Below are 72,089 nucleotides of genomic sequence, written 5' to 3' on the forward strand. Positions count from 1 at the left end.
AGAAAACTATATAGTGAAATCAAGGGCATGTGTACATGAGAGTTGGGGATATCTTGGCACTTTTCCAGGAAGGGCCAGCGCAGTTCTCTAATGTGGTTAGAATAGGCTTGGCCAGTTGGGGGCAGCAGAGCACCGCTGAATATGGGGGACAGTGCGGACCAGGGCTCTGGCAGTTGATTTTTGTACTGAACCTTTGGATGTGCTCTCATTTGGAGGCAAGGAAAACTAACTACACAGCCAGTTAAACACAAAGAGGCAATAGGGCCTCTCTGGATTAGTAAATATATATTTACAGAAGCCAAAGGGGGGCACGAATATTAGTTTGGGGGAGTATGCAAGTGCACAAAAACATCAGCTAGTGACTAAAGAAGTGATTTAAAAGAGTAGTTGGAACTGTATAAAAATTATAGGAATTTAATGGGAGACAGATAAAAAATGAAAATGTATGTTTTATTAAGCTTGCCACTTCTATTTTTTCCTGAATTAAGGCAGTTTTACAGGGGACTCTGAATAATGTTTTTTGAAAATTACTAATTAATTTTATGGGACTATAAATAGCTTCTAGAAGCGTTGTTTAAGAGGGAGGCAGAAAATAGGTGGAGATATTTTTTAATATAAAGTGTCCATATAAATGTTTATGAATTAATGGAATCATCTCATGAAAAGATTAACTCAGTATGTCAGTAAGAGAAAGAATGAGGAAATAGTTATGAAGACATTTCTGAGAGAAAAGTAAAACTTTGGAACAGTGAGTAGGAAGGAAGAAGATATGGATAAAAGGAGTGTGAATTTTATTAAAAATAGCAAATTTGGGTATGGAGCAGTGGCCCAGCGGTGGGGTGTTTGCCTTGCACATGGCTAACTTAGGATGGACCGTTTTGTGGAGTCTAAGGAAAATGGCTCCTGGCAGTCACATATCAGGAAATGTCCTCAAGCAGGGGACATCTCAGCAACCAAATCTGGTAGCAAGCAAAAGTCCATGGTGAAAGGGGTGAAGGAAAAGGCGGCATCGAGAGTAAATCAATAGCAGCAGAGTGTCTGTTTCTTCCCATGCTGAGAATCTATCTTTTCGCTTTGGGAGCTGGATGGCATCTGGCTGGGGTGGGGAGAATGTTCTGCTTCATAGGTAGTTAAAGACTGGGGGTAAAAGAGGTTAAATGTGGGGAAATAACATGAAGGGCAAGAAAAGGGTATGTAAGGTGGTAAGCAAAGAGGGGGAAGGAGGAGTTATCTATGATAGGGGAGGGAACTCTACACAACATAGACATTAAGTCTATTACAGACATTAGATTGACATTGGTATGGTGAACACATACTCTTATGCACATATATTGGCAGACCCAGCAGATTGATCCCTAGGTTACTTTTGAAAAACTAAATCAGGTGATATGAGACAAAACACTTTAAAAACATTTAAAAAAAATAAAGGTAAAGCTGGCAAGTCTGATGTGAAGGATTTTTCTTTGTTTTCAGGGCATTCATGGTTAGTGAGGGTGAACTTAACTCAGTGGTTCTCAAATAGTGAGGCTTGCCCCCCCAGGGGGGGTGTGAGGCTCCGTAAAGGGGGATGCTTTTGACCTCGGCAAACACTGTCATAATAATCTAAGCCCCGTATTTATGTCTCTGTATGTCTCTGAAGCTGAGAATTGCTGTGTCCTGCCTCAAACCCCGCTTTGAAAAGCTATGCATTGCAAAACGTGCTCATTGTAGCCATTAATCCAGACATCACCTCTGATTAAAAAATCAACTCAAATTATTTTATATATTTTTGTTTTGCAGGTTAAAGTTTTTTTTAATAAAGATACTATTTACAGTCAGGTGGGGTGTGTGTAAAATGTTTTCTTCTTCCTAGGGGGGCATGACAGAAAATAATTGAGAAGCACTGATTTAACTGAAGAGAGGCTTCATAGATTAAGTTGAGTATAGAGTATTCTTAAAAAAAAAACAAGTGATATGCTAATGAGAACTGTCTGGGGAGTCAATACATGAAATTAAAGTTATATCTATTACAGACGAATGTTAGACAGCCTTTGGTATAAAAAACCAAATATACTCATGTGTATATATATCAATAGACTCTAAGGATTGATTCACAGGTTATAATTGAAAAGCTGACCCTGGTGAAATGGGAATGAATGCTTTATTTTTCCCAATCCGCTCCCCCCAAATTTTTTTTTTAAAGAAACAACAAAGGAAAGAAATTAAAATAGAAAATATAATATATTGCAGCCAGCATGTCTACTGTAAAGATTTTCCATTTTCTGGGCCATTGCTGGTTGGTGAGGGTAAACATACCGGCAAAAAGCTTCATGGCTTAGATTGTGTATAGTGCCTTCTAAAAAATTAAGTGATATGGTATTGAGCACTGTGTAGGGAGTATATACCCTGAAATATTGTCCAGCTTGTCTTAAGCATCCTGTTTCCTTTCCTAAAAGAAATCTAAAATTATGAGCATTATGGTATCATGGTAAACTACCTACAATATTCATATGAGTGCACTAGGGCCTGAGCGGGTTGGAAAATGAGGACTGATTGGAAGGAAGGAAAGCTGTTGAGAGACAGCCAGGAACAGTCTCTCTTTGAGAAGTGTTGGAGACAGTGTCCTGTCAGAGGATCAATTTTTCTGTCTTCTGTCTTTTATGCAGCCTTTTACCTAAGGCTGCCCACCTGCAGACTTTGCTGTAAGCTTTTGAGCTAACAGGAAAGGTATTTCACAGCTGAAGGAGATTTTTCTTTGAAGCCAAAGAGAAAAGTAAACACCCCCAATACCAGTTCCAGATCTAGACCACTCCCTTTAGCTTCTTTCCGGAGTTAATAGCTACCTTCAAAAACCTGCCCCTTCACAGACTGATGTTAGCCCAGATAAGCGGGCTGCAGATCCCACTTTGGAGACATAAGGTCTACCTCCCTTCTGAATATTTTACTGCCTTTGTTCTATAACCTTCGTGCCAAAAAGTATGATTGACATGTCTTTTTTCCTGCCCATTTCTCCTCCTCTATATAAGAGATGCTGAACCAATAAATTTTTACCTCTGATCGGATATTTCGCCTGAGGTCTTCATTTACTAACCTCTCTCAGATTTTTTACAGGTGTGGTTGTTCTTTTAACCCAGCCAAATAAAGATGTGGACGTCCAAGAGCCTCCCAGCCGTTTCCCCGCTGGCCGGGCCCCTCCGGGGGGCTTTAGGACCCCGCAGAGAAGTTAAGGCCTAGAGTTCCCTCCCCAGGGGAGCAGGCTGGCGTGGGGAGGGTGCCCCGTGGCACTGCTTAAACTCCATGGAGGGCATTCTGTCAGTAGTCTGCTTGCTATCCTACTGGCTTAGGGTTCCCTGTCTCCGGGTGCATGAGGGCTTGTAAAGGCGCTGGGGATCTGGACTCGACCCATTTTAAATCCCACACTACCAGAGTTTCAGAGGAAGACCTAAGTTGTGTATCATACATTAGAAAGTAAATGAATACCTTTTTAATATATCTTTTTAATATTTTTAAAGAATCTGTTATATTCCTTTACTTTGCTGCAATCATAGTTTTATAATGTTTATACTTTTATGATGATTTCATTTTTATTAGAATAGTTTTAGAATGTTGGTACTTTTTTTGAATTTTTATTTTATTTTATTATTTTTTTAAATTTTTATTGTGACCAAAGGCATTACAAATCGTTCACTGCATCATTTATGGTACATAGTGATAGAATGTTTGTACTTTTTACTATGGTTTTATTATTTTATTGTGGTGGCTGAAGAATAAGGTCTATAAAATTTCTGCCTTTTACAAGATATTAATAATTTAAATTTAAAAAACTTCAATAAATTTTTCTAGGTTTTATAAGCAATTTTACAGAATATGGAAGATAATATGACTTCTATTTCAACACTGTAAAAGGAATAATGTAAAATATGTTTTTATATATAAAACAGATATGATTAGTTAAAAGTCAGAGGACAGTTAAGTCTTACCAGAAGCAAAAGTATTATTATTTGGTTATATTTGTTTCTAGGTTTTCTTCTACTTAAAACAACACAACAAACTAAACTTATTATTTGTATTTTGCATCTTGATATTGAACAAAATTAATATGCATTTTCTGACATTAAATATCATCAGGAAAAATTAAAAAAAATAGATGTTAGTATAAGAAGACATATCATTTAGAAAAGAATGTCCAAGGATGTAGACAGATAGTAAGGCTTTTCTTTTTTGCTTTCAGAAAGGTCTGTATTCACATACAAGGTTTGCCTTGCACATGGCTAACATGGGTTTGATTCCCATTGTCTCATGTTGGCCCCTGAATATTATCAGTGATTCCTTAGCATAAAATCCAGGAGTAAGTCCAGAATACTGACTGGTTTGGCTCAACCACACTCCTCTAAATATATCTGCAAAGAGAAGGTACTGCATTAACTAAGAATAGTGAATGAATCACAACAATGGTAATGAGTGAGAGAAGTAGAATGCCTGTCTTGAACACAGGCAGAAGATGGAGGATGAGTAAAATGGGGGGGGGGGCACTGGTGATGAAAGCTGCAATGGTGAAGGCGGGTGTTCTTTTTATAACTAAACCCAACTACAAACATGTTTGTAATCATGATGCTTAAATAAAGATATTATTTAAAAATAAAAAGAATAGTGAGTGAATGGAACAAAATAAAACAAAAATCAATGAATGTTCTAAGAAGCAGATAGACGTATCTTTAAAGATAAGAAATTGTTCCAAAACAAAGCATAAATGGATGCAAAAAAATGTAGAAAATATGGATGAAAATGTAAATTAATCTTAGATATTATTGGAAACATATAAATTATAAGGACATGATAAACATACTAAAGTTATGACGTGCTACAAGGTGTGGATCAAAAACAAAAAAGAGAAAGAACTATAAGGAGAGAAACAAATAGAATAAAAACTTACTAAGTGGCCAGAGAGGGAGAGAACTCCAAGGGTTGTTCATACATCCTTTGTTTGAGGAAGGCCAGGTTTGATCTCTGAGCACTGCTGGAAAAAGCCCAAGCACAATGGGTATGGCTTGACAATGAATAAAACTCAAAGAACAAACAAAGCAAGTAAACAAAAACAATGCAATCTTTCTCTTAATAGTTCAATAAAAAGCAGCAGAGTAGAAAAGATATGAAAATTGTTATAGGTACAAAACAAAATGTGATGGGAAAACTTAGTTCAAATACACCATGAAACACAGTCAATTTGAATAATTAAATTTGCCTGGGGCCAGAGAGATAGCATGGATATAAGGCTTTTGTCTTTCATGCAGAAGGTCATTGGTTTGAACCCTGAGCCTGCCAGGAACCCTGAGCACTGCCCTATAACCCTCCCCCCCCAAAATTTGTCTACTGAAAGATTATAATGATAAGAGTAAATTCCGGATGACAAAGGGGAGACAACACAAAATAACATGTTATGGCTGACAATAAAATACTTTTGAAGCAAATGCTAATAAAATGAATGAAATTATTACTATATTAGGTCAGAAAGTAGAAATTAAGTCAAATATAGTGAAAGGGGTAAGAAGTATTTTATGTTTCTAATAGGTAGAATAAGTGATAATCATAAATATTACTATGCTTGACATAATAAATTTTGAACTTTTTTTTGGTCTAAGTAAATTAAGACAAGGAGAAAGAATATAGAGAAGTACTTTATGAATTGATTTGATCTGTATAAGTGGCCTTATCAGATCTTATTTTCAACTTCAGGGTATTTTTATAACAGGCTAATTTGATAATTAGTTAGCCAAAATTGCAAAGTTAGGAAAACAAAGTTTTGTCTTCAAAATAAAGTTTACTGTCTAGGTCACTGTAAAAAAAAATCATCTATGATATTCTTAGTATTATTTCCTCATTCTTCTCAAGGCTTGACTATACCACTGTGACTTTCACCCATCACCTGCCGTTTCTGAGCATTTGCTGCCTAGTGTGTTATGATCCTCTTCTGCTCCCATTAGAATGAATGAATTCGTTATTTTTTTTTATTAATTCATTGGCAGAATTTAATAAGAATTTTGGCTCTGAAAGAAATATTCATTACCTGTGTATTTTAGACCAAGAGAAATCTGATAAAAGTAAATTCGAAAAAGAAACTAATTAATTTTCAATATTCAAGGATATTAACAGATGAAATAGGTTAGAAAAATTTCCTGAAATAAACCAACCTCAGTTCTTGCCATTAATGTGGCTTGTCATAGTACCACATTAAATCTATTTAAAAATATTATTTTTCTTAAGCAAACATTTTCCCTAAATTTAAGCTAAATGAAAAAGCCCAAAGTAATAAATGTTATACTACTAGAATAGTCAATATTTGTAATCCCACAGTGGTGGGCCGTGAAATGGATACTAAAACATATAAGTCTCTGGTAGCAGGTAGCTGGGGGTGCAATTTCTTTGTTTTTCAAAAAAAATGATCTTTATACAGGGAAAAGTTTGTAGCCTCTGTGGGAATTACATAAACTCCCATATTCTGCCTTGTTTATTACCAGCAAATAAATAATTAATCCTTTGGCAATCCTGCTGCTAAGAGGAGAGAGAGAGAGAGAGAGAGAGAGAGAGAGACAGAGACAGAGAGACAGAGAGAGACAGAGAGAGAGATGCTTGTATAGAGTAAAAGAAAGCAAGGAGAGGAAGACAATTAGAACTTTCTTGGAATGGTAATATTGTGTTTTCATACTTGCTAGGGAGGGTGTCTTCCAGAAAGGACCTTATATAACCAATTGAAAGAAATACAAATTAGCGGCAGGAGAAGCAGGGGTGGTCAGTGATAGGGCGTTTGCTTTGCACACGGTTGACCTAGGACAGGCCACTGTTTGATCCCCCAGTGTCCCATATGGTCCTCCAAGTTAGGAGCAATTTCTGAGCACCAGGAGTAACCCCTAAGCGTCACCAGGTGTGGCCCAAAAAACAACAAACAAAGAAATACAAATTAGCCAGGAAGGAGTACATGGCAGAGCATCCAAGAGTCTAGCAGGCTCAGAGGCACTCAGGATGCCTGACAAGTTGGGTGCATTATGAGTAAATCAGCGTGTCTGGAATTGGCCAATGAGTAAGAGCGCTAAGAGATAATTCAGAGGTGAAGAGAAGGATTTTACTGTTATGAGTATGTTATTGAATCTAACAAAAACAATAATAAAAAAAAAAGAGTGACATGATCTGATTTACAGTTTAGGTGATTCCTGACCAATTGATCATGACAGGACTCAGGAATACAAAAAGCTACAAGTATCCAGGGAAGAGATATGATGTGGCAGCAGGTATGAAATGGTCAAATTCTGTCTACATATTTTTGGTAGAACCATCAGAATTTGCATCAGAATCAGGGATGATGATTCTAGGAGAGAAAACACACCCCACGTCTGGGAGAGAGAACAGGGCCAACTTGCAAGAACTTTTGGCAAAGGTGGAGTTTGGTAAATGGATTTAATGTTGTCATTTCTGAATATGTAGTCAGATTCCCAAGATTATGGTCCTTGACACACTGTTTCCCAATGATTCCTTCACAGCCAATTTGCCTTGATCTAATGAAAGCAACCTTCTGGTCAGGGTACTACTTCAAAAGTGTCCTGTGCAAAGTTAGTGAGTGGGAAAAATTCTTGAATTCTTGAAATTTCTCACATAAAGCAAGACTACTCTTTGCTTGTTTTGGTTTGGGGGCCACACCGGGCAGCGCTCAGGAGTTATTCCTGACTCTGCTGTCAGAAGTCGCTCTTGGCAGGCTCGGGGCACCATCTAGAATGCCAGGAATCGAACTGGGGTCCGTCCAGGGTTGGCGCGTACACGGCAAACATTCTACCGCTGTGCTATTGCTCCAGTCCAGCCACAAGCATACTCTTTTGTTTTGTTTTGTTTTTGTGCCACACCCGGCGGTGCTCAGGGGTTACTTCTGGCTGTCTGCTCAGAAATAGCTCCTGGCAGGCACGGGGGACCATATGGGACACCGGGATTCGAACTAACCACCTTTGGTCCTGGATCGGCTGCTTGCAAGGCAAACGCCGCTGTGCTATCTCTCCGGGCCCTCAAGCATACTCTTAATACGGTAGAAATGAGTCCAGTTCATTATGGAAGGTTTCCTGGAGAGGCGCGGTCGTGATGCGGACAACAGAAGAATGTTAAAGAAAGGATGAAACCCAGGGAAGACAGCTTGCTTAAATTCCCAGTTCTCTGGACGGCACAATCCTGGAGCAGTCAAGGCGCAGGCGTGAGGAAGCCACGCCCCTTTCCGAGAAGAACCAGATTGTTTCCGGTTTGGGATTCCGTCACCGGAAAAAGGTCGCCCCGCCTCCTCCGCCCGACTTCCGGTTGACCTTCTCAGAGGGAGGGGTGGGGCGGGGCGGAGAAAACAGCGCTATTCCTCTGCGCAGGCGCACTCCACTCTCCACGTGCGGCGGTATGCCGGGCCGGCATGTGTCTCGCGTCCGGGCTTTGTATCGGCGCATCCTGCAGCTGCACCGCTTTCTGCCCCCGGACCTCAAAGCCCTCGGGGACCAGTATGTGAAGGACGAGTTTAGGAGACATAAGACCGTGGGTTCTGATGAGACCCAGCGTTTCTTGCAGGAATGGGAGGCAAGTGACTGGCCTCCTTTGAATCTATCTTTGGGGGGTTGGAGAGGGTCCCCCGCAGGCGTCCCGGGGCGCCTCGATGTGCACAAGGCCTCCCACCAGATCCAAAGCATCGACCACCCATTTCATCTGAGTGAAGTCGTTCCCAGCTTCGCTGACAGCCCTTGCCACAGTGACACCCCAAGTCCTTCCAGGCCTCACATGGGCTCCCTCACTTCCAAGAACATCCTCGGCTCAGTTTTGAACTTTAGTCCTTGTCAGGCGCTGCGCTGAGTGAGGGGCGAGGATGGGAGGGAGTAGAATGGAAAACTCCTGGTGCAGTTGATCACCTCACTAGGTTTTGACGCTTGGGTGGGTGGGGTGGAAGGGTGCTGGCGCCAGGGAAGAGTTGCCTCCAACTTTTCAAGGCCCCAGAAGTAAATCTGTGGTTTAACGTTGCCTTGGCTTTCAGACTCACGGCTCTGGTTTTTGCTTGCAATGCTCTCCGGTGGGGTTGACTGCTATCTGTAGACTTTGGAACTCTGGTGCCGACTACAAGTCTGAAGGAATAAAGTGCAGTTCAGAGAGCAAATTCAGTGGTGATTCGTTATTACTGAAGTCACATAACACGTGTCTCCTGGTCCTACACAATTGAAATAGAGTTTTAAACATGCATTTTAGACATGCTTTAGGGATGAACTACTGAGCTACCTCCCCCCACCCCTTTTTTTCTTTTTGGTTTTTGGGTCACACCCGGCAGCGCTCAGGGGTTACTCCTGGCTCTATGCTCAGAAATCGCTCCTGGCAGGCTCGGGAGACCATATGGGATGCCTGGATTAGAACCACGGTCCTTCTGCATGCAAGGCAAACGCCTTACCCCCATGCTATCTCTCTGGCTCACTTTGAGGATTTTTTTGTTTTGTTTTGTTTTGTTTTTTTGGGCCACACCCGGCGGTGCTCAGGGGTGACTCCTGGCTGTCTGCTCAGAAATAGCTCCTGGCAGACACGGGGGACCATATGGGACACCGAGATTCGAACCAACCACCTTTGGTCCTGGATCGGCTGCTTGCAAGGCAAATGCTGCTGTGCTATCTCTCTGGGCCCGCACTTTGAGGATCTTTTTTTTTTTTTTTGGTTTTTGGGCCACACCCGGTAACGCTCAGGGGTTACTCCTGGCTATGTGCTCAGAAGTTGCTCCTGGCTTGGGGGACCATATGGGACACCGGGGGATCGAACCGCGGTCCGTCCAAGGCTAGTGCAGGCAAGGCAGGCACCTTACCTTTAGCGCCACTGCCCGGCCCCGCACTTTGAGGATCTTAAGTGTAAGAACTGGAAGCTTTTTTAAGGGAAAGTTATAACTTGTTAGTGTGTGAGTGAAAAAGTATTGAAAAGGAAAAAAGAAAAAGAAAGTATTGAAAAAGGGATTTGAGTAATTAGTTGGAATGCTTCTATAGACAATTGTTGTTCATTATTTATTATTATGCAGCATTTTAATTCAGTTTTGGGAATGAATAAAAGTGTGTTGCATGGGGCAAGGGTAGTATAATTGATGACTTTGCAGCTGGATAAAGATAAATTTAAACTTAGTGATCTAATTATTTGGAGAAAATAATAAATCACAGTTGCACGGCAATTCTGTCCAAACCTAGAGATTGAAAGGAATGGATGGATCCTTTCAGTGAGCTAGTTTTTTTTTCTTTTCCAAGGATGAGAGTGGAAAAATTGTCATTATGAAGTAGGGAGAAAGGTTTGACTAGGACACTAGTTATTCTGGAGAGTGATGTCTTTCCAGCCTTCTGTTTTCTGCCAACTAGTTCTTCCAAATATGTAATTGTTATATTTGAAACTATTGGGAATGACATATGCTTCTATTTCTGTTGTCTTTTGGCTCTTAATGATTATGAATGTGGCACCTATCCGAGTATTATTACTTTGATACTTGTTACCTTTGTTGTTGTTATTTTTTGGGTTTTGGGCCACACCAAGTGACACTCGGGTTATTCCTGGCTATGCACTCAGAAATTGTTTCTGGCTTGGGGGACCATACGGGACACTGGGGATCGAACCGAGGTCTGTCCTGGATCTGCATGTGCAAGGCAAAGGCCCTACCGCTGTGCTATTGCTCTGGGCCCTCTTGTTACCTTTGAACTCTTACAGAAGGTGATATGATTGTGGATTTTTTAATTTATTGTGCTATGTAGGTGATTTCATGTTCTCTCACACATCTGAACTTAATCATGAGCTTGAGTAGATTCTGAATTTGCTTTATTTCAAAGACAAAGTTGGATTTGATGGTTGAATAAAGAGAAGAAGCAAACATGCTAGTGGGCCTGGAAATGTAGTTCAGCCTCTGTTCTATTCCTGGCCCGAAAAACAAAGGAAAAAGAATGCTACTGTGTTCTCTACAGTCTTCATTTGTGATCATGGAAAATTGGCTAATAAAAGATGGAGTTCAGCTGGGGAAGTTTCCGATAAAAGAACATTTATAAGAAAGCTGGAGTAAAGTTTCAGTTTATCATAGGGACAAAAATTAAATGCCTATATGATTAGGAAGAAATGTTGAAAATACCTTAGAAAAAATGTTTGATAACTGGTTGGCAAAATACCTGTCATCTTTCTCCCAAATCTTTTAGGAGGTAGCCATTAAAAGTATATTTTGGTCTGAGTAGATTAGAGGTCTTTCTCTGGCATTTAAAAAGTTCCAAGTATATTTATCCCTTGAAGAATAGCTGATTTGTAAAACTTAGACCTTCCTCACTCTTATTTTTAGGTAATCAGAATAAGCTGTCAAGATTGATATAGCAAAGCAAAATATGTTTGTGTTAGAATGAGACAAAGAATAAAAAAAATCTGTTCACAGAAGCTACTTATTATTACTATTATTATTAGTTTTATGGGTTTTTTTTGTTTGTTTTTTGGGTCACACCCAGCAGCGCTCAGAGGTTACTCATGGCTGTATGCTCAGAAATCGCTCCTGGCAGGCTCGGGGGACTATATGGGATGCCGGGATTCGAACCAATGACCTTCTGCATGCAAGGCAAACACCTTACCTCCATGCTATCTCTCCGGCCCCAGTTTTCTGTTTTTTTTTTTTATTTTAACCAAAAAATCTAATTATTTTAATTTATTCAATTTATTTTTTTTTACAGTCATTACTTAGGCTTTCTTTTTTTATTAATGATATGTTTAAGGGGTGGGGAGAAAGAATATATTTATTTAAGAATCATGATCAAAATTTGTTTATAGTTGGGTTTCAGTTATAGAAAAGAACAATTCTCCTTCACCAGTGTAACCTTCCCACCACCAATGCCCACCATCTCCCTCCTCCCCACCCTCTTTCTGTCTTTGAGACAGGCATTTTATTTCTATCATTCATTACCGTTGTCATGATAGTTGTTAATGCAATGATTTTTCTAACTGCACTCACCACTCTTTGTGGTAAGTTTCATACCATGGGCTGGTCCTTTCAGCCCTCATTTGTAGTATTATTGCAATAATGTCTTTTATTTTTCTTAAATCCTATAGATGAGTGAGGCTATTTTTTTGTCTGCTGTCTGTCTGTCTGTCTGTCTGTCTGTCTGTCTGTCTGTCTCTGACTTATTTCACTCAGCAAAATATTTTCCATCTCCATCCATATATAGGAAAATTTTATAACTTCATTTTTCCTGCCAGCTGCATAGGATATATATCTTTAGCGACTCATGTCTTGTTGGGCATCTGGGTTTTTTCCAGATTCTGGCTATAGTAAATAGCATTGCAACGAATATAAGTATAAGGAAGGGATTTTTGTATTGTGTTTTTGTGGTCCTAGGGTAGACCATTAGGAATGGTATAACTCAATTTTCAATTTTTTGAGGAATCTCCATATTGTTTTCTAGAAAGGCTGGGCTAAGTAGCATTCCCACCAGAAGTGAACGAGAGTTTCTTTCTCCCTACATCCTCATCAGCAGTGATTGTTTTTGTTCTTTGTGAAGTGTGTCAGTCTCTGTGGCATGAGATGGTGCCTCATTGTTGTTTTGATTCGTATCTCTCTGATGATCATCATTAGTGATGTGGAGCATTTTTTATGTGCTTTTTTGGCCAGTTGTATTTCTTCTTTGAGGAAGTGTCTATTCATTTCTTCTCCTCATTTTTTAATGGGTTAGAAGTTTATTTTTTGTTAAGTTCTGTCAGTATCTGTGTATCTTAGCTATTAGCCCCTTATTTGATGGGTATTGGGTGAATAGTTTCTCCCATTCTGTGGGTGGCCTTTGTGTCCAGTCAATATCTTCTTTGAAGTGTAGAAGCTTCTTAGCTTAATATTCGTTTATCTCTGCTTTTACTTGCTTGGAGAGTGATGTTTCCTCCTTGAAGATGCCTTTAAAGATATCAAGGGCATCCAGAGAGGAAAGGAAGAAGTTAAGCTCTCACTGTTTGCATATAACATTCTATTCTATTTAGAAAACCCTAAAGACTCTACCAGAAAGCCTCTAGAAACAATAGACTTATATAGCAAAGTCGCAGTCTACAAAATTAGCATGCAAAAATTAATGATTTGATACACAATTAATGATAGAAAAGAAATGGACATTAAAAAAATCTCATTCATAATAGTGTCACACAAACTCAAATACCTTGGCATCAACTTAAATAAAGAGGTGAAAGACCTATACAAAGAAAACTACAAAACACTGCTTCAAGAAATTTAAGAAGACACAAGGAAAAGGAAACACATACTCTGTTCATGTATTGGGAGGATTAACATCATTAAAATGGCAATACACCCCACAGCATTGAACAGATTTAACGCAATTTCTCTAAGGATACCTATGACATTCTTCAAAGAAGTAGATCAAACACTACTGAAATTCATTTGGAACAAACAATAAACACCCACAAATATCTAAAACAACCCTTAGGAAAAAGAATATGGGTGCTACTGGAGTAGCTGCTGCCAGATACAAGATCCTTCCCCTCTGGCAAAGCCCATGCTGTCAGTTTCTTTTTAGAAAAGAACCTTTGATACACCAGACACCAAGACATGGTGGATGATACTACATAGTGTAGACTCCTCTTATAGTGCTCACTACCATAATGTTTAGTACTCTAGACGTGAAAATTATGTTTACCTTAAGCGCTCCATCCACACAATCTAATCCTGAAAGCTTCATTTATTAAATTCACCCTGCCATTGAATTCACCTAGAAATTGGAAAACCTTTTTTCTCTGATGTGCTGGTGCAATTTTTCTCTCTTCTCTATTTCTTCTTTCCTAATCTATTTTTTAATTATATATCTTTACTTAATTCAATTATTTCTTAAGCACTCAGACCCATTCTATGAGGGTCAGACCTCCAACTACAACTTATTAATAGATCTCTAATGTCTGTTTGTAAGTGGCCATGATTTTGTATACAGTGGACTCCTCTATGTTTGCCCAACCTATGTTGTAAACAATCCATGCCTATATTGTATATAGCCCCTCTTATATTTTATCACTCCGCTAACTTCAGAACTCCTTCTATTTTCTTGTCCCCTCAATCTTGATCCATTGTCTCTCCCTATTTAACCTATTTAATGAGTTCTTAACTCATTAGGTACTGAGACTGGCCTCCTGCCCCAATAAGCTGCCACCCAGCTCCCAAAGTGAAAGGACATTCACAGTTTCACATCTCATGCCCCTGTAAGAAGCTGCAACTACCAGTTCTACTGACACATTCTATGTGGACCTTCTTCTTACCCCCCAACTCCACAATGTGGTCTGTTGCATGCTACCTGATTCAGCTCCAGAAGGATCCCCAACTAAGGACATCACCTGATCCTTTATTGCTATAAGCTATTTCCCAGACTCAATAAGACCATGGTGTGGGATGAAAATGTTCTCTGGATCTCACCACCCCTCTCAAGATTATCTCAGAATAATTAATGGGAATATCTATATTTTCTTTATATGTTTAATTCCTTAATAGTTCTTTAGTATGTTTATTTCCAAATGTAAGGGTATCCTCCTTCATCCTCCCCCCCCCCTTTTTTAGCTTATTTTGGTCTGCTTGGTACAAAATTCTAGTAGAAAAAAAAATTATTTTTTGTTTTTGGGCCACACCTGGTGACACTCAGAGGTTATTCCTGGCTATGCGCTCAGAAATCCTTTCTGGCTTGGGGTACCATATGGGATGCTGGGGGTCAAACCACAGTCTGTCCTACGCTAGTGCAGGCAAGGCAGATGCCTTACAGCTTGCGCCACTGCTTCAGCCCCCAAAAAAGTCTTGCTTGGGATAAAAGCTCAGACCAAAACTAGGGCACAGAGATTGTATAGCTATAGCCTATCATTTATACCCCCAAATGGACAAACAATATAATATGGCATTGTTCTTTTTTGCATAGGCATACTAGAAAAGGGGAAATCTGTTTATAGAAACAAGCTCTTATCTGCTAGGGATAAGAACCTATAAATTTTATAATACAGGGGTACCTGTATTTGTCATGGGGACTTAGACCCCATGTGATCAGATAGCAACTGTCCAACCCTGAACTCCAGATCCCAACCTTAGAACCAACACAGTTCCCTGCAATAGCACTAGGAATGAAACTCCCCCGGGGGAGTTCCTAATACCGCTCTGGCACCAACTTGAGGCTGGCTAGGTTGATATGCTATCCAGACCACGAAGAAACAGCAACAACGTGATCTAAGGGCAGGTTGCCCTACCTCATTACCTAATAATGGTAAGATGAAATCAGAAGATACTCTGTCCTTTGATCTGTGCAAAAACCAAGATCATTAACGAAAGAAGACTGACTTTGACAACCGTGACTGAACAGAACTTTTCTGGGACCAAATAGAAAGATTCTTTCCTAGGCTTTGTCTTAGGATTTGTGCAAAAACCAAGATCTCGAATTCCAGAGGTCTAGACAACTGTGACTGAGCAGAACTTCTGGAACCATCAAGAAAGACTCTTTCCTAGACTTTGTTTTAGGATCTGTGCAAATACCAAGATCTCTAATTACAGATGACTGATTTTGTTAACCACAACTGAGCAGAATGAATGTTTTCTGGCACCATAAAAAAACCTTACGATTTGACATTGAGCATGTCCAGAGCCTGTATTTGTTCCCATAATAGTATGCTTCAAGGGTGGAGAAACCCTGTATCTCTCTCTCTCTCTTTTTTTTTTTTTTTTGTGGTTTTGTGGTTTTTGGGTCACACCAGCAGTGCTCAGGGTGGCTCCAGGCTCAGAAATCGCTCCTGGCAGGCACGGGGGACCATATGGGATGCCGGGATTCGAACCGATGACCTCCTGCATGAAAGGCAAACGCCTTACTTCCATGCTATCTCTCCAGCCCCAACCCTGTATCTCTTAGGCAAAGGGCATTCACTTTCTAATTTCCCCAGTACTTACTGTGACAATGCAAAAAATCCCAAACAACAATAACAATAACAACAAAAAACTTTGCCACACTCGCCCCCTTCCCTTTTTTTGTTATTGTTGGTTTTTTGTCGTTGCTTGGTTTTTTTGTTTTCTTTTTCTTTCTTCTTTTAAATAAATTTATTTATAATTTATTTATAGCTTCTAGATGGGCTCCTCTCAGCTTTTTTTTTTCCCCAACAGTACCATAGAATTTGAATCTTCTTGTTCTGCCAGATAAATTGAGGGGAAAGAAAGTGGATGGTACCAGGGGCAAACAATCTCATGAACATTGAGTGGAAATAAAAACGATCAGACCTAAATACCATACCCAAAGTCAACAACAATAGAATCAAGATACCCAATCTACAACAAGCTATACACAGAGGAGACTTGTTAAACTAGCAGTCCAGGGAGCAAAGGTGGAAGATATGGGATACATTCTGGGAACAGGGGTGGAGGGAGAACAATACTAGTGGTGGGAATAGCCTTAATTCACTGTCACAATGTATCTTAAATATAACTGTGAAAGACTTGTAATTCACATTGGTCTCTAAAAATTATAAAAAAAAATGTAAGGCATCACTTTGCCTAACTTAAATTGTACTACTACAAAGCAATAGTCATTAAAACAGCATGGTATTGCAATAAAGACAGACCCTCAGACCAATGAAATAGACTTGAGTTTTCAGAGAATGTTGTCCAGATATACAATCAATTGATTTTTGATAAATGAACAAGAAACGAAAATGGGCCAAGGAAAACCTCTTCAACAAGTGGTGTTGGAACAACTGGTTAGCCACATGCAAAAATGTGAACTAGGACCTCTGTCTAACACTATGCACACAGATCAAATCCAAATGGATTAAAGACCTTTATATCAGTTTTGGTTTTGGGCCACATCTGGTAGTGTTCAGGGTTTACTGGCTCTGTGCTTGGGTATCATTCTTGGCAGGGCTTTAGGGACCAGGGGAATTGAACTGGGTTCCAATTCAGGTTAGCTGCATGCAAAGAAAGCACTTTACCTTCTGTAGTCTCTCAGAATATGATGAACATTTTTTCATACGTTGTACAGGGGACTGAACCTGGGTCAGCTAAGTACAAGCTGAGATTGTACTCTCTGTATAACCTCTTTGGCCTTAGTAACAACTTTATAGAGAATCAATATGGGACATTTTGTGTTAATATGGAGAATCTAAAAATAAAGGGTTACATAGGCATGTGTGTTTGTTTTATGAATGTTTATTGTTGTTGATAAGAATATGTTAGTGATTATAATTCTGAAACAGATTATTCTTTGTAGGTGTGTATACATGTGTAAACATTTTAAGATTTTAGAGGGAAGATAAAGCATTATATGCACATTAATATTACCTTTTACTTGCTATTTATGAAATATAGTGTATGACTGCTTGACAATCATAGCATATCAAAAATTTTACATATTAAAATTGATAGAATATAAACACTTTAGAATTGACTGAAAGAGAGCTTTACATTGTTTCAGTGAATTCTTTTTTCAATTATCAAAGGAATGTGTTCACTGGATAAAAAAAACAAACAAAAACTAGTAATCGGCAGAGAGATAGTATATGGCAGATGCTATTTAGTTTTTGGGTCACACCCTGCAGTGCTCAGGGGTTACTCCTGGCTCTACGCTCAGAAATTGCTCCTGGCAGACTCGGGGGACCATATGGGATGCTAGGATTCAAACCACTATCCGTCTGCATGCAAGGCAAACGCCTTATCTCTATGCTAACTCTCCGGCCCTGGCAGATGCTGTTTAGATCTCTGGTACCACATATTTATTCCCCACCCAAGTCTGAAAGGGGTGATTTCTGAGCACAGAGCCTTAAGCACCACCAGGTGTGCCACACCCTCTCCTCCCAAAATAAGTGTAGGAAAGTTGATTAAAAAAAGTATGTTCTTTTCTATTCTAAATTGATCTTTTTTTCTGAGAGCATTATTATTTTGTTCTCTTTCATGTCTCAAATGATTTTCTTGTGAATTTCAAATTGTCCATATTTATGTTAAGTAATGAATAAAGCAGTAGGAAACAGAACTCTGCATATAAGTCACCATGTTGTGGTAGGAGTTGGGTCACACCTGGTGGCGCTCAGGGGTTACTCCTGGCTCTGCTCTTAGAAATCACTCCTGGCAGGCTCCAGGGACCATATAGGTCGGATGTTGGAGATCAAACCTGGTCCATCTAGGTTTGGCCACCTGCAAGGGAAATATTCTACCACTGTTCTATTGCTCCAGCTCCTCTGAAGTGAGTCTTTAGCATAGAGCTAAAGCTCTGAAGGAAAAGAGAGGAAATAGGTGTTCAAGGGAACATGTATTGAAGAGCAAGTGGAAAATACTAGGAGCTTTAATAAAAATTGGTCAAAGGAATTTTAAAGAGGACATTCTGAGATTTGTATACAAAGATGCTTAGTTGCTGTGCTGTGGTATATGGTAAGAGATATTTACAGCAGTGTAGTCATCCAATGATAGCAAAAGAATGAAATTAGACATAGTCATATGATGAATTTACAAAATAATCAGAGAATTAGTGATGTAGAAAATCTTTGTGATATGATTAAAATATAGTTTGCATTATAAGATTAAGAATGATATAATTTTCTTCCTTGTACCTCAATCATTCCCAGTTCTTATTTATTTTAATAATTATAATAAAGACAATAAATATTAATTACATTTTTGTCTTTTTGGTCTACACCCAGTGATGTGCAATATAATTTCTTTTGATGTGAAGAACAAACTCAGTTTAGCAGTTTTGATAAGTGAGATGTGACAGATTATTTTAATTTGATTTAAATACTATAAAATATGCTTTATACTATAATTTAAGGAGGTAGAAATTCAACAAAATTGAATGGTAGCTTTTAAAATTATTTTCTGAAATAGTCACAGGACTAGTACGAGGTCATATAAACATGAAAATTTATTTATTAGTTTATTTTTTCATAAAGCTTGACCAGAATACCAAATCTTAATAATTTATTCCTATTCAAAATTGCTTTATCTTTATATTTTTAGAAGCAGATGTGAATGTTTTGTTTTTGTTTTGGGTTACAGCTGGTAGTACTCAGAGCTATTTGGCTCATAAAATAGATTATGATTTGTTTGTAAAAATGAAAAAAATTGTATTTTAGTTACAGTGTGATTTAATAGACCTTTATATTTTTCTGGGTTTTGAGCCATACCTGACTGCCTAGGGCTTACTCTGGCTGTATACTCAGGGATCATTCCTAGTAATGTTTGGGCGGGGGCCATATGCGAACCCATATGTGGTTCAGGAACTGAATTTGGACAAGCTACCATAAGGCAAGCATCCTATCCTCTGTACTGTCTCTCTGGCCCCTTAAATAGATTTTCTTTTTCCTCCAAGGCTGCGAGGCTGTTTGGGAAGGTCTGGAATAGTATTTTGCTTCTTAAAAGTGAATAGTAACCCCCCCCCAAAAAAAAAAAAAGAAAAGTGAGTTGATTATTTTTTAGGTGAAAATCCATTTATACAGTTTATAAAGCAACTAATCAGCTATACTTAATAGTTTTTTTGTTTTGTTTTGTTTTGTTTTTGGGGGGTGGAGTTGGTATTTGGGTGACACCCAAAGGCGCTAAGGGGTTACTACTGGCTCTGTGCTCAGAAGTCGCTCCTGGCAGGCTCTGGGCACCTTATGGGATACCAGGACTCTAACTGCGGTCCATCCTGTGTTGGCTGCATGCAAGGCAAACACCTTACTGCTGTTCTGTAGCTTTGGCCCATATATTTAATAGTTTAGACAAAGGCTCTTAGCTGAGTATGGGAATTTTATTTATTTATTTTTTGTATTTTTTGGACTATATTTAGTGGAACTAGGTATTACTTCAGGCTCTGTGCTCAGAGGCTGCCCTTTTGTTATATCAGAGGTGTTGGAAGATCATTGGTGACAGGGATCAAACCTGGATATGCTGCATGCAGAACACTTGTTTCAGCTCTCTAAGATATTTCTCTAGCTGTGTAATTTTAAAATTGTGTATGGGGTAAGGCACTTGGCTTATAGGTAGTTGACCATGCATTTGGTCCCTGGCATCTTATATGGTCCTCCATACTTCACCCAGAGTGACTCCTGAACACAACAGCTACAACAACTGAGGATGGTAGGTGTGGCCCACCTCCTTCACACACAAACACACACACACACACACACTCACACACGTTTTGATTTGATATATTTATTTATTGATTTATTTAATATGGTAGTAGACTTATTCCTAGCATTTTAGTTAATAGCTATATATATATATATGTATGTATAGTCATGTGGCTTGGTTAATCTGGCAGTATATACCAGATTAACCAAGCCACATGATATATTTATAGCTTGTCTTATTTTTGGTCTATTTATTTATCTATTTATTTATTTATTTATTTATTTTGCACTTGTTTTTGTAAACCAGTTCTTGATTTTTTTTATTTTTATAATAATTTTTATTTTGACCAAAGTGGATTACATATCTTTCACAGTAATATTTTAGGTACATATTGACATTGAATCCAGGAATTCCCACCACCAAAGTTGTCCTCCCTCAATCCCCATTCCCAGTATGCATCCCATATCCTCCTTACCCCCCCTCCCCCAAGCTGCTAGTATAAGTGGTCCCCTCTGTGTCTAGCTTGTTGTAGATTGGGTATTGATTCTGTTGTCATTGGCTTTGGATTTGGTGTTTAAGTCTGATCATTTTTTTTTTTCAAGTTATGTGTAAAGCTTTTTTGGACATTTCACTTGTTGTAGTTATATTCTTGACATGATTAGTGTTCAGTGAGTGAGTCTTAGAGAGGTGTAACCCCCTGAAATTTTATATTATTTATTTATTTATTTATTTATTTATTTATTTATTTATTTATTTATTTATTTGGTTTTTTCGGGCCACACCTGTTTGATGCTCAGGGATTACTCCTGGCTAAGTGCTTAGAAATTGCCCCTGGCTTGGGGGGATCATATGGGATGCCAGGGGATCAAACCGTGGTCCTTCCTTGACTAGCGCTTGCAAGGCAGACACCTTACTTCTAGCACCACCTCGCCGGCCCCAATTTTATATTATTTTTAAGCAAAGATAAATAAACAAAAAGGTGTAATATATAGAAAACTATTTGGGGAATATGTGGTTCCTAATTGTTCAGGACACAAGTTAAAAGTTTACTATTCCTATTTCTTTAAACAATTACTAAGCTTTAAAATACCAAGGAGAGAAGAAATAAGAAATGAGTAAGGATTTTAAGATTTTGATCTGGGAGAGACCCCAGATAAGCTATAACTACTAAGAGTCTCAACTACATAAAATGTCTGTTGTGTGGTTTCCTTAAACTACAGAGGAACACCACCTTCTCAGGAGGAAGAGATGCCAGGAGCAACTGTGCTTAACCATTTTCATTAACTTTTAAGTAATATTTATCCTTAAAACATTCAGTTGTTACAACTGCATCACTCTAATATTGAGAAATGAACATTATAGTAATATTACAATGGTATTTGTATTTATAAATGTAATTTCAAAAATAGCCACATGATGGCAGAAGATTCTTATTTTGAAAAGAAATAAAATCAAAGTTTATATTCCAGTTATTTCAGAAATACTTGTTTTCTTTCTATTGCAGTTAGTAATTTTCATGGTTTTTATTTGATAGCTGTTATTTAAATAATTTAAAATTTTCACTAATTAAACTTAAAATAAATATTTTTCCCTTTATTATTTCAAAAAATACTTAAAAAATATTTTGGTTACACCCAGCTGTGCTCAGGGCTAATTCTTAGTTCTGTGCTTTGGAATCATTTCTGGTAGGGCTTATGGGTTCATATGTGGTGATAGGAATTGATCCTTGGTCAGTACTGTACTTGCAAGGCAAGCTCCTTAACCTCCATACTGTCCCTCTGACCCTGTTCTTAGATCGTATACAATTTAAATCTATGTTTTAAGGTTACATGAATTTCCCCAAATAGTGTTTTAAACAGTTGTTTAAAAACAGTTGTTTTTTTATCTTATTAAATCAATTTGAAGGAAATTGATGAAGATGTTTATTATTTATAAAAAGTGTATGAAACCTTGATTTTTAAATTACTTTCTTTTCTTTTTCTTTCTTTTTTTTTTGGGGGGGGGGCACATTGGTGGTGCTCAGGGCTTAAAAACGGCTCTGCATTTAGGCATTATTCTTGGTGATGTTCAGGCCTCCCTACGGGGAGCTGGGAATCAAACTGGTTAGACTACATGCAAGGCAAATGCCTTACCCTCTGTACTATCTCCAGCTCCTAAAAATACTTTATAAGTTAAAGAAAATCATCTAACATATTTTTTTTGTTGTAAGATTGGTTGGAGTTTTGAATGACCATTTTACTGATCTTTTGTGGTTTTGTTTTTGCTTCCTCTATCGCAGAAATTTTCCCCATTGTAAATATTTAAGAATTTTATTATTTATTAAAAGTCAATCATATGTCATATACTGCACTGATCACTGTCACTAAAATTGTTGGGGGGGGACTTTGTGGGATGCTGGGGATCAAACCTATATACCAGTATTTAGAATAGTATTTCTACATGATCTAGGCATTCTGTGTATTAGGTGACAAGCTTTTTTATAGGAATTTCTGTGAATTGGTGACTGAAAACCATTGATTTATATTATCAGAAGTTGGATCTATTTCAAAATGTTTCTCAATGTACTCTTTAAATACTCTCTTTAGCTATACATGTTATCTCCATTTCAGCCTTTTATATTTTCTTTTTGGCTCATAAGTGGCATTTTTAGGTGTTATTCCTGGCAGGAACAGGGAGTCATATGTGGTGCTGTGAGTTAAATCTAGGCCAGTTGCATGCCAGGCAAGCACTCTAGTTTACTATATTATCTCTGGTCTCTCCATGAACAGTCTTAAAAAATAATAAATAATTTATAAAGTAGGGGCAGATGCTTAATCAGTTTTGTTTTCTGACTTTTGGGGATAAAGGGTTTGGACCACAAATGCTCAGAGGACCATTTGTGGTGCTGGGGATCCAAACAGGTTAGCCATGTAAAAGGCAAGCTTTTTACCTTACACTATATCTTGTTTTCCATTTTATGCTTTTTATGTAGTGATACTGTAAGGGTCTATATTCTACTACATTTATTCTGTTATTTTAATTTTTATTCAAATGCATTTAAATTCTGGTACCATGTTATAGAATTATTTTTTAAAAAGTATTATTAGACAGTAGTTGTAGGTTTACACTGTATATCAGATAACAAAATTTCTCTGATTAGGTCGCATTCTCTGAATCTGCTTACTCTCTCTATACTCCATTCCCCTTACATATTTCACATGTACCTAACCTGTAATTTTGCATGTTTCCTGCTGAGCCTGTTGGATGATAGTTCATTGTATTTGGCCTAATACAGCCTAATTAAGAACCTGGTAGGAGACTTGGTCAAATACTTAATTTGAGTGTTCTGTTCTAGACTAGAAGTATAGAGTTGTTATTTTTGGGGGGAAAGGTCACACCCTGCAGTGATCTGGGGTTACATCTGGCTCTGTGCTCAGATGTTACTTCTGGCATGCATGGGGGACCATATGGGATTCTGGGATCGAATCCGTGTCTGTCCTGGGTCAGCCACATGCAGGGCAAACACTCTACCATTGTGCTACGGCTCTGGCCCCTAGATGTGACTTTTTTTTTCAATCAGGACTTTGTACTTAAAAGAAATGTGTTATGTGGTACCAAGAAAGGGACATGGTCATTATTCTCTCCTTTTAGGGGGAAATCTCATACTGGCAGTGCTCAGGTCTTCTGCTCTGTGCTTAGGGATTGCTTCCTGAACACTGCCTGGTATGACTCAAAGCCAAAACAAGAGTTACTGTTTTTAGGAGTAAACATTTTAATTTCTATTGTTCATTAGATGTGATTTGATTAATACAAATTTGATTCATGCAGTTTTTTCAAAAGTATATTATAAATTGAAGTAATACCTGTAGGCATTTTTTGCAGATACTATTGTTATAAGATTCCAATTAATAGGTTCTCTACAAAGCAGTAATTGAACCATTGTATTTCACAAATGCAGTGGTTATTAATGCAATTTTTACATTCATGTGTAGACGATCGTCTTTAATCTTTTTGAAGAATGCATCTTTTGCATTTAGGCTACAGTATATTCTGTATTCATATAGTATTATAACTCAGTAGCTAGAGATCTAGCACAGCAGCTAGGGTGTTTCATTTGTATGTATTTTGCCTCGTACCACATATGGTATGGTCCCTCAAGCTCTGCCAGGAATGAATAATATCTCAGAATAGAACCAGAAGTGAGCCTTGCACATTCTTAGGTGTGACTCATAAACCAAAAACAAACAAAAAGCCCCAACTCTCCCTACTATATTATGTAAAAATTTTATAACACATAAGTGTAGTTACTCTTATTTCAGAATTTATGAATTAAATGATAGAAAATAGAGGGTCAGGGGCCGGAGAGATAGCATGGAGGTAAGGCATTTGCCTTTCATGCAGAAGGTCCGAATCCAGCGTCCCATATGGTCCTCCGTGCCTGCCAGGAGCAATTTCTGAGCATGGAGCCAGGAATAACCCCTGAGCACTGCCGGGTGTGACCCAAAAACCACACACACGTACCGAAAGAAAGAAAGAAGGAAGGAAGGAAGGAAGGAAGGAAGGAAGGAAGGAAGGAAGGAAGGAAGGAAGGAAGGAAGGAAGGAAGGAAGGAAGGAAGGAAGGAAGGAAGGAAGGAAGGAAGGAAGGAAGGAAGGAAGGAAGGAAGGAAGGAAGGAAGGAAGGAAGGAAGGAAGGAAGGAAGGAAGGAAGGAAAATAGAGGGTCAGGCATGTGGGTTAGTGATTTAGTGTTTTTCTTGCATGCATAAGGTGGTAGCCTGGATTTGATTCCTGTTACTTCGTGGTTAACCTAAGTACTAAGTAACTAAAGCAATTAATCCTTATGCATGGAACTTAGGGTAACTCCTTAATATCCTGGGCTATGACTTCAAAGCCAAGGGGAAATAAAAGTCAGAAAATTGAAATATGGGGGCTGAGAGGTTGTACAGTGGGTAGCATTTTTGTCTTGAATGTGGTCAACCTAGGTTTGATCCCTGGCACCTCATATGGTCCATCAAGCCCATCAAGTAATGATCCAAGTGCAGAATCAAGATTAATCCCTCAACTCTGCTAGGTGTGGCCTCTAAACCCTGCCTCCTCCCAATTAAATACTAAGTACAAAACTCCTAATTGGGAATGATAAATTGAAAAAATGAAATAACTGAAATTTTGGTGTATTTTAAGGAAAAGAAATAGATGCTTCCTAAGACCTGTATCTCCCAAATTAAATGCTAAGTACCCATTTCTAATTAAGAGTGGTAAATTGAAAAATAAAATACTGACATTTTGGTGTACTTAAGGGGGAAGAAATAGATGGTGATTTTTAAAATTTGTTTTTGAATTATACTTAATGGTGCTCAGATGTTGTTCATGGCAGCACTGTGGAGCTTGAATCCAGTACTTTAAAGCATGAACTCCAGCCCTTTGAGCCATCTCCTTGGCCTTATACATAATACTTTATAGAGGTTTGGAGGAATCTCCTAAGTAGTATTTAGTGGAGACCAAGTAACTCCTGGTGATATTTGGATAACCAAGATAGGCAAGGTGGTTCAATACTAAGAACTGAGGATATGGAAGTATCTGGGGATGCTGTAGACTACCAGGACACTTATGAGGCTTTCAGGGCTGCATCTTCAGTGCTCTGAGAAGTCATTGGCAGCCTTCAAATTGGAGTCCCTGGACACACAAGGCATGTGCCTTGAGTGCTAAACTATCCTGCTGTTACTAAAATATACTTTTTTTTATGCTGTACTGAAGAAAGTCATTTTATTCTACCTTTTTTCCTTTTTGAGATATAAATGACAAGAAAAATATTAGTTTAAGGTATACAACATGATGGTTTGTGATTTGTTCATATGTTATGCAGAATTGTCACTATAATAAATTAATTAGTTAAAAATCTATCACTAGGTGTTACTAAGTATTTTTCTTGTTTTAAGAATATAAGATCTGGGGCCAGAGAGATAGCATGGACGTAAGGTGTTTGCCTTGCATGCAGAATGTCGGTGCTTCGAATCCAGCATCCCATAAGGTCCCCCGAGCCTGCCAGGAGCGATTTCTGAGCATAGAGCTAGGAGTAACCCTGAGTGCTGCCAAGTGTGACCCAAAAACAAAACAAAACATAAAAAGAATGTAAGATCTGTTCTCTCAAAAGCTTTCAAATGTACAATTCACTTAGCTTCCTGAATTTCATTGCCCTATATATAAAAGTACTGTTAATTTATTTATAAATAAACATTTATAAAGAATATAGATTTTAAGCTTTAGTTATTTCAGTTATGCTATTAAAATTCATACATTTTTTAGCACTTTTAGTACTTTTTCTTAGTATTTCCCATTGTTTCAAATAATTCCCTTTAAATTATTCAGACTAATTCTTTTGTCACTTTAGTCTTCATCTAAAGCATTATCATTCAGAAGAATAATTGTATAAATTTGAGTCCAATTTGAATATATGTATTGACTGCTGCAATTTTACTTGTAGATTTCTTTACATTTTGCTTTGGTTTTGGCCACACACAGTGATGATCAGGGGTCACTCCTGGCTATGCGCTCAGAAATTGCTCCTGGCTTAGGATGCCATCCTAGGTTAGTGCATGCAAGGAAAACGCCCTACCGCTTGTGCCATTGCTCCGGCCCCTTACTTGTAGTTTTAAACTAATGATGTGGGTTTTTTTTTTTTGTTTGTTTTTTTGGGGTTTTTTTTTGGTTTTTGGGCCATACCCGGCGGTGCTCAGGGGTTACTCCTGGCAGTCACGGGGGACCATATGGGACACCGGGGTTCGAACCAAACACCTTTGGTCCTGGATCGGCTGCTTGCAAGGCAAATGCTGCTGTGCTATCTCTCCGGGCCCTAATGATGTTATTTTCACATTATGCTTTTAAACATTAATGCCAAAGCTTTCTCAGGTAAAGCTTACCTTTTATAAAGGAAAGTTAAATTTAGTATATGTAATTTAATGTTACCTAATTAATTTCATACGTTTTATGTATTTAAGATTTGGTTGTAGATAACCAACATATGTACTTCTCAAAATAATGTATTGGAAAATCTCTCTCGATATATGTTTATACATAGAAAAAAATCTTTGTGTTATTAACATTTTAGTTTGTGATTCAATGTTACACAATGTATTTATGGAGATCTTGATTGAATATTATCTAATATAAATGATAATATTTTTCTTTAAACAAATTTTTATTTCTTAGTGAAATAACATGCATATCTTCTAGGTTTCTGAGGTTCCACATCTGTATTATTCCTGTAATTAATGCCAAATTCAAAATCGTAGTGGCTTACCACATTTTGCTGTAAAAAGTGGAGTACAACCATTATACTAAGCTTTTAAAAACTTGTGTTGGTATTAAAATCAGAGTGTGACCATTTGTAGCAGAGATGGTTATTTGGAGAAAAATGATAATGTCTTGAATTTGAAAAGTGACTAGATATTTCTATTCATTAAATGTTCCTGGAGTATTTCCACTAAGCAATGATACTGGAAACTAAAACTCCTTCAATATTTCAGATTGTGACCAAGTAAATTCCCAGAAATATGTGGGTACTTTTCATAACACTTATTCCCTAAAGTGTCTGATTTGCTTGATACTTTACATGCTCTTTGACATATGAACCCAGAAAGTCTTCCCTCATTACTCCGATTTCTCACAGTACAGATAACAGTCCCCAATAGTTATTTGTCCAAACTGGTTCTAACAAGAACTCCAGTTCTTTGAGAATAATCTTTTATATCCTCTGATGCCAGAATACATGCTTGTTTTTGTGGGTCCACGCCCACCATGAAACCTATTTCAAATTAAAACTGAAAAAAGTTGTGGGGGAGGAACAGTGTAGAGTCTGTGGGACTTTACATAGTTAGTAGTTAGTTATTGACTGGAATGAAAATAATTGATTAGAATAATGTTTAATAATATTGTTTCTCTGAGGACCACTATTTTGAAATAAGAAATAAGGAAACTTGAATACTCATTGTCTTTATTTTCTGTTACTTTGTGTAACTTTACCCTTTCCTCCTCTTTATACTCAGGTGCTTATTTGTAGCCACTATTAATGCCATGAACTTTTTATCTTTCTTGTTTTGGGTCACACCCAATGATGCTCTGGGGTTACTTCTGGCTTTGCACTCAGGAATTACGCCTATCATATTGGAGGATCATATGGGATGATTGGGACTGATACATATAAAGCCAAACACCCTGCCTGCTGTGTATTATCACTCTGACCCCTAGTGTTATAACTTTTAGGTCCCTGCAGAATCAATTTGAACAGTTAATTTTAACAATAGTAGCATTCTATAGTTTATCCAGCCTTACAAGTGATTATTTATTTTTGATGAATGATTTGTTGTGGAATTCATTTTGTAATATATACAAATATTGATTAGGAACCAAACCTATCTTTTCTTGTTCTTTATTTCTTCTTATTAATTGTTCTTATCTAGTCTTCCTTTTATATTTTACATTATTAGAGGCTCAAAGGTATTTATGAAAAGACACTGATATATAGTTTATCAAAATTTCAAATTTTTTTGCCAACTTCCAGTGTGAATTAAATCTTTAATTATTTAGAGTTGCCAAAAATCCTATTAAATTTCAAAACTGTAGTTCATAAATAAAATATATAGACTGAATCGGGATCTCTTAGGAATTTTAAAGTAATTTCTCCCTAGTGAATCATAAGCTATTACACTTTTAAAAAGTAGTCCATAATTAGATTGGAAAGGAAAGATATGATCATGAAAATTTTAATTGCTCCCTAAGTGTATTTTACTAAAGTAATAACAATTTTTTAATTGGAAAAGGAAGATATACTATAGGTGATTGAAAGCAGAATGTCAAAAGCATTTCATTGGTTTAGATATGTTATTCACTTGTATACCTACTAATGAAACATAGAGTTTAAGGAAATTTTGCTTGAATTAATAATGTACATCAGATTTAACATACGTTTGGTCTTCATTATTATGATAATGGAGAACAGGTTGCTATGAAAAGTATCTTACAATTTTAGAAGGTTATTGTTTCATTTTATTTAGGAGCCTTACTATGATATTTGCCTACTTTTGCTTAATGTATTTTATTTAAGAGGATTGCATAAGAGCCTGGCATGTAGCTCAGTGGTGAACATATTTATAAGGCCCTCATTATTTTTCCTGTCACCATTAAACAAAAATATGTAAACTATATGAAGTGGCAAATTTGTTTTGTAAAATAATATTTTTTCTTAAATGAAAATTGCTATATAAGAACATATATAATAGAAACTCATAATAGTTAAGATGAAAAATGTACGTCAGTGGAGTATATTTGTGAAAAATAAGCCAGACTTTTACATTTGGGCGTGAGAACTACTATGTGGGCAAGTGTATAGTAGTGATTAGAAATCATTTTTTTCATAGAGTCAGTCAAGGACTGGTCAATATGAAAGTGTATTCATTTTAATGTTGTTCAAAGTCTTGAATGTGGGGCCAGAGGAATAGTAAGAGAAATAGAGAAATAGTAAGCAGGTAAAATAGTTTGCTTGCATGCAACTAACTCGAGTTTGATTCTAGGCACCACATATGGTCCTCTGAGTCAGCTAGAAATAAGTCCTGAATAGAACCAGATGTAACTCAAAAACCAAATAAAGTCCAGAATTTTTATCTTATTTGACTTTCATTTGTAAAGGTAAAGCTATTGGCTTCATATGAAATAATGTAGTTTTATTCTTCTAAATCTAATCTAACCAGCTTATGTCATTGAATTCTTAAAAGTTTTGATTGCTACATATATAAAACAATATTCTCTAAAATATTTCTGTCAGTCATGCATTTAAGTTCTATTATTTTAATTCTGAGATCATACTGAACATATTAAATTTTTGTTTTATTACACAGAATAAATTTTATTGTAGAAAGTAACCGACCAAGCTTTTTGTACTATCTAGATATGTTAATTTTTTTATGTTTTCAAAATTTAAGATATATCTATATATGGCAAGAACTCTTGCTAAAGTGATCATTTTGTGGTCACTTTTAATTTCATACTGACAGGTTTTTTTAGCCAACAAAATTGCCTGTAAATTTTTATCACCTCTGTTAAAATTTAATTTGGGGGGCTGGAGTGATGGGACAAGTGATAGGGCGTCTTCCTTGCACATACTAACCTAGGATGGACCTCAGTTCGATCCCCTGCAACCCAATTGGTATCCTAAGCCAGGAATGATTTCTGAGCATATATCAAGGAATAACTCCTGAGTGTCACCGGATGTGGCCCTAAAACAAAACAAAACAAAATTTAATTTGGTACTAAGCTAATCTCCATTTAACTGTATTTCTTCTCCGATCAGATTGTTGTATGTTGTATGACTATAACTCAATCATGAACAACTGTATATGTAAAAGAAATCCGTAGTATGAATATCCTTTTAACCAATGTTTAAATAAAAATATTAAAAATAATGTTCAGGGTCTATGTGAGACTTTAGTTTTTGCAATAGAAATTTAATTTTCTGGGCTGGAGAGATAGCACAGTGGTAGGGCATTTGCCTTGCATGCAGCTGACTCAGGATGGATGTGGATTCAATTCCCAGCATGCCATCCTGAGCCTGCCAGGAGTGATTTCTGAGCACAGAGCCATGAGTAACCCTTGAGCGCTGCTGATGTGACCCAAAAACCAAAATCAAAACAAATAAAAAAAAAAGAAAGAAATTAATTTTCCTCTATATTCTCTGTTGTAACCTACAGTTTATAAAAATACTTTTTATTTGACGACAAGCTCTCTAGGACATTTCTAGAGCATCTATTTTCTTTAAGGTTTAAGATATTTAATATTTATTATTATATACTGTCAGACAGATGCTAAATATTAGAGGGCCATAAAAGATTAGTGTTTATTGTATTTTTTATTATTTGTTATTATTTAATATAAATAATCTTTTATGTGGAATGAGCACCTACAGATATGTTTATATAGAAATTGGCAAAATGAAGCTTTTAGAAACGAACAGATTGGAAAAAGAGGGATTCTGGATCCTCTTGAAATTTTCAATCCTCTGGATCTGGGATGAGGCCTGAGAATTTGTGCATCCAACCACATTCCTAATGATGCTGTTGTTTACTCATGTATGTATGTTTAAGAACTGAAAGATTTTTGGATAGCTAAAAAGCAATTAGGGAGCAATTAGGTACCCAATATTGGATCTAGTACAGGAACTCCTATACTATTGGCCAGAAACATATAATTATTGGAATATTCCTTTATAAATTCGAAAAGCAAGTGGTACCAAAACATTTGTAGTAAAAAAAAAAAAAAAACAACATTGCCTCAAGAGAGCAGAACTACAAAAATTAAATAGAACACTTTTTTTGGGGGGAGGGGTTGTTGGGGTTACTCCTGACTATGTTCTCAAAAATCACTCCTGGCTTGGGGGACCATATGGGATGCTGGGGGATAGAACCGCATTCCTCTTGGGTTAACCACATGCAGAACAAACATACTACCCCTGAGCCACAGCTCTGGCCCCTCTTTTAATATATACTACTACTTACATAAAAATGTTCATTACACAAATATTATGCTAAAAGATTTATTAGTATATATTTCACATAAAAAGTTGTATATGGTAAGACAAGAATAAATAGGGTGGATTGATAAAAGGGAACAGACAAGAAAGAAGGGAAGAGTATATAGAAGGTAATAATAAAAGAAAAAAATGAGGAGGGAGGAAGATTTGAAAGAAAGCCTTTCATCTTTTTCTCAGTTTCAGTGAGATCACTTAATTCTTAAGTCACATTATCAGGTAGTCAGCTTATAAACTCTTGTGCATACATACTATTGATATTTTACTAGAACATTTTATTTGTAATAACTAAATTATTGTTTTTTATTAGTTCTATTGACTTTATTAAAGTAAGTTGGTGCCAGAGCGGTGGCATAAGCAGTAGGGCATCTGCCTTGCACACACTAACCTAGCATGGACCACAGTTTGATCCCCAGGCATCCCATATGGTCCCCCCAAATGAGGAGCGATTTCTGTGTGCATAGCCAGGAGTAATCCTTGAGTGTCAACGGATGTGGCCTAAAAACCAAAAAAATAAGTAAATAAAGTAAATATTGAAAGGAATGTTTCTCAGATGTTTACACCTGTACTAGCTATTAATCTTCACTGTTTATCTTACGGTATTAAATATTGACACAATTTTTTTTAATAAAATCTTTAAGCACTATGATTACAAACATGTTTATAGTTGGGTTTCAGTTATAAAAAAAAGAACACCCCCTTCACCAATGCAACCTTTCCACCACCAAAGCCCCCCTCTCGCTCCATCCCACCCCCTGCCTATATTTGAGACAAGCATTCTATTTCTCTCACATACTACCATTGTCATGATAGTTGTTAGTGTAGTTATTTCTCTAACTGCACTCACCACTCTTTGTGGTAATAACTAAATTATTCTAATGACTAAATTTCTATGCACAGATTAGAGAAGTTGTAAAACTTTATGCAAATAAGTATTTATTTTGCTAATATTGACTATATATATTTGTTTCTACTATTAGTTTCTAATACTAATTTCTAAAAATTTCTTTTGATTTTATTACCAACCATAACTGTCTCTCTAATGCACAAAAGAGCTAACAACAGTATCACCAGGAATGTGACTGGATGCACAAATTCTCAGTTCTCATCCCAGATCCAGAGGATTGGAAATTTTGAGAGAATCTAGCATCTGTCCAGATTTTTATGTTCTCAAAAGTTTCTTGGTTTATCTTTGGCACATAAAGTAGATACAGAGATGGGGCCTAATGAGAAAGATGTTTAATATTCACTTTATTTGACTTTATTCACTTTATTTGACTAAGATATCTTCTGCTCTGGATGCTCAGTGGGTAGTACACATATAAAAATTTCTACTAGCAGTTAAAAATAGCAGTTATTTACACACACAGTGAATAACTATTAAATTGGAAAAAAAAAACCTGGTTACCGAGGATTCCTTGAGTTTTAAATTTTACACAGGACAAATTAGGACATAGTTGAGGATTCTAATAACAAAAAGAATGACTAATAATTTCCTTGTTTCTGAATATATAGTGGCAAAGTTAAAACTTTCACCAAGCTAAAGGTCTATTTTATTCATTTTTTCCTTTTTAATTGTATGATATGTCAGTAATCATTTTGACAAAAATTGACAAAGGTGTTATTATTGAATAAGTAGAGGTGAAAATTTGTAGTGAAACTGCTGATATGAGGATAAAATGACATATTCATCACTAATGTAGTGATAAGTTCACAGTATTGATGATTCATAATTTAGGATACTTAACAGTTTGCTATTACTTTGCTACATACATACATGCATTGTTATTTTATAAGCAATTAGAGTTGCATATAAATGTGCAGTCTAAGGTTTCCCACCAACTGCAGGATACTAGTACTTAACTCTTGGGAATCAAAAGTTATGCATGAAATTTTGACCATGAAAGATTGGCATTGTTCTAGGTTTGTGTATAATGACATACCATTATAGGAAAGATGGTAAAATAAAGATGATAAATAAACATTTTTTAAAACAATATATCATCAGGGTTGGAGCAATAGTATAGCAAATTGGGCATTTGCCTTGCATTCAGTTTGATCTGAGTTTGATTCCTGGCATCTTACATGGCACCCTGAGCACCACTAGTATTCTTGATTGCAGAGCCAGGAGTAACTCCTGAGCATCACCAAATGTGGCCCTTCCACAACAAAACAAAAATGATATAGAAATCTTGAATGGAAAATAGCTTGCAGTTTTTTGATAGTTTTTTAGAGTATTGAACTGTAGCTAGCTGAAAAGCTGAGTGTTTTCTGTTGAGATTTTCCAAAAGAAAAGTAATGATTTTGTTAAGAATTCTTTGTTGGGGCGGGAGCAGGGGTGCAAGCGTAAAGGCATATCTGCCTTGCGCGTGCTTGCCTAACATGGACTGTGGTTAGATCTCCTGGCATCTCATATGGTCCCATAAGCCATGAGCAATTTCTGAATGTCACTGGGTGTGACTGAAAAAACAAAAAAGAGTATATTATATATGCCTATTATTGTTTCATGGAAGAAGATGAAATGTGTTGGAGACTTATAGATAGTTTTTAATTGTAGTTGTACAATTACATAACTAGGAGTGAAATGATGAAGTATCATGCAGAATTGTGGAAAGCTGTTTACCTTTCTTGCAATTTGAGAACAAAACATGTCTGAAGGTTATCTGCCAAACCTAATATATATAAGGGATTTTAAGGAAAGATTTTATAGTGATGTGAATTTATGTATCATAAAGTCATGCTCAGAAGATAAAAATATTCCTTTAGTTACTTGAAAATGCTTGATAACATTTATAATATTTTCATAACAAAGCAGGAGAGTGAATAGATTCATGCGCTGTGTTTCCCTTGTGTCTTTTACTTTATGTGTGTGTGTGTGTGGGGGGGGGCATCTAGCAAAGGTTCAAGCAACAATTAGCAGCATGCAATACAGACACTCTGCCTTCTGTACTGTCATCATTCAAGCCCCCATTTTTCTGCTATAAAAATTTAGAATGTAACATTTATTTTTGCATGCTAAAATATAATGAATATATTACTTTTGGTTTTTCATTAGAACTATATTTAAAGACAGTATTTCCGTTTCGGTTTTGTTTTGTTTTGTTTTGTTTTGGGTGGGGAGCCATACCCATGATGCTCATGTGTTACTCCTAACTCTGCTCAGAAGACATTCCTGGCAGGCTCTAGGGACCATTTGGGATGCTGGGGATTGAACCAAGGTTGACTGAGTGCAAGGCAAATGCCCTACCCACTGTGCTATCATTCCAGTTCTAAAGACTGTGTATTTCATTTATTTATCTTTTTTCCAAATAGGCAATCATGGTTATTTCTTCCTATGTAAATGGTTTTTTAATGAATAATAAAATAAATATTGATGTCATGCAATGGCAATGTTAAAATAATAACAACTAAGTTTTTCCTATTTATATTTGTTATTATCTTTAAAAATAATTTACTTATTTAAAAACCATAGTTACAGAAATGTTCATAGTTGAGTTTCAATCATAGAATGTGCACTGCCCTTCACCAGTGTAGCTTCCTGATCCTAAAGTCCCATTTCCTCCCACCTCCTACTCCCTGTATCTGGAAGAGGCATTCTGCTTCTCTTTCTCACTCTCACTTCCTTTCTGACATTATGGTTTTTGCATTATTATGAATGAGGATTGCCATGCATATAATTTATCTCCTTTTAGTTCTCAGTTTTTGTCCAGAGTGATTATTTCCAACTATTATTGTCATGGTAGTTGTCTTTGCAGTTAGTAGTCTAACTATAATCACTGCTCTTTTTGGCAAGCTTCATATCATGGCCTGGTCATTCCTAGCCCTCACCTCTGTTGTCTCTGGATATGATTACCATACTGTCTTTTCCCTTTTTTCAGGTGCTCCACCTGGCTCAGACCTGGCTCTGCACTCAGAAATCACTTGTGGATCACAATAAAAAAAATTATATATATAAAAAAAGAAATCACTTGTGGAAGGCACTGGGGACCATATGGTATTCCAGGATTAGAATCGCCGTCTGTCCTGGATCAGCTGCATGCAAGGCAAATGCCCTACTGCTGTGCTATCTTTCCGGCCTCTTTTATTTTTCTTATATCCCACAGATGAGAGAAACTATTCTGTGTCTCATCTCTCCCTATGACTCATTTAACTCAGCATAATAATTTCTAGTCCATTCATCTATAGACAAACTTCAAGTCTTCATTTTTTTTCTAAAGCTGCATAGTATTCCATTTTATAAATGTACCACAGTTTCTTTAGGTACTCATTTGTTGTTGGGCACCTATAGGTTGCCTCCAGGTTGTGGCTATTGTAAATAAGGCTGTGAAGAGCATAGGAGTGCAGACAGAATTTTTGTATTGCTATTTGTGTGTGTGTGTGTGTGTGTGTGTGTGTGTGTGTGTGTGTGTGTGTGTGTTCCTTGGATATTTTCCTAAGAATGGTATTGCTGAATCATAAGGAAGTTTAATTTACAGGGTTTTTTTGTATTCTAAAAAGACCAGATAGCATTCTCACCAGCAGTGAATGAGAGTTTTTTTTTCTCCCTGCATGCATGCCAGCACTGGTTATTCTTGTTCTTTGGTATGCTATGATAACTCATTGTTTTGGTTTGTGTTAGCAGTGTTTCTGTTTCTTCAATTTCCTGGAAGACTCAGAAAAGAAATGGCAGTAGGTCCTCTTTAAAGGTTTAAAATAATTTGTAGTGAAACCAACTGGTCCTGGGCTTTTGCTTTGGGGAAGCTTTTTTATTACCATTTTAATTTCCTTAATAGTGATAGGTCTTATTCCAGATCATCTTGGTTCGATCTTGGGAGGTTATTGGATTCCATGAATTTATCAATTTGTTCCAGGTTCTCTATTTTTTATAGCATAGTTTCTCAACATAATCTCTATTACTCATTAAATTTCTGTAGTATCTGTAGTAACTTTGTTTCTAATTTGTTTATTAAGTTTTCTTTTCTTTGGGAGTCTTTTTTTCCTTTTTTGTCGTTGAGCCTGGCATGAACTCAGAAATCACTCCTGGCTTGGAGGATTATATGGGATGCCAGGGGATCAAACAGAGGTCCGTCGTGAGTCAGCTGCATACAAGGCAAACGCCCTACTACTTGCACCACCGCTCCAGCCCCTGTGAGTTTTTTCTAATGGTTTATCAGTCATGTTTTTTTTTTCAAAGAACCAGCTCTTGCTTTTATTGATTTTTTAATTCCATTTTATTAATTTTTGCTCTGAGCTTATTATTTCCTTCTCTCTTCTCTCTTTTGGTTAATTTTGATCATTTTCCATTTTCAAGCTGTTCTATTTAATTATTTATGTAGTCTCCTTTCTTCTTGATGAATGCTTGCCAAGTTACAAATTTTCCTCTTAGTACCACTTTTTCTATGTCCTAAAATTTTGATAATTTGTGCCTTCATTCTCATTTGTTTTCAGAAATCTTGATTTTTCTCTTTAATTTTGTCTCTGACTCACTGGTTGGATGTTCAACAGTGAGCTGTTTAGTTTCCAGGTGTTAAATTTTTTTCTCTGTGACTGTTTCTAATTTACTTCTATTTTCAATGTATGATATCTGAGAAGGTAGTTGACACAATGTCTAACCTCTTGATTTTATGGAGGTATGTTTTATGGCCCAACATGTGATCTATCTTAGAGAATGTCTCATGTGAATTGGATAAGAATGTGAATCCAGTTTTCTGGGGATGAAGAGCCTTATATATAATGTACATATATATATATATGTATATTAAGCTACTCTTTTCCATATATATGTCTATTAGGCTATTCTCTTCAATATACATATATATTTATGTTTATTAAGTTACTATTCCATTTTTTCCTTCATAGCCATTCATTTTCATGTTAGGTTTTAGCCGAGTTGACATATCAAGGGCTACATATCAAGGGGTGACAGAATAGTGTTGAAGTCTCCTATTATTGTGTTGCTATTGATGTCTTTCTTCAGATCTATCAGCAATTGTTTTAAATATTTTGTTGGCCCCTTATTTGGGTGCATATATATTTAGGAGTGTGATTCTCCCTGTTTTTGATTAGTAAGAAATGTCTATCTCAAACAGTGTAATTTAAAATATGTCTTAGAAATAAATATTTAATATAATTTATTTTCTGACATATAGCACAAATTGAAATGTAAAAATACCATCTACCTCATATATATTTTTAAATGTTACAGATCTTTCAATTAATTGTTATAACCTTTGAAAATGTTCAACACCTGGGGCTGGAGCGATAGCACAGCGATAGGTTTATGCCTTGCATGTGGCCGGTCCAGGACAGGACCTCAGTTCCATTCCTGGCATCCCAAATGGTTCCCCAAGCCCAGGAGTGATTATGAGTGCATAGCCAGAAAGTAATCCCTGAGCATCACCGGGTGTGGCACAAAAAACAAAAACAAAAAACAAACAAAAAGAAAATGTTGAACATTATGAGGTTAAGGATTTAAATTTTTGAAAATAACTTTATTGTTAGCAATTATTATTATTATTATTATTATTATTGTTTGTTGTTGTTATTGTTAGCTTTATTTAATGTTAGCAATTATTTTGACCTTTGGGAATTATCTGATGGTTTCAGAGGTTGAAACTTGGTTGGCCACATGTAAAGCAAGAACTTTATATGCTGCATTAATAGTGAATATGTTTTAACAATAAAAGTTCACTACTTCCAGTGTAAATTAGCCCATTTGCCACCAATAACCCAATTTATCACCTACTCCAAAGGCTGATTTTATTTTTTTCTGTTTCCTTACAAAAGCATCTGATATTTATCTTTCTTTAAAAAATAATAGATAAATAGTATCCTAAATGTCACATCTTTAATCATTGGGCACTTAGGGCTTTTATTTTATGTAAATGACTCAGCTATTTCAATCTTAGATATTTATTCTTTTATTATTGGCACCAAAGATGACAATACTCAGATATGGAGCCCTGGCCTCCTGAATGCACCTCTAAGCCTTTAAGCTATTTTCTCTGATCCACTTTAACATTTTAAGACTGTTTGAGAGTCAGATCATTTACATCTGTATCAATAAACACAGTGACACGTACCCTTTTGCAATACTTCTAATTTTAGCTCATTGTGACTTTAATTCACATTCTTTGTAAACTATCTGCATATTATTTCATGTATGTACTATGATTTATATATTTTTTGTGAAATAACTGGTTAAATATCTTGAACATTTCATCTTATTGTAAAATTTATGGTTGCAAACTATCAAAAACTTCTGCTATATAAGTCATTACCTTTAGTTTGAAAAAATAAAAACTATTTTAGTTATACATTACATACACATTACAATGAAAACATATTAGATACATGTACACATGTTACACCCTACATATATATTACATGCATAGCTCCTAAATGCTTTTCTAAGAAAGGAAATGCTAAACATTTACATTTATTTTTAGAGATCACTCCTCTTTTTAAAGGCCCACATGATCTTCCTCTTTGTTATGTAATATTTGCCTTAAGTATCATAAGTTTCTTAGGACCTTTTGGATGAGTCTCATAAGCAGGAATATACTTATTTACTTTCATTGAACTGTGACAAATTTGAATTTTATTTGCTTAATATCAGGTATATAGAGTAATAGTAAGAATCATAAGAGCATTTGTGAACTAGATCTATTATATGCTTTCTTACTATTATCTTGAGATTTCTGTTAATTTTAAGCTCATCTCTGGAGTCACAGGTGAATCCTAGTTTGGTTTACTACACTTGGGAAAAATATATGGGAATATGAACTCCAGAGAGGACCAACTTCATAGTCACCTGAGAAATAGACTTATTGGTGACACTAGTGTTGTTTTCTGTAGATCAGTGAGATGCATTGCCCGTTTTGGGGAGCCAAGGAACACATGCTGTAAAAATGGATAATCTATTAGCAATGACTTGAATATTATAAAAACTGGTCAACAAAAGCTAAAAAATAGGATATGGATGATTTTTATCACCCAAATTTCTTTTCTTTCATTAATGACTCAGGCAGCTGTATTTCAATCCCCCAAAGTGTCTTTGAATTTAGTTACTTTAAACTCAGGTTACTTATAGAGGTGGTGTTTTTAATCAGTTCTCTAGGGAAAGCTTGATTAAATACTTCACAATCAAGATTTTTGTTGAATGTTAGCAAATAAAAGTGTTAGCAAATAAAAATAATTAAATAACTTGAGAGAAGAGGTAACCATTTCCTTGTAGATATGTTACAAATTTACTTATTTATAAAACTGCTAGTCTCTTTAACTTTCCAGGAAAATCGTAGGCATGGGCAAGGGAAGTTAAACTTCATTATCTGTTTAATATGTTCTGTTAATGAGAGACCATTGTAAATACTTTGTGAGAAAATTATTCCCTTACAGAGTCTATGCTTTTGATACTTAAATAAAGTGCTTTTTTGGGAGGAGGACTAATCTGGATTGCTGGGGATCAAATACAGATTGGTTGTGTGCAAGGCAAGCACCCTACGACTTCTCTAGCCCCTAAAGGACTTTTAAGAAAGGTTATGCTACTTTTTTACATTTTCATTATTAAAGATTACTCCTCTTTTGTGTGCTTTTAAAAGTCCACAAAATTCACTTTTATAAATTTATATTCATAGTTAAAAACATACAAATAAAGGTATATAGAAATCTGCATGAGGGGGGTACACGTTGAATTGCTCAGTGGATCATATCTGGTGCCAGTGTCTTTGCAAGTTATGTTTGTTTTTTTAGCTTTATTCTCATGCATACTAGTACTAAATAATTAAGCTTTCTTTGACTCGTATTGGTATCTTAAAAAATTGTGGTCTAGATATATTTATAAGAACTAAATAGTCTCACTTTTTGTATATCTGGTATATGAAAACTTTTTTTCACTTTAATTTTTATTCATAGGCAGATTTAAAAAGCAGATCGAAAACATCATCTTGAAATTCTATTCTTTTGTGTTTGTGTGTTTGAGTTTGTGTTTTAAATGTTATTTTTATTGAAACCATTGTGATCTACAGAGTCCATCATAGTTGAATTTCAGACACAGTGAGTCAGGGCAATTCTCACCACCAGTGTCAACCACCTTCCACTTGTGAATCCAAAGTGCATCCTATACCACCACCTTTTGTCCCCTGTCCTGCCAGTATAACAGGCCCATTTAAGTTTAAGTTGTTAAAGTTTAGGTATCTTGATTCTATTGTTATTGACTTTGGCTTGGATATTTAGTTCTGTCCTTATTTTTTCTTTATCACTGGCCCCCGGCCACCAGCCTTTCTTTTTCCCTTCTTTTATAGAAAAATGCAGAGGTCTGTGATAAAACAAAGTAATCCATGTCCCAAGGTTCTATAAAATAGTCTGGAGTCCCGATTTAAAAGATAAGAAATAAAAAAATAAAAGAAAACAAGAGGTGTGTGTGTGTGTGTGTGTGTGTGTGTGTGTAGCAGTTTTTTTTTTCTTTTAGCAATACATACATTTATTTTATTTTATTGCTAAAACTTCATTTAATAGTTAACTCTCAAGGGGCCAGTGTTATATCTCTTGGAGTAATTAAAAATAAAAATATTCTTTTTTTATTGAGACCAATGTGAATTACAAGTCTTTCACAGTTGTATTTCAGTTTCATAGTGACAGTGAAATAGAGCCATTCCCACCACCAGTGTTGACCTTCCTCCACCATAGTTCCCAGCATGCCTCCCCTATATCCACCCTAAGCCCCCTAGACTGCTAGTGTAAGAGGCCTTTTTTGTGTATAGTTTGGGTCTTTTGATTCTATATTTGTTGACACTGGTTTGCATATTTTGGGATAAACAGACTAGAAGTTATTATTATGGAGGTATGAAACACATAAAGAAAATATAGGCTTCCCCATTGAGTCTTTTGTGATATTCTTGTGGGGAGTGAAAGCCAGGGCAGTTTTTCATCACACATCATATCTTGCTGGGTTTGCAAAGTTATTTGTAGCCATGAGTGATGTGTCCTTGGGCTGGGGTCCTTCTGGGGCTGAATTGGTAGCATGCAACAGTCCTAATCATGGTTAGGAGAGTAAGAAGGGGCATAAAGCATGAGTCAGTAGGTATGTTGGTTGTAGTTTCTTGCTGAGGCATTGGGACTGAGAGGATGTCCTTTTGGTTTGGTAGCGTGGTGATTTTTTTGGAGCAGGAGGTTGGTCTCAGTATTTGATGGATTAATATTTGAGGGTAAAGAGGATTAAATAAGGAAGGATAATGGATCTGGATTGCAGGATGAGAGGATAGGAGGATTTCTGAAGCGGGGAGGAAGGGTAATATATAAGAGGGACTATATACATTTTAGGCATGGCTTGTTTACATTTTAGGTTTGGCAATCAGAGAGGAGTGTGATATTCTCCTCTTAAAAGGAGTTAGGAAGGATTCCTGAATTTTCAATGTTTTGGAAGAGCCCGAGGATCAGTGGTTGTAATTCTTCTAGGAATGTTTGATAAAATTCACTTGTAAAATCATCTGGACCTGGACTTTTGTTCTTGGGAGTTTCTTAATTACATTACTGTTTCAATTTCCTCAGATGTGATTGGGCTGTTTAGGATTTCTACATCCTCCTTATTCAGTCTCAGAAGATGATATTTTTCTAGAAATCTGTCAATTTCTTCAGGGTTTGCTAACCTCACTGAGTACAGTTGTTCATAGTACGCCCTGATGATGTCTTGGATTTCTTGGGCTTCTGTTTTAATCTCTCCCCTTTCATTTATGATCCTACTTATTTGTTTTTTTTTTTTTTTTCGTGTGTGTGTGTGTGTGTGTGTGTGTGTGTGTGTGTGTGTGTGTGTGTGTGTCTTGCCAGCAGTTTGTCTATCTTGTTTATTCTTTCAAAATACCAACTCTTAGTCTCATTGATTTTTTGTTTTGTTTTCTTTGTTTCTATGTTGTTTATTTCTGCCCTGGTTTTTATTATTTCTTTATTCTGGATGATTTGTTTTTGTTTTTGTTTTTTTGGTTTCTTTGTTGTTGTTTTTCCAGCTCATTAAGGTGTCCTTGTAAACTGTTGATTTTGTACTTTTCCTCTCTCCTGACATAGGCCTGTATTGCTATGAGTTTCCCCCTAATTACTGATTTTGTTGTGTCTCACAGATTTTGATTATTTGTCTCTGCATTATCATTCGTTTCAAGTAATCTTTTATTTCTTCTGTGGTTTCCTCTTTGATACAGCTTTTATTGAGTAGCATATTGTTTAATCTCCAGATGTTGGATTTTCTCCACAATTACTTTTTACAGTCAATCTTGATGTTTGTTGCATAATGGTCTGGTGGGGTGCTTCTAATAATCCTTATGTTTGTGACTTTGTGCAAGTTAAGATTTTATATTCCTAAGGCATTGTCTATTCTACAAAAATTTCCATGTGCACTTGAGAAGAATGTATATTCTGCTTTCTTGGGGGTGGGGAGCCCTGTATAGGTTTGTTAGTCCTATTTTCTCTAATTTCTCATTTAGGGCCCTTATGTCTTTGCTAGTTTTCTGCCTGGTGGATCTGTATAGTGGTGATAGTGGAGAATTGAAATCTCCTACTACTATCACATTTTCTTCCATATATTTCTCTACATTTGTGAGCAAATGCCTTACTTATTTTGCTGGCTCTACAGTCAGTGCATAAATATTGATCAGTTAATACTTTTTGTCAAATGTTCCCCTGATCAGTAAGTAATGACTCTCTTGGTCTCTGAGCACTTTCTTGAGGTTGAATGAAATTTGATCTGATATAAGAATGGCTGTCCTGGCTTTTTTGTTTGTTTGTTTTTCATATGCTTGAATAATTGATTTTCATCCTTTAATTCTAAGCCTGTGCTTGTCCTGTTCTTTTAGGTGTGTTTCTTGGAGGCAGCAGATATCTGGTTTTTGTTTTCTGATCCATCCCTCTATTCTGTGTCTTTTAATGGAAGAATTTAGCCCATTGACATTTAAGGAGATTATTGACAGAATTAGTTGTGCTATTGTATTGAGTAGAGTGGTTGTTCTTACAATTGGGGGTTTGGATTGTGTAGTACATTGTTTAGAAGTTCATTTAGAGATGGTTTGGTTAGTGCAAATAGTGTGAGTTCTCTTTTGTCTAAGAATGTTATTAGTGCTACTTCCCATACGAATGAGAGTTTTGCTGGGTAATGTACTCTAGGTTGGAAGTTTTTTTTATTCAGTAGTTTAAATATGCCACTTCACTGTCTTCTTAATGAATTGTTTCAAATGGGAGGTCTGATTTGATTATTATGTCCCTTCCTTTGTATTTGAGGGTTTCTCTCTCCCTTATTGGTTTAAAGAATTCATCTTTCTCTTTGTTTTTTGCCAGTTGGAATACTATATGTATTGATGTTGGCTGTTAGGGTCTATTTTATTAAGGACTTGTTTTGCCTCCTAGATTTGTACAGGTGTCTCTTTCCAGGGGGTGGGAAAATTCTCTGCTATTAATTCCTTCACTACTTGTTCTTCTCCTTTCCCCTTTTCCTCTCCTTCTGGTATTCCTACAATTTGTATGTTATTTCTTTTATTTTTATTCATTAGGTATCTAACTTTTTCTTCCAGTGTTTTGTCTCTTGCTTTCTTATTGACTTATTTTTATTGTTTTTTCTCAAGTTCCTCTATGTGTTCTTCTAACTGTGTAATTCTCCTATATGGCTTGCTAATATGTTTTTTATTTCTCTTAGTTCCAATTGTATGGGTTTTTTTTTTCATCTATTGTAAAAGTTCTTCTTTGAGTTGGCTGAATTGTTCATCTATAGATTTCTTGATCTCGCAAGATAGTGATTTCTTGATTTCCATCGCTAGGTCATTCATTGTTGCTTTTAGCTTCTCATTTATTGGGCTCGTGCATTTTGGTGGACTTAGAAACTTGATAGGATTTATCTCCATTTCCCCAGCTGCTCGTGTCTTCCTTAGTTTACCCATATTTCTTTGCATCTATTGGTTTTGAATGTTGAGTTTTCTGATTGTTTAATAAAGTAGTCTGCTCTACTGATTGTATTAGAGGTGATTGAAAGGTATATTCGATTTAGAGTTTATTTTTCCTTAGCCAGGTGGCTTGTCTAAGTATGATTGGGATATTACAAGCTGCTTCAGTGTTTTGCTATCTTACTTTGTGGGCTGTGGATTATCTGAGGAAATTGATAATTAGCTTTGAGCTAACTGGACCTATGTGGTATAAGTTATAGACTATCTGGTGAGTTTGCACGGTTTGTGGTCTGGGAGAAGGGGCAGGCTGTGTCAACCCCTGCTTCCTGTCCCGCAGAGGAGGGTGGGGCGGTTCTCAAGCCTGCAGAAGGTTTGGGTGCCCAGGTGCACATGCTATCAGGTCCAGTAGGAGGGGTTTCGGCGGGAGGGGGGCTGAGCTATATGTTTTCTGTTTTTGTTTTTTTTTTTTTGTTTTTGTTTTTTTTTTGGTTTTTGGCCACACCCGGTACTCGCTCAGGGGTTTACTCCTGGCTATGCGCTCAGAAGTTGCTCCTGGCTTGGGGGACCGTATGGGACGCCGGGGGATCGAACTGTGGTCCGTCCAAGGCTAGCGCAGGCAAGGCAGGCACCTTACCTCTTGCGCCACCGCCCGGCCCCCTGAGCTATATATTTTCTAAGAGAAAGAAGTAATAGATCCAATCCGCCAGGAACTTTAATATAAATTGAAATGACTTTGAAATGGTTTTGAGATATGAGGGCTGATGAGAAGGAGGGAAGGTTCCTTGTTCCTGTCCAAACACAGACCTGACTGGCTTCAGGGGGCCAAATGATGAACAATGACTCTGGAACTTGGAAACAGACTCAGGAAAGGCCCGAAATACAGCCTGTTCACATTTGGTGGGAGGAATTAAGACATGAAGTCTCCTGATCCCACCAGACCCAAATCTGGCTAGTCCCATGAGGCAGACGATCAGTAATGGTACTGGAATTCAGAAGGAAACTGAGGAAAGGCCTGAGAGAAAGCCCCGTTTGCCTTTGATGGGAGGTATTAGGACTGGAGGTTTCTTTCTCCATCCCAGACACAGACCTGAGTGATCTGCAATGATCAGCAATGGTGCTGGAACCCAGAAGGAAACGGAGGAAAGGGTTGAAATCCTATTCTTTTAGTGAGGGAATTGTCATGTTTTAAAAATATGTATAAGGATTAAAATTTAACAGTGTTGAGGTATTATGTGTCATGCTATTCCTATGATGCCGTACTAAATGCTTCCTGCTAGTACAAGAAGACATGTCCTAGTTTAATGATTTTACCTTCGTATATGCAATTCTTCAAGTACTATGTTTGTAAAACACTTTATTGAGTATTTTTGACATTAATCCCAAATTTATTTTAAAATCCCTTTCTAGTAATCCTAATGCCTAAGATGTTTTGTATTGCCTTTTTCTTGAGTATGGGTCACTGTTGATGGTTCTGATTACTCAACCAAGACACTGAAGGCTACTTACTGTGCATGTTCTAGCTCTCCCTCTGCATCAGATGGGAATCTATTTCAGACTATGTTGTCCTATAACTCTAAGTGGTCCTATAACTGTGTTTTCCAGAAATGCTAGGAACACCTAACTAGAAAACAACTTACAAGTTGAGAAGCTAGCTTGGTTATAACAGACTTTGTAGAGTTGATTGGGGTGTCACATATTTATGAGGAACATAAAATAAATATTCTTATGATGCATAATAATTGATGTTCAGAAGGATACTCTGTCTCCAATGAGCTTTTTGTAAGACTTGAAACTAAAGGATTGTGACACTTCTCACAAATAATGAATTAAGGGTGTACAACATTGGTTGCATAGCAATTTATTACGTATCTTAAAGTGATAGAATAACGTTATTCATACCTTCTCATTATGACTTTTTGGTTTATGATTCAAATATATTGGTACTTCCTACTGATTAAAAATTTGATTGTAGATTGAGAACCTACGTCAGAACAGTATAACATGCATAACTCTGGTAATTATAATATTAGGCTAAGTAAGTGCTGACTTAGTGAGAAAGAAATATAACATTATAAATAAAGATTTTTTTTTCTGGTCAAAGATACTTTTTAAATGCTCAGGACTGAAAAGGTTCTCAGTGTGTAACAAATAGGTTTTTAATTGAAGAGAATTTAATTAATTTTAGGGCTGGGGAGGAAAAAAGGAAATTAATTGATTTTATAACCCACTAGTCTACTACAGTTATTACCAAAGTCACCCCTTTGAAAATGTCTTGCAGTATGGTTTGTCCAGTGTTGAATACTCTTGTAATAAAGAAATGTAAATTTTAGTATTAATTTTATATATGTAACTTCTTTTTATTATTAGATGTATGCAGCAGTGCTTTGGCAACAAGCTAATGAAAATACTGAAAATTCAACTGGAAAAGCATGTTTTGGAACCACCCTCCCAGAAGAAAAACTTAATGACTTTCGTGATGAACAAATTGGACAATTGCAGGAACTGATGCAAGAAGCCACTAAGCCTAGTAGACAATTTAGTATTACAGAGCCTACAAAACCAAAAATGTAGTGTATGCTGTATATTTATTTTTTAAAAAAGACAACATTTAAGAAATCTATTTCTTCCAAGGTTTGAGACTACATAGCATTACTTAAAGATGCTCTCTGCAGTAATGTGGTTTTAGGATTACTGTGAAAAAAGTATTTGACTTTTGGACTGCAGGCCATAGAATCAATGTACTTCTGGAAGTTTTTTAATATATAAATTTGTTTTTAACATTAATGTTTAAGTCTCTTGACTTTAAATCTGTTAATACTGACATGCTATTTCTGAGTATGTACAGTAAAAAGTTAAAAATTTGTAATGTAATTGATTCTTTAAAAATGACAATAAAACAGTACTGAATAATACATTTTTCATTAGTTCTTTCTCATGAAATTAACTTTTAAATGATTTGTAGTTTCCTTGAAAATAGTTTGTAAAATAAATATCAGTCTGGTGTAAGCTGGGAACAGAAGATGTGGGAAGAGTAGAAACTAGAGATAACACACCTTTGTCTCAATTTTGCTCTATAGATATGTGGTATAGGTTAGAACCCCTTGCTAGGAGGAAAAAAAACAATCTAAATTATGCTCTCTTTTATCATGCATCAGGACTAGTACTGGAGGCAAAATCACTGCTAAATCTCAGATCTGCATTACCACAAATCAAGCATGTTCTCCACAGAAGTTAGATTCTGTGTCCCTCTCCCACTTTGCTGACACCGAAACATCAGTACCCTATAGGAGTCAACAAAATAAAAATAAAAATAAAATCAAAACAATACTTCCTACTGGGAAAGTAAAAATGCTCAACTCAATGATTCAGCTAAAGAAAAAAAATCAGAGTTCAGAATTAATACTACAATGAAGAAAAGGGCAAAATCATAATAGTACAAAATAATTATCTCTTGTATCACCTACATGAGACCTGGTTTTAATAATATCTAGTACTGTTAAAAAATTTAAAAGAAAACGAACTTATATGAGATCTCAGAAAACTTGGACTAAAAACATCAACAAAATAGAAGATATACCCTTTTGTATAATAAGACTGAAGAAGTCAATATAGGAAATAAACTGCACTAAAACTTTAGAGACAGGTTAGACCAAATGTAGAATTAAAAATAGTAATGTATAGGGCTGGAGCTATGGCGCAGTAATAAGGCATTTGCCTTGCACACGGCTGACCCAGGATGGACCTCGATTCGATCCCCTGGCGTCCTAAGCCTCCAAGCCAGGAGTGATTTCTGAGTGCATAGCCAGGAGTAACCCCTGAACATTACCGGGTGTGGCCCAAAATTAAAAAAATAAATAGTAATGTAAAGCTGATAAAGGTAGAACAGATAAAAATAGCTTGTAAAATAAATGAAGGAAACTAAGTAGATACTTCAAAAAAGCAGACAAAATCATAGCTTACCTGAGAAATAATGGATGAATTCACTAGTGAATTTTACCATACTTTTTGTAGAATACCTATCCTTTAACTCCTCCAAAATTGAAAAGGAAAGAATTTGAACCCCAGTGTACATTCTTTAATGCTATTGTTCTTCTGATTCTTAAACTAGCTCAGTACATTATATGAATATAAACAGTGACAGATATCTCTGTCAAAGGTTTTCAAGAAAAGAATCAGCATTATGATCAACTTGATATAATTTCAGCGATGCGTGATGATTCAGTATTTGCAAATCAACTTATCATATGGACAAAAATCAATACTCTTTAGTAGTTGCAATGAAAATATTTAACATGCTTCAACATTCTTTTGCGATTAAAGACAATAATTTTAAATAGGAAGAGCACCTCAAAATCATAAAGAGTGTATGAAAAGCCCATAGCCATCATATTAAAAAAAACTACACTTTTTCCTTTGGCATTAGAAACAAGTATATTAACTTTCGGCAGTGTTAGCAACAGCAAATAGATAAATTTTACTCTCCTTAAAGTCAGAGATCTACTCTCCAGTCAATCAATTGTGATCTGAGGTGCTGGCAAATAATAAATTATTGTTTATGTTTAAATTGGAGTGGAAGAGATAGCTGTTACTCAGAAGAGAGGAATGAAAGGGGAAGTCTAAATATATTCTCTGGAAGGCTTTGAAGATAACAGCTTAAGAACAGGAGGAAGGGGCGGCCATGACCTCGCTGACCCAGCGCAGCTCGGGGCTGGTGCAGCGGCGCACCGAGGCGTCGCGCCAGGCCGACAAGGAGCGCGCGGCGGGCGGCGGCGGCGGCGGCGGCGGCGGCGAGGACGACGCGCAGGGCCGCCGCGACGAGCAGGACGACGACGACAAGGGCGACTCCAAGGAAACGCGCCTCACGCTCATGGAGGAGGTGCTGCTGCTCGGCCTCAAGGACCGCGAGGGTTACACATCATTTTGGAATGACTGTATATCATCTGGATTACGTGGCTGTATGTTAATTGAATTAGCATTGAGAGGAAGGTTACAACTAGAGGCTTGTGGAATGAGACGTAAAAGTCTATTAACAAGAAAGGTGAGACGTGGAATCCATTAAAATTACATTATCAACTAAGAAACGTAAGGGAACGGTTAGCGAAAAACCTAGTGGAGAAGGGTGTCTTGACCACAGAGAAACAGAACTTCCTCCTGTTCGACATGACAACCCATCCTCTCACCAACAACAATATCAAACAGCGTCTCATCAAGAAGGTCCAGGAAGCTGTTCTCGACAAATGGGTGAACGACCCTCACCGCATGGACAAGCGCCTGCTGGCTCTCATCTACTTAGCCCACGCCTCTGATGTTCTAGAGAATGCTTTTGCTCCTCTTTTGGACGAGCAGTATGACTTAGCCACCAAGAGAGTCCGGCAGCTTCTCGACTTAGACCCTGAGGTGGAATGTCTGAAGGCCAACACCAGCGAGGTTCTGTGGGCGGTGGTGGCCGCATTCACCAAGTAACTCAGCTCAGAACGCAGCGTTCTCCTCTCATGTAAACCGGTAGTTCTTATTTTCTTTTCCTGTTGACTTCTGGTTTTCTGCAGATTGTACTTTCCATTCTATAATTGGCTTTTCTGTTAAATTGGTGGGTGGCTCTTTCTTTTTGTATGTTATGCAGGATTCTGCTGGTACGAAAGGCCTTCCTCTTTCCGTCTCAAAAAAGTTAGACTGCCATATTGGCATTTCATTCCTTGTTGCTATTCTCATTGTCACATGTTTTGGGTTGCTGGTGTGCTTTGACTTTCGAAGTGCCTCCAGTCTCCCCACCATGCCTTTGGTCAGCTTGAGTTTTTCCCCGTGTACGTATACATCCCACATTCTGCCTACAGTTCAGACAGAAGTCACAAAAAGGCCTTTAACTCACCAAAGGTAAATATCTGTATCTATTAGGATATTTTATACATAGACCTCAGTTGAGATGTATACGTAGCAAAATTATTTTTAAATTGAGACAGCACAGTAAGTATAGAAAATGCCCCTGGATTTTGCTTCCCATGTAAATCTATTGTATTAATTACATTTGCTATAATTTAATAATTCAATCATAAAGGTCCAATTGTTTCACAAAGCCAGTTTGGAATGAGCTGCATTCCAGTGATGCTGTACATAATTTGAATTATATAGAATTGTCCTTTTTCTGGCCACTCCTGCCTCTGTCTTCTATTTCTAAAGTTTAATTAGTTGTTCACCTGTGCCCCTCATTTGCTTCAGTCATTTTTGATGACAAAACAGACCTCATCATTGACGGAGAGAGACTGGATGTGTGATTAGTCCCAAGAGATTTTGAGCTGTGCCATTGATGATACTTTGACTATGCATCTCCTGTTCAGAATTTCTTTTTCTTTTTTGGGTCTTCCTGTTGTATCACTTCCGTAGGGAAAAGACTTGTGACCAGTACTAATCTTGAGTACAGTTTTTTATTTTTCTGTCTCCATGAATAAATTAATGCCTACACTTAAATGTTTATCTACTTACAATTTCTGGGGAAAGAAAATCCAATGTCAGTTCTAGCAGATGTTGCATGTAATTTGTTTGCAGGTAATGATCACAACTCAGATGATTAAGAATTTGTAAGAGAAAGCTCTGCTTTGTTTTAATTTTTATATATAATTATGATAATTAGCACACCACAAGACTATACCTTTGCTTTTAAAAGTTTATTTTTACTATGTCTTTATCACAGTTTATCATATCATCATTGGTTTCATAATGTAAATACTATATATTGAACAAATTAAATGTCAAATTTTTTATTACATAGTTCATGTTAATAGTGGGGCTTTCAGGTGTTTGGAGAGTTCTTTGGTTAGTTTATGTTGCAAAAGTACTAGATAGTGTATAACTCTAAAGTTGAATTTTAAGGGATTCCCTAATATGTATACTATCTTTTTATCTGAAGTAATAAAATAAACTATGATCTTGAAAGTGCCTGAATCAGAAAAAAAAAAAAAAAAAAGAACAGGAGGAAGATGATAACTTCCTATTCCTAACACACATTATGAAACTAGACCTTAAAGAATTATTGATTTTAACATATGTAAATTTAAGAGATTGATTTTAATATATGCAAATTTTAGGCTAGAGCAATAGTACAGTGGGAGAAGTGTTTGACTTGCATGCAACTGACCCAAGTTCAGTCCCTAGCATTCTATTTGTTTCCCCTGAGCTTGCCAGGAGTGATTTTTGAGTGCAGTCAGAAGTATTCCCAGAACATTACTAGGTGTGTCCCCCCTCAAATGATGCAAATTACTGGGCACTTACCCTGAAGATTTAGTAAAATATGCAAATAATTATTTGAATTGGGGATAATAATGACATTAGTTTTATGTGGCATAATTCCCTCATATTTTTTTTGGAAAAGAATAATCTAACTCCACAATCTTTAACCTTTCATGAACATATTTTATATGTAAGAAAAATGTAAAATAGATAATGGTGGGCCCGGAGAGATAGCACAGTGGCGTTTGCCTTGCAAGCAGCCGATCCAGGACCAAAGGTGGTTGGTTCGAATCCTGGTGTCCCATATGGTCCCCCATGCCTGCCAGGAGCTATTTCTGAGCAGACAGCCAGGAGTAACCCCTGAGCACTGCCGGGTGTGGCCCAAAAACCAAAAAAAAAAAGAAAAAGAAAAAGATAATGGTGATTTTTGTGTCCTTGTTGCTTTTATTTTTTGTGAATCTCTTTAATATTTGATATTATTACATTTTGATGTATTTTATGTGAATTTGATTCTGCTTATATTTTCTCTCTGATTTCTAAGTTACAGCAAGAGATCTGTTAGCAGGGCCAGAGATATGGCATGGAGGTAGGGCATTTGCCTGCCTTGCATGCAGAAGGATGGTGGTTCGAATCCCAGCATCCCATATAGTCCCCCAAGCTAGCCAGGAGCAATTTCTGAGTGTAGAGCCAGGAGTGACCCCTGAGCACAGCCAGGTGTGACCCAAAAACCAAAAAAAAAAGAGATGTGTTAGGAGACCTTTGTAAGGTCAATTAGATTCATATAAGAATGAATCTGGGGGCCAGAAAGATAGCATGGAGGTAAGGCATTTGCCTTTCAGGCAGAAGGTCATCAGTTCGAATCCGGCTTTCCATATGGTCCCCCGTGCCTGCCAGGAGCAATTTCTGAGCATGGAGCCAGGAGTTTCCCCTGAGCACTGCGGGTGTGACCCAAAAACCACAATAACAACAAAAAAGAATCTGAAGAGGTTAGTAACTTTAATAGACTAACCATATTTTTTATCTTTTCATTAAAAATTATTATTTGACCAAAAATACATCTTTTCTAAAGATTAGTGAACTCAAACCATAAATTTACTTATTACAAGTTTTAATTTCTACATATCTTAAGTTTGACAAACATGAAGAAATACTGGGTTCAGATTGTAATTATTATGGGCTTTAATATATATTATTTCTGTACAAATTTCAAGAATAACATGTGTAATTTAAGCACATAATAATAGAGCTCAGTGCCAGATACCTGAAATAATATACCCATTTCATTTTCAAAACATCTCACTGCAAAAGTTGATAGTGGCTGAATTTCATTGAATAACTGTTGCTAAGCAACTTTAAAAGAATATCATCTGCATAGTAATAACATTTCTAGTGAATGCTGCCACTCACATTAGATGACTCTAAAAGAAACCAAGTTATAGAATACAAGAATAGTAACATTTTAACTTTAAAATGTATATCATAATGAACTTGTAAGACAAGTTCACTCAAAAGTGATCTGATTTTAAAATATGACTAAACAGAATGATTATGGTAAAAAACATTTGAATTAGTTGATATTTTAAACCAGTCTTTTTGATGTAGAGAGATTGAATTTGATCTCAAAGCTTAGCTTTATGAAATGTGAAGGCCAATTTCTGCTTCCGAGGGCCAAAAAGACTTGCATACCATTTAACTCATTGGTCCCAATCTCAGTCTTCCTATAGAAAACACAGGTTTCACAACAGCATGGATTTCCTTTTGTACACTGATGTTTTACAATTATTTGAAACCATATCAATCAATATATATACTTCATGGATAGTAGTTGAACTAACACCTGAAGCCAAAATAACTATTGATTTGAATATGGAAATGTATTAAATACATTTAAAATGTATTAAATTAAATTAAAATGTATTAAATACAATAAAGAATCTATAGAGATGTAAGTGAATGATAAAGGATGCTTTGAGGCTAAAATAGAGTACCCCAGAAAGGACATATTAGCAATGAGCAGACTACCCAAAGCCTATCATCAGAGCTCACAGGAAATGTGGTTGCAACCCACTACATAGAAAAGACATTTTGGGGCCCTCAGATTATTAACTCTGTCACATATTGTGTTAGCCAGGATTGGATTTTCTATGCTTCATGAAGTAATTTTAACTCCCACGTTCACAATCGTAAGTATTCACTTAGGGAAAAGAAAGGAGGCAAACTCAGCTGGTTCAAATTTGAGCTATCTAATCTTGGAGCTTTATGATAAATTGCCACTTTATACTTTCAGTTTACTATTGAAATCCTATAGTAGTCAGTATCCCTCAGGTCTGAGATATCAGACTCATTAGAAAACTCATGACTTATTGCCTTGAGTACCTTATAAAACGTCAAAGATAATACAGTGCAATATTACTTGGCTACAAGAAAAGATGAAATCTGCAATTTGCCACTACATGGATAGGACTGGAAGGTGTTGGGCTGAGTGAAGTTTGTGAGAAAGAGGGGCAGATGCAGAATAATTTCTCTCATATGTGGTTTATGAAGAAATATAGAGCAACAAATGGCCAAAGGCAAATAATTGGAGAGTATAAAACAGGTTACCAAAGACAGGGAAGTGGTGTTGGAATGTTGGATGCATGAAACCCTATTATTAATAGTGTAAATTGTGGTGCTTCAAATAAACTTTAAAAAATGTTTTAGGAAGATAGGATATTTGTGGGACTTTTTTCTTTCAGTTAACTTCAAAATCTTCTGATTCTCTTTACGTTGCTTAACAAAGAAGAATGTTACATCAGTCCTATTTGTCACATTATGTCTCACTGGTTCTGCTGAATCATAAGAAAGACTCAAATGGAAGAACAGTTTGTCCTGTAATCACAATTTGCGATAGAATTTTTAAAATTTGAATCCCATGTAAAAGTGGCAGCTACATGTATTACCTGGTACATAGGTATGGGTAGAAATATCCCTTTCTCTTTGAAACTTGATTTTCTAGCAAACTTCATAAATTTCATATACTTCTCCTAATGTGGCAGGCTTTCTTTCTCAACTCCAGAATTTGGTGTGCATTGCTCCTTGGTTTCCTGGTCTTGATTTGCTTTTTGGCCTTAGTTGTTGTCTATTAGGCAGTCTTCCTCTCTCCCTACATCTGGATCAGAGCATCCCTTCTTAGTGTTTCTACAATCTTCTTGTTTTATACTCAATATATTTACCCCATTAAAATCACTTGTTGAATAATTTATTAGAGTTTCTGTCCTTTTTCATCATCAACCCCCAAAGCATTTTTAGACATTTTGTTCCTAATTACTACTGTGCCCTCAGGATAATATTAATGTCATGCATATACTTCTTAGCTTTTCATGTTTCACATCTAAGTTTCCCTCAGATATTTAAAAAGTTCCCCACTTTTCCAAGAACCAATCTCCACCTTCTTGTAGGTGGTTTCACTTCCCCTGAGTGCTCAATCTTTGCATATATGACTCTCTAGGTTAGATCCCTGTCAACACAAAAAAGAAAAAAAATATAATTTGCAAGTGGCTGACACAGGACAAAGGGTGGTTCGAATTCCAGTATCCCATATGGTCCTCCGAGCCTGCCAGGCATAATTTTTGAGCATAGAGCTAGGAGTAACCCCTGAGTGCTGCAGGGTGTGGCACAAAAACAAACAAAAAAAGGGCAGCTTCTGAGGTGAAGTGTGCACCCACACTCCTGCTGAGTCTATGGTTCATGTAGACTAGGATAATCAATATGGATCCTTAGTAATAAGGAGAAAAGGACTATTAATCTGTTCATCAAGTTCATCAAGTAATGCAATAGATTGTACCAAAAAGGTCAGTTTCAGAAATTAAATATTTTCCTCTTCATTATATTTTGTCCTTTAAATATATGAGATTCACCCACAAAGGTCTAATTTTTCCCTCCAGTATAGTTCTCTCATATTCTAATCTTAGAATTTTACTCAAACACTTGTCCTTTATGTTTATACATTCTTCTTTCTTTCTTTCTTTCTTTCTTTCTTTCTTTCTTTCTTTCTTTCTTTCTTTCTTTCTTTCTTTCTTTCTTTCTTTCTTTCTTTCTTTCTTTCTTTCTTTCTTTCTTTCTTTCTTTCTTTCTTTCTTCCTTCCTTCCTTCCTTCCTTCCTTCCTTCCTTTCTCTCTCTCTCTCTCTCTTTCTTTCTTTCTTTCTTTCTTTCTTTCTTTCTTTCTTTCTTTCTTTCTTTCTTTCTTTCTTTCTTTCTTTTCTTCTTCCTTCCTTCCTTCCTTCCTTCCTTCCTTCCTTCCTTCCTTCCTTCCTTCCTTCCTTCCTTCCTTCCTTCCTTCCTTCCTTCCTTCCTTCCCTCCTTCCTTCCTTCCTTTCTTTCTTTCTCTTCCTTCTTGTTATGGTAATTCTTTGTCTTTTAGCAAACAGTTTTACTTACTCCAAGTCCCCTCTGCCATTCTGTTTCCTCTGTACTTGGTTTGTCCGTTTCTTTTCGTATTTAGAATGTCCTCCACTGAATCCATTTTGGCTTCAGAACCTTGACTTTAATCCCTATCTCTCTCTATTGTAGGTCTGCCAAGGTAAACCAGAGAGCACATAATATCCATGGGACCTGGATCCATAAAAGAAGGGAGCTCTGGTGCTAGAGGAAACAAGAGATCAAAAGATGGAGATAAAATTTTTTTAGGATAAACAACATTGGTGGTGGGAATAGGCCTAATTCACTGTCCCTATGTACCTGAAATACAATGGTGAAAGACTTGTCCTTCACATTGGTCTCAATAAAAATTATAAAATTTTTTTTCAGGGTAAAGGAGAAAAAAAGAAACAATATATTTTCTGTATTACCATGTAAAATGGACTTACTGGTGACATGAATAGGCAGAATCTTTTTCCTATTTCCTTGAAAGCTAATGTAATGAGCTTAACTCTCACATTATAAAGTGTGTGATGGTGGTTGTTCCCTTATAACTGATACTTCTTGTTATTATATATGTTACAGACATGGATGAGGATTATTTGAGGTTGTCTACGGAAAATTAGGAATTGAGGCAAAATCAAACACATTAAATAGTCATGTATTTTTATTTTACATAACAAGGAGAGGTAGTCAATGAAGATCTACTTTTCGACTTTGAACATTAATAGGTCCAGGCCTACATAAACTCCCTGTTCAATTAATAGAGCTTGAATATTTTAATAACAGGGGAAGTGCCATTTGCATGCCAAATGCATATTTGGGGCAGCAGAGAAGATGGGGCCAGAACTGTGTTCTCTGAAATCCTCTATCAAACCACTCCCAGTCAGAATAGTGTCACAGGCTCAAGTGTACAAAAGTGTCTGCAAATAGTGCCTTTTAGCTTGATTCATTCTACTCCATATCCAAAAAAAGGTTTATTAGTAAGAAAAATGGTAGATAATTATCTGTCATTGATGTACATTTGAATGCAGTCAAATTTATATATGTATAAATTATATTTATAAATGTTCAGTTGTATTTAATTCATTATTTTATATTTAGTTATTACTAGTGAACAAATGAATTAGAGTATTATTATAAGATTGATTTAGAAATAACCAGTATTCTTTATTCAAGGGATTAATAAGGCTTTGCTTAAATGTCTGTAGCTGCAGATTTATAAATTTGAGTCCTAAATTCAAATACTTGTAGGATACAGCAACATAGTGAAAAAAACCTTTGGATACCTGGCTTTTTTGTTCATTTGAGGAGAGGCAAAATAGTAGAACTCAACATTTAGAACTTTTTCATGTCATTATGTAAAAGAAATTTAGCTTAACTCCACCATTCCCTCTCCCATAATTTCATCCATTTCTTTAAGTAAGCCAGATAGTATACTGGCAATTCCATTATTTAAATTTCCTCCATGTTTTCTTAAGTCCACTTCTCCTCACTAGAAGACTTCCCTGTTTCTCCCCCTATTTGAAATTATGCCATGTCACTTACAGAGAACCTAGCTTCAGGAGTCCTTTCCTGGACCAATGTACTTTCCTCTCTCTGGCTCCCACCAGCCTCAACACTGATCTCCATTTGCCTCCCCAGAATTTCTATAATACTGCCTAAAAGCACTGCGAAGGATTTTTCCCCTCATATGTAACATGTAGCATCATTATTCTTCCTCTTTGCTGTTTTCATAGTGTCTCAATACCTGTTAGTATGATCCCTAAACATAGATTTTTCCAATCACTCTACTGACTATTAAAACATGATGATGCAATGGTGGTTGGCAAGTGCCAAAGTGAAACATTTTTTCTCTGACATGAAAGATGGTGTATCTTGTCACAAAGGTTCCTTACTCTTGGATGTTAGGAAGAAAATGTAGATCATTGCCATAAGAAAACTGCCAGATTTAGGATACCTGAATTTAACTTTGCTTCTCACCTATAAAAATGAGGCATTAAGCTACAGCACATAAATCATTAGGTTATATGACAAGTCATCCTAATAGCAAGGTGTAATATACTAAGAAAAATTTTTGCTTCTTTATTTAGTCTCAATGAATATTTCATGAAGTTTGAACAACCTTGGTACCAGAGCATAGCAAGGAGAATGAAAGAAACAGAATGGAGGAGGAGAAACACAAATATGAAAAAGGATGGGGGCCAGGGACAAAGAGGTCTCAGGTGCATTGGTAGAGTTAAAAAAAAGGACAAAATTAAATATATAAACCAAAATCAACAATCAAAAGATAAAAACTTTAACAATCTAAACTTAAGATGGACCTTTATATTGGCAAACTGGGGATTAAGGAGTGATGGTATGAGATGCATTCTGGGAACAGTAGAAGGTTGATACTGGTGGTGAGATTGGTCCTGATTCACTCTATATCCAAAACTTAACTATGAAGAACTTTGTAAATCACACTGTCTTCAATAAAATAAAGTTAATTAAAAAAAGTTTCAATGATGCTTAAGTATCTCTGATAATTCACACACAACTGCTTATTTTTTTTTCTTTTCATCATATCATGTGTAGAATCCTGGATGAAAGGGAATTTTGGAATCACCGGTCTTAGGTTTTCAGCATCTCTGCTACAGGACACCAAAAAAGAATAATATTAGGACAAATATTGTATGGGCCATAACCATGTGATATGTTGCCTGACTCGGTAAAGTTTAAAAATCCTTAGACAAGTAGGGAAGCAATAATAGACAAAGACAATAGAACTGGGGAGATGGTCTGCAGGACAAAGTTTACTTGGGAAGGGAGTATGGGAGGAGTCTTTGTGACATTGGTGGAGTGATATGGGTAACTGGCTTTGCAACAAAGAATGAATGAAACTATTAGTTGTAAATTTGGTATTTCAATAAAAATAGAGGGAGAAAACTAATTCTGTAGCCTGAGTCAGGCCATAAACCTTTAGAATCCACAACCTCAAATTGTGACTTTAGACATATTACAATTTACTTTTGTTTTCAGCTTCATCTATCACAAGTAAGATCTTACCAGATTGTTTTAGCAATTAATCTAATGTCAACATTATATAATTTTATAATATGCCACCAAAGTATTCTAGATTCCCTGTTTTAGCACAATGAAGGACACATAATAGATAGGCTGTGCATAATTGATGCCTTTAAATTAAATTCCAGCCCACATCAGAACCTTAGCTCTTAAGCATCTTTGTTCTATTTTCAGATTCATAAAATATTATTCCTGCTCTTATGCTAATGCAACTTGTATAAAAGTCAGTTGACTTTTTTTAAAATAAAATTTTAATTGCATCACTGTGAGAAACACAGTAATAAACGTATTCATGATTGATTTTCAGTCAAACACTGTTCAACACCCATTTCTTTTTATTTTCCACCACCACGGCTCACAGTTTCCTTCTAACCCCTCATCACATTTCCCCATACTTGCATATATGAAAAACATATTTCTTCTCTGTCTCTCTACCTCTCTCCCACATATTTTCTTTTAGATACTGTGGATTGCAATATTGTTACAGAAGGATTATCGTGCATATCTACTTCCTTTCAAAATTCAGTTATTGCCCAGAGTGATAAATTCAAATTGTTATTACCATTGTGGTCCCTTCTCTGTCATAATTGCACTCCTGTGTTCTTTGTGGCAAGCTCCTTCTATGGATCAATCATCCTTGCCATCATTTTTACTGTTTTTGGGTGTTATTACTATACTATCTTTTATTTAATATCTCATAAATGAGTGTGATCATTCTATGCCTCTTCCTCTTCCTCTAACTCATTTTATTCAGCATAATACTCTCCATATCCATCCATATCTAAAAAAGTTTCATGAAAAATCAGTTGACATTAATCCATATTTATATTATTCCATTTTACAAGTGGAAATTTTCTAAAGACATTTAAAATTATTTTAAACATTAAATTTCTTCAAAAAACCTTTTCTTGTTTTTGTTTTGGGCCACAACCAGCAGTTCTCAGGGCTTACTCCTGGCTCTGCACTCAGAAGTCGCTCCTGGTAGGCTTGGGGAACCATATGGGATACTTGGGATCGAACCCAGGCCTATCCTTGGGTCATCTGCATGCAAGGCAAATGCCCTACCACTCTGCTATTACCCCCAAACAAAAACCCTTTTTAAAATCCAGATAAGGGGCCAAAAGCTATACTACAGGGTGTTTGCCTTGCAAGCAGACAACTCAAGTTTTTTCCCCAGCATCTCATATCGTCTCCGAACCCACCAGGAGTGATTTCTGAGTGTAGAGCCAGGAGCAACTCCTGAGTGCCACTAGGTGTGACCCAAACCCCCTACAAAATAAATACATAAAAATAAAATCCTGATAAACTTTACATTAAAAAGACATGTTTCAGGTGCACTTACTTCTGAGACAAAAGTGAAGCTGATACAATGGAATCTCAAGATATGAAAATTAGATCTGCCAGGTCATTACTTTCTAAGTCAAATACCTCAGAGGAACTTTATAACAATAAACCAAAACTTATTTAAAAAATAGTATGGTTGAATATCAATGAAATCTACACCCAACCATTTCACCCAAGGTGGTATTGGGCTAGATGACTTTCTATCTGGCTTAATTTTCTTTACAAATTTTATAAATGCTTGCCATTGAAACTGTGGAGTTCTATTCATTGCTTCATTTCTTCAGTGTGATACAAACTTTGGAGAGATATTTAGAAGGATAAAAATGCTTTGATTGAATTTATTTAGAAATGGAAATTCTCCTGACTGGCAAGTGATACTTTACTGCAGTAGTTGTCCCCAAACCACAAAGTTAGTTAAGTACATTTTTACAGTCTTAGTGAACTGAGAATTTATTGGCTCAAATTATCAGTCCAGGCTACAGAGATGATCAAGTAGAGATTAAAACCATAAGTAGATTTCAGAAAATTCCTAGAGCATTTTTCAGGGATAGTTTATCTTTTGCCTTAAAGGTGGGATTGATTTTGGAAAACATGCAATGGTTGTTTCTCTGACTGTTCACATTAGTTATTATATAAAATGTTAATAGTAAATTGGCAATTTCTAAAAACCAGTCTTGGTGAGGAGTTGGACACAGTTGTTAAAACATAAATATTGAGAATTATGTATTCCAAGTTACCCTGTGTCACCCCAACTTCTAACCCTCTTAGGTTTGAAACCAATATAATCTAGGTTTATGGGACTTGAATTATTTGTTCTGAGTGAGTTTTTGGCTTATTTTTTTCCACTTAATGTTATAGAAATTCTGTGATGAAGGAGACCAGTGCATATCTTTACCTTAAAAGGCCTGAGAGTCTTAATAAAAGTTCTTAATCAAAGGTATGAAGAGGCCAAAATCACTGAGATTCAGAACAGCCAAATGGAACCTTCACTGGGGAGGGGGGAAATCACAAAATGAATCTCTTCACTTATTAACTTTGAAGATAAAAATAAACAAATAAATAAAGATTCCTGGGGTCTTCAAGTTTATTCTTTTCGTACTTAGAAAGTATTCAGGGATTCAACTGTGGTGCTTTCATCAAGTCAGGGATAATAAAATGACTCCTATTTTATAATTGTGGCTCTAAGCATCACAAAACAACACTAATATATAAAACATTGACAAATTTGTAATTGCATAATGACTCTTACCTAATGAATTAGAGAGCTGAACTAGGAGCCATCCCCACAGCTACTGCCTTGTTCTCTCATTAAAAAGCTCCATTGACTCATTTTATTCTTGAAAGAGTTGTAAACCAAACTTCAAAATTGGGTACACCAGCCTCATAGCTGAAAACTAAGCACTCTTAAGTGGCTGTGCTAAAGCGTCAGCAGAGGCATCCACAACCCACAGTCACAGCCACCTAGTGAACCAACTTCACTGCTTTACCACTCGTCTCCACAAAGACACCTAACCAGCCCAAACTTCAGATTCTCCAGTATTTGGGTTGAAATATCCAGGACTATGCCATACTATGTGTAGGCAGCTTCTTTCTGACTTTACTTCTAAAAATCCTGACAGGTGTAACCACACTCCACAACCACCACCATGTTGGCCACTAGAACTGCTATTCCTGGACTATGCAGCTGCATATGTGGCTGTACAATACCACCAAATTTTTCAATATTGACACCTTAGTAGGAATACACCAAATTAGAAGTCAAAGTAGTATATAAGCCACCTACGGTTAACAAACAAAACCAATAACAAAATGATCAACTAGCAACAAACAACTTAGTAGCCCTTCAGAAAATCACTTAATGACTCTAATTTTCACAAATTTTCTTTTGCTGTAGTTTATTTTTCAATAATTCCACAATTAATTAGTATTTAACAGGCAATGTAAGGTAAATTATTGTGTGTCTGTCCAGGAGGTAGGCTTGGAGGTGGGTGGGAGTTGGAGATAATGGTGGAAGGAAATTTACACTAGTACTGGGATTAGTATGAAAACACCGAGTGGCAGAAATAAGTGCCTAATAAGCAACTGTGTAAAACATGGTGTTTAAACAAAATCTTTAAAAAGCTGATTCAGGCATTCAAAATCAGATCAAGTGAAAAGGGCGGGGTTATGACAGCAACAAATGAAGGTGAAATAAAATATACAGCGAGGGAAAGACAAAGTGCAGGATAAAAACGGGCTAGAGTAATTGCACAGTGGGGAGGGCATTTGCAAGTGGCTGAACCAGGTTTGATTTACGGCATCCCATATGGTTTCTGAGCCTGCCAGGAGTGATTTCTAAGTGCAGAACCAGGAGTAACCCCTGAACATTACCAGGTATGATTTCCCCCTCCCGACCAAACAAAACAAAACAAAACAAAAAACCCCCACAAACCATGAGGCCAACAGGTCTGAGTGTTAGCATAGCCAGTAGGACATTTGCCTTGCATGCGGCTGATTTGGGTTCGATCCTCAAAATCCCATTTAATTCCCTGAGCCTGCCAGGAGTAATTTCTGACACAGACCAGGAGTAATCCCTGAGTGCTGCCAGGTGTGACCCTCCCCTCTGACATTAGCCAACCAAAAACAGAAACAAAATCATGAGGCCAAGCCAAGGAGAATGATGGTGCTGAGGCAGGAATCTCCCCAAAGCATTCATTTGTCAGTATGTAATTGCTTTAACGGTGTCTTGTTACTTATGTTAGGGATAGGGCGGGAAAGGAGAGGTGAAGAATAGCAAAGAAGTCTATGATGTCAAAAAAAATGTGTTAACCATTTTATTTGTCAACATTCCATTGTCAGAATGAAGAGATGGTCACTTCATTTGGGAAGAATATTTACCCTTATGCTCCAACCAAGCATAAAAGACAAACATGTAATGTCTAAGTCTGCAGTTTTTTTTTTCACCATTACCAATGAATACATCTATTCACTCAGTATGTTCATTTGGACACACAGCATACCATGTAGACATAATTATCATACTGTATTTCAAAAAATCATTTGAAGTCTTAGAAGTCAAGATTGGGCATATGTTTTATTATCCGAAGTCTGTCTCTGTCTCTCTTTTTTGTTTTTTTGGGTCGCACTCAGTGATGCTCAGAGGTTATTCCTGGCTATATGCTCAGAAATCGCTCCTGGCTTGGGGGACCATATGGGACGATGGGGGAATCAAACCACAGTTAGTCCTAGGTTAGCGCATGCAAGGCAAATGCCCTGCAGCTTGCTCCACCACTCTGGCCCTTAAAGTCTGTCTCTTTTGAGCATATAAAAGGGGTTATTATTTATAACCACTCTAAGAAAGTGACTCATCTAGACTCATCTAGACATCATGGGTCTATGGTTCACTTAATTTTGGAGGGATTAGAACTAATAGTTCTGCATGATCCAATTTAAAGAATAATGAAATAAAATTCATCTGTTTGAAAAGTTCTATAACTTCAAGGTAACAATCTCAATTGTTTGGCATAAACAATTTCTAATTTTTATGAATATATCTTTTCATTGAATACCCTCAAGTCAAACTTAATTCTTGTTGTAAAAATAAATTCAACAAAGGCCATGAGGGGAGGGAAAGAAGCAGAACTAGAGTATTATAGAGGATTACATGCTATCACTATTTTAACAAGTGAGAGGAGAAGCTTCTGGATGAGTCTAAAGGAAAAACCAGAATTAGGTTCTCTTAAAAAATACTAGCTGTTCTATACATCCTGAAGCTTCCTGTCCTTTACAGTAGCTGTTCTTTGGTCAAAGACATAAACAAAGAGCTGTAGAAAAAAAGAATTCTTTCTCAAGCATCTCAATGTCTACTCACCTGCTTTTCTTAAACTTTTCTTTTAACTTCTTCTGGATATTAAGCTTCTAATTTTTTATAGAGACATGAACACAAAATGTTTTTCTTTTGAAAGAAGACCAAGAGAGCATACATTGTGTATATGACAAGGGGGAAAGGATGGTGACGGGGTCTTCAGGGTGTAGGCCCTGGCTGGAGAGGGAAGTATCTAAACTCAGACTAATTCCACAGAGAAAGTGAATCCAAATGCAACATATAGACTTGGTTTAATGATAACATATTAATGATGGTTCATAAATTGTAGCAGATGTACCACACTAATGCAAAATAATAGGTTAAGACAGTGTTTGGAAGAAAGTACTATGAAAGATGGGGAAAGATATGCCTATTTTCTGCCAAATTTCTCATAAATCAAAAACTTCTAAGATACAAGGTGTATAAAAGAATTCTGTTTATAGGAACACTTTGAAATTCACTGACAATTTTTTAAAATTCAATTGAAAATCAAAGCTGATGTTAATTTTCTATCAAACATTTATCATTTCATAATAATTTCTTTTAGCATTTACAATAACTGTATTATTGATAATCTCGAAGAATAGATCTTAAGGCCAATAAATATAATAACCTTGGAACTAAAAAAGTGGTTTTTGATCAATTTCACCAGAAATATCTGGAATTAGTAATACAGCAGCACAAGCCTCTGCTGAGGAGCACCGAATTAGAACCTGTCTTTAGACAAGGTCCTCAGGTGCTTTCCCAGCATGTTATATTAAGTACTATCATTGCAGTCAAAAATGTGAATTACGATGTCATGTGCACTTGGTTTTCATTTCCCTGTTATTCTAACAGCTATTGTGAGCAAGTTATCTAATGTGTTATTGCCACTAAAACAGAAGTGAGAATACTTTTTTTCAAGGTTTATTAGGAGCATGTTTATAAAGTTCTTAGAACAGGGCTTGACACATAAGAAGCCAATAAATGTTCATGATTAATAGTCTTAACAGTTGAGTGATAGCAGAAGCCTAGAAGTAGTGTAATGTTATAGTTTTGCATTTTTAACTTCCTAAGACACTCTCCTTCCCTCTTCCACCCTCCAAGGAAGAAAGAAATGGAGGGAGGTTGAAAAGAAAGAAGGGGGATAATGGAAAGAAGAAAAAATGTCTTATTCCTTAAAGGAATCAGCAGGTTGAAGTCAATCCTCAAGTAGCTGGATTAATCCTTTCTATTTGTGGAAATAATTGGCATTGTTCTCTTGGAGCTCAGCTTTAAATCCAAATGAATCAATCTGCTACAGACTGACACCACATAAATGAACTCATTTAGCTCTCATTTAGTTCAAATGACTTGTTACTAGTCAGCTACTCACTCTGACATGCCTTTCACATAGCGAGAAATACAAGGGTCCTCTTTTAGTTCCATTAGTGCAGAAATGCCAAAGTACATCAGCTTTGGGATCTGTTACCTGACAATGGTGTCTGTTTTGGATTCTACTATTTCTACAAAGAATTTAATACTAAAATAACTATACAAAGGTGGACAGCTTAGAAAGTAGAATTGCATCTAGTGAACACTGAATGCAATTATAAGAATGTAGCTTGTATTAATTATTCCTTTTCATTTTTTTGTATTGCTATCCCTGGATGTCTTGAGATCTTGTTGACCATAGAAAAGCTATTTCTCAGAGTTAATTGGATCCTACAGTGAACTCAGTCAATTCAGTAGTTTCATATTGCAAACAAACTAATCCCAACCCTCTCCCTAACTTTTACTTCCACTTTTCTGTTTCTCACATTCTGGACCTTCCCTGATTCCAGGCATGACATAATCTCTACTTTTTGCTGTTCCATTTAAATTGAGTTTTTAACAATGTTTTATAGACTACATGTAACAAGCAAAATAATCTGTTCTGAGTAAGAAGGTAGTACTTTAGGGTAACTTATATTAATAGAGAAGAAAGCAGAAATAATTGTTTTTAACAGAAGGTCCTTTTATGTGACTTTTGAGTGGATACGGATTCAATTGACCATGCCAGTAAATTATTATGATGGTTTGCATCTCCCTGATGATTAATATTGTAGATCATTTTTTCATGTGTCTTTTGGCCATTTGTATTTCTTCTTTGGCAAAGTCTATTTGTTTCTTCTCCGCATTTTTTGATGGGATTAGATATTTTTTCTTGTACAGTTCTGTCAGTGTCTTGTATATTTTGGATATTAGCCACTTATCTGATGGGTATAGGTCAATAGCTTCTCCCATTCTGTGGGTGAGCTTTGTATTTTGGGCACTATTTCCTTTGAGGTGAAGAAGCTTCTCAGTTAATATATAAATCAAAACAACTATGAGTTACCATCTCATGCCACAGAGATTGACGTATATCACAAGAATGAGAACAAGCAGTGCTGTTGGGGACGTGGAGAGAAAGGAATTCTTATTCACTGCTGATGGGAATGCCTTCTAGTCCAACTTTATGGAAAATGATATGGAGATTCCTCGAAAAATTGAAAATTAAGCTCCCATATGATCCAGCTATACCACTCCTACAGATCTACCCTAGGAACACAAAAATAAAATACAAAAATCCCTTCCTCGCGTATATAATCATTGCCACGCTATTTACAATAGCCAGACTCTGGAAACAACCAAGATGCCCTTCAACAGATGAATGGCTAAAGAAAGTATGGTACATATACACAATAGAATATTATGTAGCTGTCAGGAGAGATGAAGTCATGAAATTTTCCTATACATGGATGTACATAGAATCTATTATGTTGAGTGAAATAAGTCAGAGGGAGAGAAATAGAGAATAGTCTCACTCATCTATGGGTTTTAAGAAAAATAAAAGACTTTTTTGCAATAATTCTTAGAGACAAAAGAGACGAAGGCTGGAAGGTCCAGCTCACGATATGAAGCAGTTAGAGAAATAACTACACTAACAACTATTATAACAATGTGAATGAATGAGGGAAGTAGAAAGCATGTCTCAAATACAGGTGCGGGGTGGGGAGGAGGGAGATTTGGGACACTGGTGATGGGAATGTTAGGCTTGTGAAGGTGGGTGTTCTTTATATGCTGAAACCCAACTATAATCATATTTGTAATCAAGGTGTTTAAATAAAGATATTAAAATTATTATGATAGAGTTATTTTCTTATCCCATCTCTTATTACAGAAATTATTATTCAGTTTCTTTGAAAGTCCTATTTATTTGTTAGATCCAATCTAAGCCTTTTTCTCTGTGAAGCTTCCCTCAGTTAGCTAAGGTGCTACTTTGTATTGTTCTGTGCTTGGAACTTATCTCTGTGTTATACCATATATCTCTCTGGTGAGTGATGGTTGTTGGTTGTTGGTGTGCCTACTTTCCCTGAAACTACACTTCCAAAATTAGAGGGCATGCATTTTATCTAGGATTCAGCTGAGAGAGAGTCTATACTAGGTACCTAATTGATGGTTGTTGATTAAATAAGTTAGTGACCAAATTACTACTTGTGTGGTATATCAAAAAGTCAGGATTATTATAAAAGAAAGGGCTATAAACTGGATGGTGAAAAACAATGGAAAATTATTCTTTCATCATTCTGGCAGTTCTCAAAGTCTGAAATCAAGATATTTGTTAGACCTTATTCCCACTCGAGTTTCTTGGGAAATATTCTTTTTTACTCTTCTAGCTCCTATAACTATGAATTTCCGGGGAAATGACAATAAAATTCAAAATTTCTGCATCAGTTTTTATGGCTATCTTCTCTTTTGTCTGTTTTCATATTTTTTCTTCTTATAAGAACACTTGTTATAGTGGATTAAGAGACCACCATTGTTCTGTATGGTCTCATCATAGTTAATTATACATGCAAAAATTCCACTTCAAAATAAGTTCAAATTGAGATATTGGGCATTAGAATTTCAATATATTTTTGAGGGGGTCACAATTCCACATACACAGCAGGTAATAAGGATCTTAGCGGAGAAATTTAGTAGAAATACAGCCTCTACCTTCCACACTATTTTTAATAGACAAGTTCCAACTTAAAATTACAAGCAACATCAATAAATAGTATCTAAAAATGAACATAAAGAAAAGAGATAAAAGTAACTTTGCAGGAAATACACTTATCTCTCTCACAAGCTTAAAACAACTTATGCAGAGTACTCCAAATTATGCAAAATAAAAAGCAAAATTTTTTAAATTAGTAATAACATGAAATAGCACTTACTCTTTTTTAAATTTTTTTGAATTGAAACCAATGTGAATTACCAGTCTTTTATAGTTGTATTTCAGACACAAAGTGACAGTGAGAAGGGCCATTCCCACCACTGGTGTTGACCTCCCTCCACCATAGTTCCCAGCATGCATCCCACACTTCCAGCCTTAGCCCCCAGACTGCTAATGTAACAGGTTCATTTGTTTATAGCTTATTGTAGTTTGGGTCTCTTGATTCTATTGTCATTAACTTTGATTTGTGTATTTAGGTCTTACCATTTTTTATTTCCACTCAATAGCATTTACTCTTGATGTAAATCTGAACTAAGTATTAGAACCATAAATATTCATCAGAATTTATCTGACAACTCACAAAATGATTGAAAAATTGCATTTTAATAATTGGTAAATTCAGAGAAAGGAAAATTAACTGACTATTGGGAATAGCACTGGAAAAGTAGCAGATATAATGTTGAAATATTGAAAATCTAAGCTGGGGCTTGTGGGTTGTAGAAATAAGCTGCAGATCATTTATTAAGAAGACACTCCCTGGAGGGGAAGTACAGTGGTAGGGCATATGCCTTGCATGCAGGTGACCCATGACAGACATGGGTTTGATTCCTGGCATTCCATATGGTCCTCGAGCCAGGATTTCTGAGCAAAGAGCCGGGAGTGACACTTGAGTGCTGCGGGGTGTGGCCCAAATAAAGAAATAAACAAAAAGAAGACACTACCTGGAGCCCGAGTGTTAGTACAGGGGATAGGGCATTTGCCTTGTACATGGCTGACCTAAATTCTATACCCTGCATCCCAAATGGTCCCCTGAACACGCCAGGAATCATTTCGGAGCTCAGAGTCAAGAGTAATCCTTGAGAACCGCCTGGTATAACCCCAAAACAAAACAAAAACAAACAAATAAAACAAAGCACTTCAAGGAGGAAGCATTTTAAAATTCACAAAGCAATGTGGACTAACACTGCCTTTGCCAATACCACTTTCTCTGGTCATTTTTAATATCTGGTTCACTAATGCTGCTTTCTTTATTTCCTCGTCTTTTCAGAATAATTTTTCCCTACCACCTATTTAGAAAAAAACAGGAACTTAGGTTTACTGTTAATTAGTCTGTAGATGGGGGTAGATTCAACCCATTTGAGAAGGCTATATATGGTGTCAGTATTCCCCATCAATTTTAAGCAGATGTTTCTTTAACCATAATATACAAGCCTTGTCTTTCCCTGGGTCAGAATTTTCATAGTAACTTTGCAGTTATAGAATCAGTCACGTTGTATTATCAAATTCTGTCAGCATTAAATCCTTATTAAGTCTTTATATTGCTCCCTTGAGAGATAAAATCTACAGACACTTTTTGTTTTAAACTAATGTTTTTCTTCTAGCTTTCAGAACCGTTTGTATTTGTAATATTTTATTAAAATATTTTATATTATACAAATTTGTGTTTGTATAGATACATGTATGTACATTGTGAATATTTATAAATGTAATATTTGTAAAGCTATGAACCATTCTTTTCAAAACAATGCTGCTTCTCTCTGCTCTATGGCCTAATACTTTTCTTAGTCAATAAACCCCAGTAGTAGAAAACACCACACTGCAAGCTTGGCAAGGGGGAAACAATACAGAACTCCACAATGCTTAGATAATAAAGATAGGAGCTCTGAAAACTCTACAAGTACAAACCACCTATATAAACTATCAGATAAGGACTTTAGAGGGGCTGGGACAGAGGCAGGAAGTAGTAAGGCTTTTGCCTTGCCAGCGCTAGCCTAGGACATCCCAGCGTCTCATATGGTCCCCCAAGCCAGGAGTGATTTCTGAGCGCATAGCCAGGAGTAACCCCTGAGCATCACTGGGTGTGCCCCCAAAAGATAAGGACTTTAGGGAAGAAATATGGAGGGTGTTCAAAAAAAAAACTCAAAGAAAATCATGGAAAAAAAAAACTCAAAGAAAGTATAGAATCAACTAAAACAAATAGAAAATGAAAAAAAGAAACTCAAAGAAAGCATATAACAGACTGAACAAACCACAGCAAGACTCAAGAGAGTTAGAAAGTAGAAACAAAATATTTCAGTTATTTCAAAATGAAATAACAGGGCTGAAAATCTTGGTGGACAAATAAAAAACTCAGTGGAAGGCCTCACCAACAGAGTAACAGCAACTGAGGACAGTATCAGAAAGCTGAAAGATGAGCTGCATAGCAACTCCATACAACAGAAAGAGTTTGAAAAGAGCCTTAAAATAAATAATCAGATGATGGAAAAATCCTCAAAGAATGTGAACAAATGAAATTAAAAGTCTGTGATAAACTGAATAGAAACAACATAAGGATCAGTAAAGTTCCAGAGGCCCAGAGAGAAAATCCCCATGAAAAATCAAAATCAATAGTCAAGGACATCATTGCAGAAAAATTTCCAGAGCTAAAGAGTGCATGCAACCACCCCTTAAATGGCTAAAGAGTGCCAGCTAAAAGAAATTCAAAGTGATAGTAATTAAAACAATATGAATTTGGAGTATGTACACATGGATCAATAGATGTTTAGAAATAAAACCAAATATTGATCAATTCTATTTTATGACAAAGGATTCAAAACTATACAATAAAAAATAAAAATCTGTTTAACAAAGGGCTCCTGGAAAACTGAAACAGCTATTGGAAAACAATAAAACTGAACTCTTTCTAACTCCTTAAACAAAATTAATTTTTAATTGGATTAAGACTTAAATGTAATACTACTGACCACATAGATGAACTCCTCCATGGTAATCAGCATTAAAGATTGTTTTTGAGACTGGACCATAAATATAAAAAAACATAAATAACTGGGACAATGTTAAATAAAAAAACATTTGTGTAGCAAAAGAAAATCAATTAAAAAGAAAATATCCAGAAAAATATAGTCTAAATACATTGGAAATGGATAGTAACAAATATAAAGAGGTCATACAACTAAGCAGCAACATGAAACAACCCACTTAAAAAATGTGTGGAAAATTTGAACACTCTTTTCCAAAATAGGATATACATATTCAATAGTTATATGGAAAGATTTTTGTTATCCTTGATTATCAGAACAATGTAAATTAAAATCACAATGATATGCCATCTCACACTTTATCAGAATAGTTTACATAATAAGGAATGGCACAAACAACTGCTGTAGAATCGTGGAGAAAATAAATTCTCCTGCACTATTGATGGGAATGCAAACTAATATGATCTTTTAGGGGAAAATGTATGGTGCTTATCTGAGAAATGAAAAAAAGCAACCATGATATGCATCAGATGACTTCTGAATGTGTCTGAAGAATTTGAAAACAACACAAAGTATTTTATATACTCTAATGTTTATAGGACAACATTAGCAACAGATACAATATGGAAACAACTAAAGTGTCTGACAACAGATAATTGAATAAAGAAAACAAATTTACCTAAAATATAAAAAAAATGGATTACAGAGAACTGACTCTGACAACCAGGACTGAGCAGAGCATTTA

General features: G+C 36.2%; 2 protein-coding genes across 2 annotated transcripts; both read left to right on the forward strand.

The window, feature by feature from the left end:
* Window positions 1–8,343: 8,343 nt before the first annotated feature.
* Window positions 8,344–47,341, forward strand: SDHAF3 (succinate dehydrogenase complex assembly factor 3). Its single transcript, XM_049772805.1, has 2 exons — window positions 8,344–8,571; window positions 46,884–47,341. The coding sequence occupies exons 1-2, from the start codon at window positions 8,398–8,400 to the stop codon at window positions 47,085–47,087; spliced, it is 378 nt and encodes a 125-aa protein (XP_049628762.1). The 5' UTR covers window positions 8,344–8,397; the 3' UTR covers window positions 47,088–47,341.
* A 1,853-nt stretch (window positions 47,342–49,194) lies between these two features.
* Window positions 49,195–51,443, forward strand: LOC126001930 (Golgi phosphoprotein 3-like). Its single transcript, XM_049769128.1, is given in 2 exon segments — window positions 49,195–49,549; window positions 49,552–51,443. Coding segments are annotated over 2 exon segments (783 nt in total). The 3' UTR covers window positions 49,980–51,443.
* Window positions 51,444–72,089: the final 20,646 nt, after the last annotated feature.

Source organism: Suncus etruscus, chromosome 1 (assembly GCF_024139225.1).
Source record: "Suncus etruscus isolate mSunEtr1 chromosome 1, mSunEtr1.pri.cur, whole genome shotgun sequence".
NCBI lineage: Eukaryota > Metazoa > Chordata > Mammalia > Eulipotyphla > Soricidae > Suncus > Suncus etruscus.

What these genes read in the sequence shown, in the direction of transcription:
- SDHAF3 (XM_049772805.1), top strand. Translation starts at nt 8,398, where the DNA reads ATGCCGGGCCGGCATGTGTCTCGCGTCCGGGCTTTGTATCGGCGCATC. An exon ending in GTTTCTTGCAGGAATGGGAG is followed by an intron (nt 8,572 to 46,883) that starts GCAAGTGACTGG and finishes TTTTATTATTAG; the next exon opens with ATGTATGCAGCAGTGCTTTG.